The following is a 72,089-nucleotide window of genomic DNA, read 5'->3' as shown; positions in this document are numbered from 1 at the left end:
CTAGATAACATTTTCTTTTATCAGAGTTTCTTTTGCCAATGATATTCTTCCAACATGAAATTGCAGGAGGTAGAATGGTTTAATGAAAGTTATTCACCAAACGCGGACAATAATTTATGCTAGCTATCCCACGGTATAGTAATGACACAGTTGTTCATATATCGTGATCTTTCTTACCCATAAGTCACCCAGATAAGTTACGGAGGAATAGTATATCGAAAGTCTATGGAAAAGACAACGTAACTTAATTCCATTATAGTTTAGATTTTATGATAAAGGTAATAATAATAGTGAAATACAACTAAAATTTGCATCCAGACATTTAAACATTCTTGAATAGAAATAAGTTTTGGGGAAATTAGACATCGTTGGAAGAAGGGGTTTGACTTGTGTAAGCTTGGTTGTTGGTCTGTTGTTGCCACGGTGAGAATTTTACGGGAATTTCCGCAATATACTGTCCCTAGGCTAAATACGTTGGTCATTTTATCGAGTGTTTACCAATTTTGGTTTTCAAATTAGAAGACAGAAAAAATAACCGGTTTAAGAATGAGGACTTCACCCAGTTGTCTGTCGACAAAAATGGACGCGAGTTTGTTTGGATTTGATTTTCCGTGGGATTGTGATATGACTTGACCGTCTACAGTCATTTGAATACGAAACCGTATTTCCCGTCGGGCTGCCCTGGCTTGCAGCTGCCTAATATTGTTCATGAAAATCATCTTGGACAAATGACTTCTACTAAGTCACCACATTTGTGTTTAATGTAGAATAATATATGTATGTATTATATATATATATATATATATATATATATGTGTGTGTGTGTGTGTGTGTGTGTGTGTGTGTGTGTGTGTGTGCTCATTACTAAGTCCCAGAGTCACGAAAAGAATTGCTGTAGTATCACTCGAGATTTCAATACGTGGCACCTGTCAAATTTGCGAGAATATTCTTCACGCTTCTGTTTTCATATTGGTGCTGTGCACGCGTAGATATATACTACCTCTCTCTCTCTCTCTCTCTCTCTCTCTCTCTATCTCATCTCATCTCTCTCTCTCTCTCTCTCTCTCTCTGCAGGTAGTATTCTAAATGTGTTTTTCATTATTCCTGAATTTCTAATAATCAAACTCAAAGTGAAATTTCAGAGATATCAGAGGCTTATGGATCCATTTTTGGCAAGTGATTTAGTCCTTCTGAAATTGTTAGGAGGAGGAGATGTAGGCTAGTTATCCGTGGAGTTCCATTATGTAAAACGAACTAATGCAAAAGCAGATGCCAAGGGGATGATTTAAGACAATCAAAGGTTTGCTAGGATTTTTGGTAAAACTTCTCCACGTAAAGTATCAATGGTTACATTTTATAATGAATTGAATTCAGTATAGAATTTAAGCCAATGGCCAAGCACTGGGACCTATTAAGTCATTCAGCGCTGAAACGGCAATTGACAGTAAAAAGTTTGAATAGCGCCTCAGTGGCGTGGTCGGTTGGTGTTGGCATGCCACCTCATTGGCCCGGTGTCAATAACCGAGATGCTGTGACACCAGTTTTTAACAGACATAATCAATCAATCAAACCTCATTGGCCGCGAGTTCGTTTCTCGGGTGTTCCACTGAGGGGTGAGAGATGTGTATTTCTGGTGATGGAAGTTCACTCTCGGCGTGGTTCGGAAGTCACGTAAAATCCGTTGGTCCCGTTGCTGAATATAACCACTGGTGCCATGCTACGCGAAAGCACCATACAAACAAACAAAAGGTTTGAAAGGTGCGAGGAAAACCTCGCAGTTGTGCTATGAATCAATTGTTAGGAGAGGGTAGAATGTACGATGGAAGAAAGAGAATATGAGAGGAGGGACTGTTAAAGGAACGAAAGGGGTTGCAAGGTGAACGACGGCACTACCTCCCTAAGGGCACGTGCCTACGGGGCACTTTGTACCGAGATTTTCGTATACCAGGTGAGGACATCAGATAATTATCATCAGTCAGTCAGTTATGCAAAACAATTTTAGCAGATGCTCATTAAAGCGAGAAACAGAAGTGGGCACCTTTAATGTAAATCTTGAATTTAATTAAAGGCTCAGTTTCAAAATCGACAAATAAGGGTGGAGGGAAAGAGAGAGAGAGAGAGACTTCACTTAATTTGGTGTCTTTCTAGTATTTCTTGGTTATCTTTAGAGTACCATTCAAACAAAGTAAATAAATTGACCTATAGAAATTATTGGTGAGTTTTCTTATGCTCACGTATTAGCATCTATCTTACCTTCAGTAATGATAACAATAATATCGTCATTCTTTTCAGCTCATTGCCATTTACAAGTATGAATTGCAGAAGAAAACGAGTCAATGAAATACAGTAATTGTAACTATAAAATTGTGAATAATGAATGGCAGCGATGGATAAATCTAACTCAGTAAATACTGATTCATCAAGTCTGTAACAGCAAGAGAAGTAAAAATAAAAATGCTGCGCAAATAGCATAAGTTGATGACAGAGCAGCAGTGAATTATAATAACAAAAGTGATACTTGAAGGGGGCTGCTTGTAAGACTGACTGGGACCCCACACAAAAGGACATTATACGTATGCCCAGCTGCAGTGGACTGTTTAACAAGAAAAACTGGCCATGCAGACATGATAAAAGTAAATAGAAACAAAATGAAATGAGAAAAGACAGTAATATAATTAAACGTGATTATAGCCAGCACAGTGTAACAAAACCTGGTGAGAATCGTCATAGATTGTTTTAATTTTGTCGAGGTTATTTCCTATGAGGATAATTATCTCTGTGTAGGAATGTCACAACAGTAAGATGTCTCGTAGCTGGTCAGTAAGGGTTACCCATAAAAGCTATACAAAAAAAAAAAAATGCGTGATACAAGATATTTTTGTTGGTTTAACGGTGACTGGAGGCGAAGCAGCAAGTCGAGTATAATGTCCAAGGTCTCATGAATACCTTTAGTTTAGAATTTAGACTTTGAATATGTCTGTATTAGATGTCATAGGCCAGCCGTATTCTTTTTATATCTTTCCTGAGTGTTTTATCTATGGGTAACTCTAAAAATAATATTAATATGAAACACATAATTTTTTCACAAAAATGTCTTGCTTGGAAGTTCCCCAATCTGATACCAAGGTTTGTCGTTCTGTTATAATAAACGCAATATCTGTCATCTGAACGCCTCCTCCTGTAAGGGTTACATTTAAAAATACATATTCCATATGTATAAATAAACTAATGACCTAAGAGGTCACTGTTGAGATAACAAGGACTGTGATAAGAGTTGATAAACAGGATGCAAGCTAGGCTGGATGTATTGAATCAGCAGCACCCTGGTTTGCATTTGCCTGTGATAATCAAATCCATGATTGTGTCAAAGAGGTCACAGTGCTTCGCCGGAGAGAACCTATTGACCTATAGCCCAGACGTCTACATGACTTCCTCTCACATGTTCGTCTGTCTGTATGTTATGTATGCTGAGCTAAACTGTGCTCTCCTATACCTTTGTAAATGCATTGTAACTTAGAACTCTACTTTTCCCTCCTAGAATCAGGTTCTCCTAACTACCTTCTTGCCTTCTACTCGAAGAGATGTAGTTTTGCAAATATACCGTTGTTAGGTTATCATCATGAGTTTGAAACATCTCCGCCTTTATACCAAAATAAGATACTGACTTAGACATTATCTTCGCAATCGCAGACGAGGATGGGAAGTATACCACACGATACTTGCGTATAACATCGCAGGTCTAAATAACCTCACAATGCGGCCTCGTTATACAAGGCGTAGCACAAACACTGACAGTAAGGCTACGGTTACTATGGATGTGAATTCTGACCAAAATGTCTTCTGACGAATACGTCAGAAATCCTCGTCAGAACAAGGTGGTTACACTGTACGCGTTTTCTAATATTCTGATAGTTATTACGTTTCTGCCGCACAGCAAAGATGGACGAACTTGATCAATATTTTATTCTTGAAAGTCCGCTAATAAAGTTAGTGTATACGCAAAGTTATCTAGTTCTTTACTAAAAACATATAGAATTAATTATATTATAAATCATTTACCGTTAATTACAGCAAGTAATATGCAATAAATTCTGTAATAGTAAATTATGTCCCAATTACTTTTTAATTGCTTAAAATGTAAACCCCACATCAAAATAAAAAAATTGTACTTACTGCTAGTGTTGAGTTCTGTAGCAATCTTCTCCCACTTTTGCCGAGAAATATCTCTGTTATGGTAATTTTTGTCTCTCATATCCCACAAACACCTGTTCTCGTACACAAGGCTGATCAATTTATCGTTATCCATGGTGGAATAAGAAAATCAATCGAAATTCAACACACAAAAATACCAAAAACAGACGCAGGTCTCATGAAAAAATCAAACTTGTTTGAACGCTCAACTGTTTCTGACGACTTCGTACGTGTTCTGACGTGTTCGTTGCTGCCACTGTAAACACTCTCATTAGAATGCATGCGTTTGTTTTTTCTTCGAATTCGTCCGAACAGATATTCGTCAGAATTCGCATCCATAGTAACCGTTGCCTAAGCCACAACAGAGGAACCAAACGCTCTCATATAATTTTTATTTTACAAAGAGACAAAAATATTTAAAGTATTTATTACTATTTTTATATCTAAATTTATTACTCAGCGAATTTATTTAATTATTGAAATAATAAATTAGTTTGTATAATTATTAAACAATAGTTTTGTCGTGGTCCACTATAAGAAAAGCTACCAAATACTCTTTCGTTCTTAATATGGTTCCTGAGGTTATTGTTTCTTTTCGTAGCAAATAGACGCGTTCGGTAGTTACTCTAAAATTGGTTGCTCTAGGAGCAAGAACCCGAGCCATCGCATGCAGGTAAACTACCTTTAGTCAGTTATGTGATTTACGATATCAGTGCATTTTAATGTCCCTCTTTCATTTTTGGCTGGCTATTCATTTTGTTTTCATTTGTTTTCCTCTAGTTAGGTTTCGTGGTGGGATGGTCTTTCAAGAGAGGGTATTCGGGGATGATGTTCTTATCCAGCTTCCTATTGTTTTTGTTACCAGTGATATGAAGGACATTGATGTCATTTACACGGCATGATCAGGTGAGTCATAGTTCAAAACTTACTAATGCAGATTGTGTAGCTTGTGAGTGTGTGTGTGTGTGTTTTTTTTTTTTTCTTATTGTTGACTGGTAATCCTTTATTCTAAGTTCAGCGTTACCACACAGTTATATCACTGATTTCCCATGGTAATATTATTACAACATTCTGATTCTATTTGAGAAAGAACGGGATTAAAGGTATCAGATAAAGAGTGGGATTAGGAATTCCATGTAAGAAAGATTTCCTAAATATATTCCTTTATTTACCTCAATCTAAATTTAAGCTTCGTGCAATACAGCCTGCCATGACCTTTACATAATTTGCTCCACGGTTCTTGCAAATGCAGTTGGTGGCTTTAGCCTTTAGTATAGGTACAGGCTGCCTTGAAACTTCCTAATGGTTGCTGTATCTTATTGTACTCTAGCAAGAACTAAAACTGTATTATTGTCAAGAAGTGAAGCATGATATCAATATTTTCACACTTGTCATTTTCCCAATTGAAATACAATGGATAGCTACTGGTTAAACGCATAAGTAAAAAAAAAATTCCTGGAGATAGTATAGAGAGATAGAATGACCCTTCCAGTATTTAGTCCATTCCCTCTCTTAGGATTCGCCGTCATATAGGAAATTGGAATGTTTGTGGGAAATTTGTTTCACTCAGTGGGAAGATTGAAGGAATATACTCTACAAAATTACGAGGGTAATTCCTTCCACTGAGTGTTCTCTAGTAATACAGTAAATTGTATAAAACGGGCTGTTAAGCACACAATTCTTCCGTGCGCCTAACGTGTTTTCAGACTTTGTCAGAAATTCCAAAGGATTAATAATTGCTTTGTAAGTTTAAGTAGGCTAGTTAAATTCAGGTAAGAGTAATTAGGTAAATGCAATTAATCTAATAAGGACTATGAATAAATCAAACCAAGGCCATAAAATTCCCAGGGCAGTTCAGTTTGGTCCCAGAATTAAATTGAGTTATGACCCAGTTAAAGTAAAATTAAGGTAAACTAATCCCAAATAGTAATGCTAAGTAAACAGACAGACCTAATTTTGACTAAATTTTCTACTACGCCCATGTAATTATATAAACCCCTGTAAATTGTTCAATCTGAGTCTATGCCTAATTAATTCTCACAAACTCCAATATTACAATAGCCTAACTACGTAAAAGGGCTCAAAATTTAGTTAAGGTAAAGAAAACAGTGTATTACATCTTAAATAAGTAAGTTAAACGTTAAAAGACGAAACCGCTTCCTAACGAAATGACCATTGGCTCAGATCAGCCGTCCAATAATTGCGGTCTAGCCTTTGTGGAAAATTGATATGTTGACCTACCTTTAAGTTAATCCAGTTTGGACTGTAAGGGGAAAAATATTCCTTTAATTATTAGTGATTTATTTAGGAATTGATTCATCATCCTCCTCTAATATCTTTACACTGCTATTGTAAAAGTGATTGGAACTGTAAAATGTTTTCATTTTTGTTGTGAAAGTAGAGTGCGTAGCAGTGTAGCCAGTCCTCTATTTTGTTTATGTTTCACTGAGTATGGGAGCGCTGCCCTGAATCTTTCGTCTGCATTTTGGTAACACTAAAAGACCATGTAAGAATCACGAATGCTTTCATGGCAAGAGGACGTCAACCGGTCCATCCTTCATTTTGGCTATTTTACCAAATTGTTAATACAAATGATTATCTATCCCTTGCAAGGAATCTAGTCCAGGGATCTAGTCCAGGAGTTCTGAAGACTAGGTAAATTAACCAAGTCCAGGAGACTAGGCCTTGGAGAAATTTGGCATGATGTAATGAGTAATAAAGAAACAAGCAGAGTACCAGGAATTTTCTTCAATACCCCTAAAATGGAAATCAGCACTTCAATTGCCTCCCAGTGGGAAGACATCACCTGGCCTCATCAGTAATAAGACCCATACACACAAGTTCCCAGGCGGCATAAAGGTCATTAGTCTTCATACCCACCGTGTCAATTATGACAGTGTCATTCTCCGACCCCTGTCTCCAGGCAAGAAGACTGACAACAGGGCATATGTATAGTAGTACCTAGTATTATTATTCTCGTATCTTAATGTCATGGTGAGGGGAAAATCCTCCTGCAACATTTGGTGGCAGCGATGGGATGGATCTGTAGTCCAGTACTATTGATCCATACCCACTGTGCCTATATATTATGTAGGTCACTTATTATGTTTTGTCGTATCGTATGCATTTCTTTATACAATATTGTTAATTTTTATCTGAGTAAGGTCATGACTTGTTTACATACATATTCATTATTTCTATAGTGACGGATTGTATGGCATTGTCTCTTAATGTAGTTTACATTTTATTATATGAGTATAAATAAGTGTTTGAAATATTGTAACAATGGCAACTGGTAATGATGAATCATATACTGATCTAATTCAAATAGAACAAGAAACACAACAAACATTACAGACAGTTAAGAGCTTCACTCAATCCTACCAGGACGTTTGGTCTCAAGTGGGAGATTTATCAAATCAAATCAAGGACTTGGACCAGAAGTTGGTTGATGTACAGGGGACAATACAACACTTAACACCCAAACATAATAACACCCAACCACCCATAATGTCTACACCACATACGTCTCATATTCCAAGTAATCCATTCTCATGTGACAACCTCAGTACCATAACAGGAACCCCACAATACAGACCCCCAATACCGCCTCGTACAAATACTAAGTACCCACCAGAAAACACAACTACTATCACAAGTACAGTGCCCTTAATACCCATAAATGTCTCATCAACACCACCTAACCCTGCAGTGGTAGTACAATCTCCTACGCAACCATCCACACCTATACCTAATCCATCATCAGGTAACTCTTGTCAAAACCCTCATACCCGTCAGTCAAACCCATTCATTTAGCAGCAAGGTCAACAGACTGTAATACCCAATCCTTTCCTTGGACCACAGCCTACTTATCCCTTTAATAATACCAATGCATTCTTTTATTCAACAAACACTCCAGTAGCAATTCCTCAGAGTGTACCAGTGTTAAAGCCGTAAGATGTAGCCCTTCTCAAACTTTCTGAACTCAAGGGAGTTCTTGCTGACAACAGACTTAATACTTTTTTTAGACAAGTAGAGTCATGCACTAGTTCAGATGACAGGAGAATAGAAGTGGCAATGGCCCAGGCTGAACCAGATACTGTATAGCTACATTCTTAACAGCAGCGTTAGTAAAACAAGGTAATAATCTACCTAGGGATGAGATTAAGAAACTCATGAAGAAGCAGTTTATTGGCTCAGCCACTCTGTTACAGGCATGGTAAGAGATTACTGCCATGACTTACTATTTTGATGAACCTCCTAGTTCCTTTATTAATAAATTACATTGTAAAACCTCAGCTTTAACTTTGAAATTCCCCAATGATCCAATTCCAACATCAGATAAATTCCTTAAGACAAAGGTTTTTAAGGGATTGAATTCATAGGCCCAAGCCAAACTAGTTGATTTCTTAGCAGACCATATTCCGTTGGAAAATTTCATGATATGGGCCGAAGAAGAATATTATATGGCTCAAGGAATGAATAGTAGTAATGGAAATAGAGTCTTGCCAATTTCAGGCACTGGGAATCCTCAGTCATCAACCCCAGTAACAGGTGTTCAACGGGGGGAAATACAAAGAAGTGAGCTAGATAATTTAAGAAAGAAGCTTGAAGAGTTAAATAAAAAACTGGAGGAAGTAAACATGAAGAAACAAAAGAGTAACAGTAAATATTGTGCCTTTTGCAGAGTGACTAACCATAATCTGTCTGATTGTCCTCTTGATCCTCCAAAGGGAGTTTGTTTTGATTATTTCCATCAAAATAATAGGAGAGGTCATGTAGGATGTCCAGGAAAAGTAGGTATAAGATGACTAGGGAGTCAGGCACGAGCTCCTAGTATCAGTCTGGTGGTTAATGATAACATGATTGAAGCCTTAATTGATAAAGGTAGCTGTGCCAGCATAGTTAAGAAATCCTTTGTGGAAAGCTTATGTTTGAAGCCTGCCAAGATGAGAAATTTACCAAGGTTAACGGGAGTCACCCAGGCAGTTGTACCAGTACTAGGATCTGTTTATTTAGATGTTCATAGTGGCACTAGAGTTGTTACACACTTATTTTTATTGTGCCAGACAACTTGTTAGATACAGAAATTCTATTGGGCGCAGGTTTGCTTGGGGTTGCTCGTCTAACATGGGATCGTATAAAGGGTATAGTAATTTGGGATAATGTTACATATTATGTGCGGCTTCTTAAACTGAGGCCTTCCACAAGGAGAATTAGGAATCTCAAAACTATTCAGCCATTAAGCCTTGGAGTAGATGAGATTAGATTAAAAAAAATTATCCTACCTCCCTCTTCTGCAGGTATTTATGCTGTGTCTGTAAATGAATTAAAAGATACAATACTCGAATATACCTCAGAATTAAAAGCCTATGGTGCTACGAAGGCTTTGTGCCTTAAAGTCACCGATAATCAGGAAGTACCTATACCTCTCATAAATAATACAAAGGGTGTAGTTAAGTTGAAAATAGGAACACTGATAGGTACTTACAATAAGATTGACGAAAGGGACATCATTTCAGTAGCTCCCACATGTCGAAAGATTGAAATTAGGAATGAGCTAATCCCTGAAAGCATGTGTGTGTTGTACCAGAACAAGGATGCACTAGAGAGGAAAAGCTAGAAAATTTGATTGCACAGCAAGATTGGTCACATTTAGATGATGAACAGCAGGCCCAGTTAAAGAATCTAGTTATGAAAAATCACCAAGTTTTCATAGTGGAGAGTAATGAAATAGGAAAATTCAAGGGAGTTCAGGGACATATTAATGTTAGTGATTCCGAACCAGTTAGGTCACCCATGTATAGATACCCTGAGAAAGCCAAGCAGCTTATTGCAAGTATGTTGGGAGATATGGAAGCTAAAGATATAATTGAGCCATCCACAGCTGCATGGTTAAATCCTATAGTCTTGGTAAGGAAACCAGACAATTCTCAAAGAATGTGCTTGGACTATCGAAAAGTCAATACCCACCTTCGAACTGACATCCATCCTTAGGATAGGTTAGAAGAGTTAGTTGAGTCAGCATCAGGGAATCAATTTTATGCTTCATTGGACATGAAAGACGCTTATTATCAAGTAGAATTAGATGAAGATAGTAGAGATCTGAGAATGTTTAGTGGTGGAGTCTCCTTATGTAGGTTTAAAAGGTTACCGTTTGGCTTGAATTGCAGCCCAGCTATATTTTCAAGGGTAATGGGTAAAATCTTGGCTCCATTACTAAAAAAGGGATACATAAAGAATTATTTAGATGATATTGTAGTATGGGTACCCAGCTTGGAAGAATTAATTGAGAGATCAGAAGAGCTATTCAAATTATTTAGTGAAAAGGGGGTGAAATTAAACATCAAGAAGTGTCAGTTTGCGCAAAAAGAGATCAAATTTCTTGACCATATAATATCCAAAGAAGGATGCAAGCCTTGTCCTGACAACATAAGTGCCATCAGAGATATGAAAGCTCCTACTGATGTCAAAGAAACTAGGAGATTTTTAGGAATGTGCGGATTTTATCGCAAGCACATACAAAATTTTACTAAAATTGCTGTCCCCTTAACCAATCTCTTAAGAATGAAAGAGCCATTTGCATGGACACCAGAGTGTCAGTCTAGTTTTGAGCAGTTGAAACAGCTCCTTATGACAGCTCCTTTGCTCATAAAAGCAGACATGACAAGACCTTTTCAGTTATTCACAGATGCTAGTCTGAATCATGTAGGTGCAGTGCTGATGCAGGAAAGTGATGGCCTTTTGAAACCTGTTGGATACTTTTCAAAGAAATTGAAGCCTGTAGAACAGAGATATTCTATACTGATAGGGAAGCCTTGGCTATTGTGTTAGCATGTAGGTAGTTTCATCATTTTCTTTGGGGTACCATGTTTACAATCCATACAGACCATCAACCTCTTGTGTCAGTATTCAAAAGAAAGATAAAGTCACCTAGGATGAATAGATGGATTATTGAAATGCAAGATTATCGCTTCAAAGTTGTGTATAGGCCAGGAAAGCACAATGAGGTAGCTGATCGGTTAAGTAGGCCAGTTAAGGCCATCTTTCATAATAATCAAGACAATTATCTTGGGTTGAGTAAGGAAGAATACAAGGCTAAGCAGGTAGATGAAATAAGATGGGGTGAGTTGATTGCATACTTAGAAGGAGGAAAATTGCCTAGGAAGAAGTTTCCTAGAGCATTCATCCATCAGTTTATGTTGTATGAAGGCTTGTTATATCTGAGTGCTGACAATCATGACAATAGTATTCAGTTAAGACTTGTGGTACCGCAGGAGCTTAGGAAAGCTGCTTTGAAGGTTGGTCATGAGTCTGTTGTTAGTCATTTAGGGAGAAGAAAAACTATTGATGCTCTGGAGACTTACTTCTATTGGCCTTCACTTAGATCTGATGTGATTAAGTTTGTTAAAGAATGCATTACATGTCAGGTTCATAAAGACAGTCCATCCTTACAGCAGAAATTCCAAGGACTCCCACCAGTACATAAACCCTTGGAGCATATCAGTATTGATTTGACAGATATGATGTCTGGTGCAAATGGGTACCGATACGTTCTTACAGTGATTGATCATTATTCACGCTTTGTGAAGTTTTACCCACTGAGGAATAAGACTACAGAAGTGGTCAGTAAGAATTTTCTGAAATATTTAAATGATTTTGGAATTCCAGGGTGTGTAATTCTTGACAATGGTGCTGAATTCACAGCACAACAGTTTAGAGATCTTTGCCAAAAGCACAACATAAACACTGGTTTCATCACACCATACCACCCTGAAGGTAACAGCATATCAGAAAGAATGCATAGGACTATGAAGACCCTATTGAATGTCATGTGTCAGGGTCATCCTTATCAGTGGCCAACCTATTTAGGCGAGACCCAACGAGTCCTTAATTGTGCTCTCCACGCAACAACAGGTGAACAGCCACATTATGTCTTCTTTAGCAGGAGACCTGCTAGATAAATAATAACTACATTGCCATCAATTGATGATGAAGTGAGTGATTCTGATATTGCCAAAGTTCATGAGATAATCCAAAAGTCCCACTTAGAGAGGTCAAAATTTTTTATAAGTATAACTAACCGAAAGCGAGTGAATATGAGTGTTGGAAAGAATTCACTAGTCTGGGTCAGAAATGAGACTCAAATACCTGGTACTAGTCGAGAGCTAAATGTTAAGTGGCTCGGACCCTAGAGTGGTAGAAGTTGTGCGAGATGGATCCACTTATGTGCTGAAAAATTTGTTTGATGATACAATCGTAGAACGAGCTGCTAATAAACTAAAACTATTCCACGGTGATGAAGAATGGTTAGTTACCTTGAAAGAGCTCTCTGAAAATGTGCCTGATATAATTAAAGGAGTTCGTACAAGAGGTGCTAGGAATATTGTGCCTCCCTCACGTCTCATTGAAGAGATATAGACTCTGTGTGATGATGTACAGTACTGTGATTTTGTACGTTTTGTGTATGCTCTTTTTACTTGGTTTTAGATTGATGAAAATATAATTTTTTCTATTCGCAGTGGCCAGTAATGTGAAAACTTTATAGTTTTGGCAATGAACAAAGAAATAATGTAAAACATTTTGTACAAGAGTTCACATAGTGCCTGGTTGGGAATGCAATTGTGGCCTTATGGGTCTTGTCTTATAGGAAATTGTCAGAGTTTTGCTCTTGTAGTACTGGTTTGATACATCTTAGAGGATAGAGTACACCACTTTCCAAACCCCTTTGAGATTCAAGTTTAGAGTCGTTTCTAGCCAAGAGCTCTGGTGAGTTTGATAATCATTAGGACGCCTCAATAGGAGTAAATTCTGTCTTCACATGTGGAGAACTCTTTTGTTGAAGAGTGATGTGACATCCTGTGTAAGTTGAGTCAATCCAACCCCAGTATTAGGCTAGACAAAGCTATTAGGAAAGCTGTATTGAACACACACCTATAGGGTAGTGTCCCCATTTAGTACTCAAGTATATCCTAGTATGTTGTTGCAAGAGCCCCTTTAGTCTCTAGTTGAGATCGTTGCTTGTTTCTACTGTACAAGACCTGTTTTTCCACGGTTGCAGACCCATCTATGGAGCTGTTTGGTTCTGTGAGGAACAGTTGTCCTTGATATTAGAGTGGACATGAATCATTTTTTCCCCGAGGGAAAAGCTTTGTAAGGGGAAAAATATTCCTTTAATTATTAGTGATTTATTTAGGAATTGATTCATCATCCTCCTCTAATATCGTTACACTGCTGTTGTAAAAGTGATTGGAACTGTAAAATGTTTTCATTTTTGTTGTGAACGTCGAGTGCGTAGCAGTGTAGCCAGTCCTCTGTTTTGTTTATGTTTCACTGAGTATGGGAGCGCTGCCCTGAATCTTTCGTCTGCATTTTGGTAACACTAAAAGACCATGTAAGAATCACGAATGCTTTCATGGCAAGAGGACGTCAACCGGTCCATCCTTCATTTTGGCTATTTTACCAAATTGTTAATACAAATGATTATCTATCCCTTGCAAGGAATCTAGTCCAGGGATCTAGTCCAGGAGTTCTGAAGACTAGGTAAATTAACCAAGTCCAGGAGACTAGGCCTTGGAGAAATTTGGCATGATGTAATGAGTAATAAAGAAACAAGCAGAGTACCAGGAATTTTCTTCAATACCCCTAAAATGGAAATCAGCACTTCAATTGCCTCCCAGTGGGAAGACATCACCTGACCTCATCAGTAATAAGACCCAATACACACAAGGAATATCATGTAATAGCAGGTAGGACAGGCCTACCCTAATTCACAGGCAGCGTAAAGGTCATTAGTCTTCATACCCACCGTGTCAACTATGACACAGTATCATTCTCCAACCCCTGTCTCCAGGCAAGAAGACTGACAACAGGGCATATGTATAGTAGTACCTAGTATTATTATTCTCGTAATGACATGGTGAGGGGAAAATCCTCCCGCGACAGGACCCACACCTCTTAATTCACTCCTAAACTAAGGAACAAATCCTATATACTAATCAGCAAACCCAGCGACCTCTAATTATATTTGTGGAAATAAATTGGTACGTTGACAACAAATGTTATTTTACTTATCGAATTTTCCGACGACAGATCAGTGTATATGGCCGTTTTAAATTTTGGTTGCAGATAAGGATTCGGATAGGATATGGGTTAGGATAGGTACAAACAGGAAAGGAGATCATACAAACCAATTATCTTAAGGGTTATTAATTTCTAAAACCCTACACTACGTAAATTAAACTCGAGACGAAGTTTACGAAACAAGTTCGTCCGTCTCCGGTGCTGTCTGTTTAAAGTTAACAAGGCCCCAAAAACCCGCGCTCGGCCTATCTGGTCAGGTCAATGGTCCTTATCACTCCCTAAATCAATTAAATAATTTCTTAACTAATTTGAAGGGACAGTTAAATCTATTTATTAAATCTATCTATCAAATATTTTAAATGCTAAGTAAATTAATCAGATTATTCAAAATATAATTTTATAATTTCTGCAGAGCTTATACTAAAGAAAATGGGGTATAGTTATTTTGTAGCTCTTAGCAGCGACTTCGTTACAGGTTAGAAAATGTATATATACAAATAAATTTACAACAATGTTTTTGGCTATGGAATTTCGTGGTAATTTCACAAATTCCACCATGTTATAGATAAGATGCCACCTTTCCATTTGAGTAATGAATTTGAATTGTCACAATCCTTAGGAAAATTTGATGATGAAGACAGTTGTTATAATTTCATATCCAAACATAAAATATCCACATCGAACCATGTACTATGTTGTAAATTTGGAGCGAAACGCAATTGCGTATTTGCATAATTTCCTGTTTAAACTACGCGGGTGGCTTCTTCAGTGACGTTAGCCAACCGTATTTTACTTGGTGGACAATAAGCAAGATGTTAATTTTTATTCAGAGATAGATTTACCCTATTCAGAATAATATTACTAAAAATTTTGAATACTATCTAAATTTTTTTCTTAATATTTATTTAACAAAGTTACGTAAATATGATAATGAAACACCATGGTACGACTGGATCTTCTGAACCGCCTTTTTATGTAGTGCCAAAATCAGAATACCAAACTTTACTTCTTATATAGATTTTGATCAAAATACGCAACTTTTATTCCCTAATTTATATAAATTTAAAGAATTCGGTAATTTATTGTTGATTTACTTAATATAAGAAGCAATTATTGATATCTTTGGGAATAAAACAATACTTTCTTAGTAGCATTGCCATATAGACATTTCTCAGTCACTGCTATTTATTTTGTAATTTTCTGTATATGTCGTAAGATAACTTAGATAAAATAAAGGCAAAGAGTCTTTTGAATTAATTTTCATATTTGATATTCTTACCTGATGCTGCTGGAAGATAGCTTTAAAAATCTCCAAGATAGTTTATGATGAAATATGCTATAAATGTGGTGGTGTTTGGTAGCTGTTAGACTTTCCAGTGTCCGTTTTCTCTAAACGTTATCGGTAACATTTCAGTGACCGTTCTCTTTTATTAAATAATTTTTATCGGTAACTTTTATATTACACTTCCCACTTTCATTACCTCACCTTTATGGTACGGATAAAATTAGAAATTTGTCTTTGAATAGAGTAGCATTATTTCCCATTAGACACTTAAGTAACCAAAATTCATAAGAAATCAAAGCTAAAAATCCTTTACATTATGCTAATCAGTGAAGTTGCGCGCGAATTATCAAACATAAACCTTAATTGCATCCTTAATATTTTTTACCAAGAAAAAATTACTACTATTTTAAGTGCGTAACATTCCTTGTATTTCTTTTGAAGCTGAAACTATCATGAATATCCTCCTATATTTTGTACAGAAACTTGAGAAAGACTTGTCATATTGATATGTAAATATGTATGGCTGAAAAGCAAGCGATTTTCGTTTTCTCTTATTAGTTACGTGCCCTTCTACGCGTACCCACTCAGGTTTCCCGTATCAGCTATCAGGTGTAAGTATAGTTATTCTACAATAAATGTCACAGTGACTTCTTTTATTTCAGTTTCCGACGGGAATTATTTGACAGGTTATTCCCTAAACGGAAAAATGCACTTTTCCTTAGAAAGGGAATCTCGCCTGAACGCTGAGTATCAGATATAATGTGAATTTAAATGCCAGCGTATTTGTAAATTTATTGTAAGGATTTAAATAATGAAACTGGAATCTCTTGTAACGCTCTCTTATCCGTAAGTTATCCAAATATTTTCAAAATCCAGTGTATTCAGTTCGTTGTGGTTGGTCACGTAGCTCATTAGATTATGTCCTTATAGTGTTATTCTCTGAAACGGTACAACTAGGCTAGATTGTCTTTTTGGAAGTTCCTTTATTTTGAAATCAGCCAACCAGGAGTCGTTTTCTACCTCTTTAGTCTAGAAAACTGGCATGGATGTCCTTATATTGTCATTCTATGAAACGGTACAACTATTATGGCTTGTCTTTTGGAAGATCCTTAATTTTTAACTCGGCCAATCAGGAGTCGTTTTCTCAATCACTATAGAAAACTGGTATGGACGCTTGCGATTGGATTAAACCGTTAATGGGAGAAAAGACCAGAGGAAACGTTCTGGTTTACGTCATCAGTTGGTTTCTTTGTGTAAGTGAAGTTAGTGAACGAAGTTGTCTCAAGGTAGGTGAGTAAGGTTCTAGCTGGCAATGCGAAGTGTAAAGCACTGTCATGACCAAATGAGGTGTGGTAGGAGGGCATTGAAGAATGAAACCTATGTTTATCTGGTATCTTTTGATTACCAATTAAAAAAGTAGTTGGTGGGAAGTTTTTGGCCAGGTAAATGCATTATGAAAGGCTGCGTGTGTCCCTGGGCGTCATCTGCGGGGGGTAACAGCATATCAATTATCCCCCACTTTTTTCTTCAAAATTTTATTTAGCAGATGCTGGAAATGAAGCTAATAATATTATAGAATATACACTCAACACAAACAAGTATAAAATACCAAAATAGTAATGAAGAAATGGATTATATAATTTTCATTAGGTTCGTGGTTAGATTAATTCATTCAAATTTTGACTGACGGGTCCCATTGGTTGTTACAAACGAAGTCGGCAAACGCCAACGCTTGCGCAGCTGTCTGTGAGTTTATCATTATGTTTCGTGCATCTAAGCCTTTGATTTTCGTATCGAGACATTATTTTTCCACAAATATATTATGTTTTAAGGTTAAAACTGGCAAAATGCTTGACCTGAAAATGGAATGGCTCAGTTTGAAAGTTACACTATCGCTAGGTTATAGACCATAAGCTTTTCCGTACCACCTCGGTGGCCGCGAGTTCGATTCTCGGGCATTTCATTGAGGTGCTAGAGATGAGTATTTCTGGTAATAAAAGTTCAATCTCGACGTGGCTCGGAAGTCATGTATAGCCGTTGGTCCCGTTGCTGTATAACCACTCGGAAGTCATGCATAGCCGTTGGTCCCGTTGCTGTATAACCACTGGTTCCATGAATGTAAAAACACCATACTAACAAACCATAAGCTTTTCTATTAGTACAGTCAAAAGTCGTACATTCTCATTCTTGTTAATCACTTATTTACTACCTCTTGCCACTATCCCTAACCTTAGACATTAAAACCCACAGTAGAGTAAAAGGCTTTTATGTTACAAAACACTAATATTTTAGACTCACAATAGAGTCCTACAAATCTTATGGTATACTGCACCATAAAATAATAAGTTTATTTTTTATCCTTATTACTTATCCTGTAAAAGTTCGTAATATCAAATACTGTATATTGAGGATGTCACAGGAGACTTGTACTTTATTTTAGCCATATTTTAGTCAATTTGTAAATTGGGGACTTATAAACTGGCTGACTGACTAATGTTGATAAGTAAGTCAGTCATCCTTTTTCTTTAATATCATCCATATGGCCTTAAAATACACCAAATCATGCTCATTTCAAAATAACCCCGAACGCCCCCCCCCCACCCCCTCCCAGCTGCATAGGCTCCCTTTGCTCGCTAATATTAACCACATAATTTTCAGAATGTTACACCTCACCCCCCAACTTTTAGAGACCAGATTACACGTACCTTGCATGTATGGCATCTAGAGTAATTATTAGTAAGCGGCTCTCGAACATTTACTTTCTGGTATAATTTCTTAGTTATTTTTTTTGAAATAGCACCCCAGGCCCTCTCGTCGTCAGGAGTGTGTGGTTGATTTTTTTTTTTTTTTTTTTTTTTTTTTTTTTTTTGTTAGTTGTGAGAGTAATTCGATTTCGTAGCTGTAGCGTTTATTCGAATGAGAGTTCTCATTTAAGTATTTTATGTCTCTAAAGCTCATTATAAAAGTTGCGTTATTGTAGCTATAATCTAGTCGCTTTGTTTATTTGTACATTTATGATACAGGTAAAGAGAGAAAAACAAGCTATGTACTAGTTCTACTGATTATATCTCAACGATAACTAGAACGCTTATGAACAATATGTGAGCATTTATACCCTCACGTCAATTTCCCTCAAAAATGGTAATTCACATAGGTCAGTTTCCTCATAGGTAAACCAACACGTGAACCTTGAAACTGAAGCTATCACGTAGTTTGATATATTATAGTATATACTTTACAGTATTTTCTGGAGCTTGCTTTGAACTTAGCTATTCTATTGGCCTTGCTCGTTGGTAGGTTCGAATTGGTTCAGCGTCATAGGAAAGTGTGTTGACGACATTTAGACCTAGCGAAATCCTTGATAGGTCACAATCAGATTGACAAGATGTACGGAATAGTTGGTAATTTCCAAAAACATAGTAGACAAGCTTGATTTGATAACTGCTATATCCAATGTCAAGCAATTTATATTTATTGGCTATCTACATATTTACTGAAAAAAAATAGCCGGTACCGTATATTGGCTTTAAACCTTCACCAATAATTATCGTCAGAATGGTGACTTCATGAGGCTCCACCCACTTTCGCCTCGTTATAATTCAGGATAACACTGAAGGCTACCATAGGCATTGTTGGATTAGAAAATTTAACTTCTGGCTATAAAAACTAATTTCTCGAGTAGTTGTAAGAAGTGCTAAATGATCCTCAAAGATCCCAGCAGTTGGTCTAAACGTTTAATTCATGTATACTACTGCTATACTGTTGCGGCACTACTGCTACAGTAGTATTACTACGCTAGCACTGATACCCCACCCACATCTATGTATCGTTCCGCCATTCATAAAGTCTTTGGGTTTCAGAGCCGATGGAATTTCTGTCTGGTGGATGGGCAGGGCAACATTAAGTCAAAAGGTGTTTGTTTACCTTGCCCACGTAGTGAATGTTTTTCGACTCTTGGCTCGTAATCATTGGCCACGGCGTCGGCTAGATCATTTTTACTCTATAAAAATTAAAACTATCGGGTTTAGGTTATTGATAATGCTGACAAAATTTGTGTGTGGTTTTAAAATATACATATGTCAACTTTCAGCTACATCCGATGCTTTGACAAGGAGCAAAGTCCAAAAAACCGTGTTACAGAGACCCTGAATCTCATAGTAGTTCATTTTGTACAAAGTGATAATTTAAACAATATATTTTTGCCTAAATTAAATTTTGCGAGCGATGAAACTGTTTTTAACATAAGCTGTATGTCATACAAAATGAATATAGCCTTAGGAAGAACAGTTGCTGCTGATTGATTATTTAACAGGTGTGGTAAAAATAAACCTGTTTCATATTAGTGGTCTCTATAGCTTTTGTTTACTTTTGTGGTTCCTTGCTGACGTGTCTCGTATTACAGCTGTAGACTCGCCAGATTATGGTACAATGCTTGATTCTTTGTATATGTTACTTATGATGCCCCTTTGTATGTTATATGCTTTGTGTATATTCTTGGTTATACGGTCTTTCATAAGGAGTGTGATTTATGTACCTTCTAAGTTAACTCAAGTGTTTATTTATGTTTATGTCTGTGTTCAACAACGTGTTTTTTATTTTGCAGTGTACTGCTGTAGTGGAATTGTTTACTGAATAAAACCTTGATTCTGGTTACACCGGGTTTACTTCAACAGGGTTATCGATTGTTCATTTTGAAGGCCCCCAGATTCTGCGAGTTATTGAATTGTTATTCTGGTAACCACTTCGACGTGTAACCACGCAACTAATGTAATAATGGTTAAAAGCTTAGTTTTGTGTCTAATGATATGCTTAAATAGAAAAAATAGAGGATTAATTCCTTCATTATTAGTCACGATTATAACTGAATGTTGTAACGCGTACTTTGAGCTGTATCGATTTGAATGCTTCCTGAAATATTTCTTGGGTATTTCCGAATTAAATTTCGGATGACTTGGACATTCTGCTGAATTGATGATAAAATATCCTTAATTCCGATTGAATGGTTACTCGAAATACTTAAATTTATGCTAAATGGAAAGATAATTTCTAAGTGTAATATTTTCAAGGCTATGGTGCACCCTCTAATATGACGGGTAATTCCAAAGAATAACTCCGCACGGACTGCAAGGAACGTAACCGCGAATACGACATCCGCTAGGGATTGGGGCGTCCAATGTATTTCGCCATGTTTAGTACTGGCCCCTGGGGATTAAGTACAGTTGATCGCCTAAAAATAACGGTAAATTCTTAATAAGCAACCCGAATACTATAGGAAACTGTAATTTCCAAAGAAATACCCGACGCGGAGTTATCCTTAAGATTTACCATATGACGTTCAATAGTTAGCACATTTTTATCGTAGAGGTGAGTAATTAAGGCCTCCACATACGGTCAATATTTTGACGTCAATAAGATTGGTTCAATATTATATAGTTGGCCACACACAGCCCAATAACATTGTCAATACCTTCACTTCTCGCCTGGTAGTTACAGGGAAAACATGCTCTCTGACACAGCTATATAGCCTGCATGTTTGTAGCATTGTTATTTTGTGATGGCCCAAGAAAAAGAAAATGCGGCTTTTGGTGAAAGAGTTGTATAAACAAAGGAACTTATTTAGCCAGGAAAGTTTACGCAACGAACTTATTTCAGTGCGCCAAGTGATTTTAAAAATTATATGAGGATGGACACTGATATCTTTAATGAATTTATTGGACATGGTGACACCATTATTGATGAAACTCGGCACAAATAAGAGAGAAGCCATCCCAGTTAGTCAGCGTTTACCTGTGACCTTACGTTATCTTATCACTGGAATTTGTTTTGAACAACTGAAATTTGATTTTGCTAAATCTACACAGTCCATCGGCCAAATCATTATAGATACTTGCAAAGCTCTAATCAACGTTTTTGCCCAGTAACATAGTATTAAGTAATCCTATGGGTTGAAATGAAATGCAAGATGAAATGACATTTGACTCAGATTGTGCTTGGACATTTGGGGCTACATTAATTACAGGAAAGTAATGGTATTGGTTATTATCATGGGCAGAGTTGGAAGCTTTTAATAGCTTTAGCTTTACTGTTGGTCTCAAAGGACGGTCCATTAAAAACTGAATTTCGGTGCAGTGTACCCAGTCGAGCTTCGAAATGAAGATCATTGATAGTTTTCTTTGCGTACACAGCTTCCATAGGGCCAATATTCCTTAATTCACAGGCCCAAGCAGTTGCAACTTTTTCGTGATCGTCTCTCTCTCGAAGGCGTTTGCAAGCAAGAGACGCCAGCTCCTGTCTCGCATCCAATATCTTTTTCTTTTTACCAGAGGGACCAGGAGCAGAACAAACAGCCTGTAATAGAAAAAATATTATATCACATATATAGAAATTATGTAAAGCTTATGTTCAATTTTATATGTTTGCGTGATGAAAAGTAGCTATTTTCCTCAGTGCTTCTAAAGATTTCCCGAAAAAGTGGGGTGGCTCATTTGTACCCGAAGACTTTTTCATTTTGTTAACTTTATTTTTTTCTCATATTTTACTTTACCAGTTGGGAATTGCCTCCTAGTTGATAATAATAATTATAGCTAATGCTAACTGTGTACTATATTTACACACCTCCACACAACTTGCATTTATATAAATAAAATTAATAGCAAAATTTTATATGTATTATGGAGTTATAAACTAAAAATAATATATTTCGCTTTGTTTCAACTACCAAAATCGCCGCATGAGTAAGAAGTAGTAGCCAATGAATTCTATGAAAGATGGAATTTTCGTAACTGCCTTGAGGTCATAGATTCAAAACATGTAGAGATCAAGAAAACTGCGAAATCTAGTTCGTTTTACTTTAATTATTTACAGCACTGTCATGATGGCAATTGCTAATGCAAACTATGAGTTGTTGATGGTGGATGTTGGTGTCAATGGCAGAGTATCTGACGGTGGTGTGTTCTCCGTTTCTCGATTTGGAAGGACGTTCAATCAAGGCCATCTACGCATCCCTAAACCTCGATGCTTGCCAAACAGTGATAAAGAACTGCCGTTCACATTTGTGACAGATAATGATTATCCGATGTCAGGTTACTTAATGAAGCCCTATTCACAGTCTTAATTAGATGAGCAACAACAAGTTTTCTCCATAGATTGAGTCGTGCAAGACGAATAATAGAAAATGTATTTTGGCATTTTGACATCTTAATTTGAAGTACTTCGAAAGCGTATTAATATAGCACCAGAAAAAGGCAAGAATAGTTGAGCTAGCCTGTAGTTATTTACATAATTATCTGGTAAAAAAGAAGAATATCAAAATGTTTCGGATGAACACATAAATATGGAAGAATCTGATTCAAGTGATAATTATTTTTGAAGGTTTGCAAAATACAGAAGATAGTTGTATAGCCGAAGCTTTATTGGTGGCTTAAATGAATAGGGATCAATACTGTGATTATTTCAATAATGAGGGGGCTATTCCTTGGCAAAGTCACAAGCCTTAGTTAAATCACACATTGGTTAAATTATGTGAAAATTTCTGATCTATTTTGTTAGTATTAAAAAGTATTTTTAATACTTTAACAAGAATGGTGGAACAAAACATTTAAATCGTTTTTCTTAATATTTGTTGATTATTGGGCTATACTTTTATTATAATATCTTGAGAAATAAATATATATGAAATTGATACTCACATTTTCAATTTCCTGTGATTCAAGACAATCATCCTCACTAGCCATGGTGTCAAAGGACTCTGCTTGGGTTTCTCGATCGCTGAGGAACAGCATTTCATCATAGAACCAAAATGTTGGTATAAATTTCCTCTGTTCCGGCTCCCGACTATTTGGAGATGTCGACCTTCTTCAGTTCTTTGCGGAAATTGGTCCTCAATGCACTGAATTTCTTCTATACACCATCCATTTTGGATTTGGGAAACTTCTCCCTATATTTCTTTAATAGAAGTTTACACTCCTTCTTTTTATGCCTGATATTACAGTCACTTGACTTCACCAAAATGAGAGCAAAGCCTTATATACTCTGGTGGAATCGAGTATAAAGGCTCGTTCCGTTGATTTTCCTTTGAGTAGACGCCTCATCAGACATGTCGAAACGAAAGCGACCGTAGAAATGACAAAATGGATCAATGTTACCCACAGACGGCAGCAATCTTCCCCCGTCAAGTTGGAACCATTTGAATGACTCAATACTATTGAACTATCCATCAATCTTAAAACTACTCGGTCAATATGATGGACAATCTCGGCATTATTGTCAATTTTATTGATCGAGTGTAGAGGCCTAAGGTAGAGTTTTCTGAACTACGTTATCATGTATATCCTTGGTCAATTACAAAATAAAAGTCAGCAGGATTCTTGAAGGAGGCGTTTGCATTCACAAAGTGACTGATAACATTTCTAATTTCGCAGGGCGGCTGAGGTGTGAATTATCGAAGCGATAGTAGTCTATATAATTAGATACTCTTTTGCCATACTCCATTTACAAGTTTTCAATTGATTTCATGGTGTTTGCTTAATGGTAGATGTAGACATTTCGGTCCTTGGATACAGGATTCGTTGATAATACCATAGCCTGGTGTATGTATATATATATATCATATATATATATATATATATATATATCTATATATAATATATATATATATATATATCTAGATATATATATAGATATACGAACAGATAGTTTCTCGTATTTTCATATTGGTAAGCGTTCAGCCAAAGCGGTAGGTAAACTAAGTTTGGTAATACTTTCTCCTCCCTCTCTCTCTCTCTCTCTCTATCTCTCTCTCACCATTTCATTAGGTCATCAAATCAGAGTCGGAACTACAAAAATATATGTTTATTCAAAGTAAAGTATTAGTTGAATAACTCAGATTCTTACAGGATAATTAAATGGAATGATAACTCAAAGTTCAATTAACTCAGATAACCCCCCCGGTAACTAACAGTCTATAAAGTAATTAGTCATCACCATTCCTCCAAATATGGTTCCCCCTACCAGAACACAGTCCCCTCCACTAGATCACAGTTCCTTCCACTAGATCCGCTTGTTCACACTAATGAGCATGCACAATCGTAAAGACAAAGTCAAAAGATTAAATGAAATAGAACATCTTTACAAAATATAAAAAATACAGTCAAGCCACATCTTTGGCTAAAACACCGTAATTCTTACCCATTTCCAGCCAGAATCTCACTACACAGAATAAATGTATAACGTCCGCAGAGCCATCCTGGCTCCTTCTCTCCAAGGCAACCGTCTCTATCGTTCTGGCTAATTCATGCCGATATGAACGGACATAGCTCGTACCTACATATGAGCTCACACTCAAAAGTTCGGAATGCACACACCACAGGTAACTGGTTGCAGCCAGTTTTCAAAGGCACCTTGGACAAGCTCTCATGGCACTGATTTGCTAGTTAAGGGCTTAATGTCACACCATCCCAAAAAAGAGTCATCAGCATTCTCTAGGCTGTCACTCGGACCACTCTGTATCTAAGGAAGTTAAAAATGATGAGTCTGTACATTCCCCCTTTTTATGTTACACACACACACACACACACACACACACACACACACACACACACACATATATATATATATATATATATATATATATATATATATATATACATACATTTTACTGTAGATTGTTCCCACGGTCTGAACAGTGATTGCTCCGAAACCGTGGATTAGAATCTCTCTCTCTCTCTCTCTCTCTCTCTCTCTCTCTCTCTCTCTCTCTCTCTCTCTCTCTCTCTCTCTCTCTCTCTCTCTCTCTCTCTCTCGACAAGTAAGGCAGTGTAACAGGTTGTGAAGTGGTTTCAGATACTAGCATTTTGTAACTGCTGCAACTTTCTGTTGTTCATTAAGATGCAGAATTCACAAGACTATTTTGATTTTTTTAAATACTAGTGTTTATCGTTAAATTTAAAAACTTGATTCGTAACATTCAGTTGCAGAGATACAGTAGTTGGTCAGGCACCTTTGCATATCGGCAAAGTTTGTTTTATGATCTGACAGCTAAAAAATAAATCTCAATGGATTCCGGAAAATTTTCTTGTAACATTTATTTTGATGTTTTGGTGATTGTTAGGAACGCGCTATAGGGGAAAGATGGCAGTTCTAATGTTACTTTTCTTTAGGTGACTAATTAAGTCTTCATATAGTGGTTTCTGAGAATTAACGTTCATAAAGCACTTGGCTATCATAGGCCTTTCATTGGACTCCTCCTCCTCCTCAAGACCACTTAAGTTTTGTATCTACAGTAAGTTTTTAGTGTACTACAATAAAAAAACCCAAAAAACCTTCAGTTATATAGCGTTTGACCAAAGAGAAACAGTTCACTGCCGATTGTCTGAATATATGATAGCATGAGTGGGTATCTCTCTCTCTCTCTCTCTCTCTCTCTCTCTCTCTCTCTTCTCTCTCTCTCTCCTCTCCCTCGTCTCTCTCCTCTCTCTCTCTCTCTCTCATGTGCCTTATATCTAAACACTGCACCTCTTAGATAAGATGACAAAGCTGACGCTTTGTTTTAATTCAGTCTTTCATGCTGGAAACTAGATTATATCGTTATACATTAATATTAACTGTCTGTTTTACCTACATTTGACTGCTATATTTTTTTTATTCCAATTAACGTTCCTGTCCTTGAAACAGCCTTTATAGTAACGAATCAGAGGCATGATAAAAGTTCAGAAATGAGGTATATTTCTCATTAAGTTTTAACGTCTAGTTTTTTCTTCACTGTGGTATTAAGTGCTTATTTTCAATAGGTTATCATAGTTGATGAAAGTAACCAGGAGCCTCTCAGAGGAATGTTATCTTTATGCAGCTCAAACGTATCTGTCACGATTAAGTACACGCCAATTGAGCAGTTAATATATGCGCCGTTGCAAAGATTGAATTTAGGTCGTATCCTTCCAGATTGTGTTCTCGTAATAGTAATCGACAATAAAACTAATGGCACTGAAATAGTTACCGCATACTTAACGTTGTCTTCACATTAAATTAAGCCTTAAATCATTGATTAATATAATTAGGTAGAACACGCTAAAAAAATTCTTCATGAGATTGAAATCTCTTACGTCATCAATGATGCAACAACTCCGACGTTAAAATACACTAGGCTTGTAGTCCTCGTCGAGTCGTCACCCAGTTGCTTATTTTATGTAAACGTTGCTTGTGTGCTGGTCCTCTTGTGGAACGTAGATTACTACCTATACCGTAAACAATGGCTTCAGTGGCTTCAGCCACTGTCAGAGCAGTGAAGGCCAGAAGATTAATACCTACCAGAGCAGCTTTAGTTTTGGTAAGAGAAGAGTAGATAATCTTAGATTAGGGTATCTAAACTGCCAGCCCTAAGTACCTACCTAACTGTAGCGCATCATAACCCAAGGCAAATCTAAACTACCTAGTACCTAGGTAATGCCACTTCACTTAAACAGATTATTCGTAGTAACGTGATAAAGATTTGGGTAGTAGCTACTATAGGTAGCCTAGGCTATATCAAGCTTTCTAACTTGCTTTAGCTCTAGCCTATTTTGTTCATGACTGTTTAACTTAGGGCAGACCTCTACCTAGGTAGGCTACTGTAGCCGTATAGGCTAGCCTTTTCACAGTCAGTCAAATACCTATAATATAGGTAGATAGGCTATTACATAAACCTTGCATTTTTTCTGCTGGTTAGCCTATCATGTGTTTAATACATTTCTGACCAATTTTATGATGTTGATAGAACTACAGAAGGTAGATCTAAGTAGGCTAATTGACACTTATTTTTGTCAGTCAACTGTAATTAACCCCCAGAGGCTAGTATTAAAACACAGCAAAATACATTTTGACCCCCCAATTCCTAGTTGCTTTCATATTTGTGGGGCCATTCATTGCAGTTGTGCGGAGTTGTTACCTTGGGAATTGAGTTTTTCTATAGTATTTTGGTTGCTTATCAAGTGTTTACCATTATTTTCTGTCATTCAACTGTAATTAACCTGCAATTAATCTCAGAACTAATATGTTGTTGATGCTGGCCATCCTGGAATGCTATTGTGCATGCGCAGTGTTATAGTGGAGCTTTTGGTAAAAAGTGGAGTTTCCTTCAGTGGGGGTCCTGGGGGCTAAGTAACACGGCCTACTAGGTTAGGTTAGTAAGTTCCTTTTATAGGTAATAGGTCACCTTAGCCAATCCCATCTTGAACATATGGCTCCCTTAAGACTTGCACATACACAGAACCATTCCATAACATAAACATGTTTGGCCTTTATCCGAATGTTTTCCCTAAAACCCTGTGTTCGCAAAGGGTTCCCAACCTTGTTGGGTAGATATGTAAAGTTAGTAGTAGTTGGCTGACAATAAATAACACCACCTTCTTCATCAGCAACACTTATAGTACAGGAAAAAAATTTCCAAGGTAATAGTTCATGCAGAGCTGTTGTGTGGTTTTACCATCATTTCAATTTTTTTTTTTTTTATTTATTATAGTATTTTACCTTCCCCATATATCCAACTATTACTTAGGATCTTAGGGTAGTGGGAACTAGGTTGTTGGGTCAGGGTATATTGAAAACATGTACAGTTCTCCAGTCAGAAAAGCAGGAAATGCATAAATCACAGTCTTAAGAAAATACCTAATTCACACATATTAACAATGAGTCCCCCTAAAATTAAGAAAGGGTGAAAACATAGCATGGACAATTACAGAAATGCATCCTAACACACTTTCCCAAGCTAACTTAATTCAGGATGCGGGGTCCTTACGAGGATGGCTAAAACTCTTTCCCCCTTTTCCCCAGCTGGACCTAGAATACATACCATAAGAGTCAGTGTAAAATAACCTAACCTAAAGTGCCTGGCCTGGGCCCTCCCATGTAACCATACTTAGAACACCTTAAATCATTCAAGTGAAATTCAGAAATTCATCATAACCTTGCACACATGATAGTTCTGGCAAGGGAACACACCTTGTGTGTCTCCAGCCGTTACAGTAATTACAGTACACACAGCATTCTACCTTGAGATAGGGAGTTACTCAGCTAGAAGGCATACATTTCCTTTTGTTCCATTCTTAATTTCAGTTATTAACTCTTCAGCCAATTTCAGTCAAGGTCTATTTTATGGAGGTTAGACATAGCTTATATCAGTTGAAGGGATTACCATCCATAGAGATGGATAGTAATTTTACATCTGATATAACATATAAAAATGTAGCTGTCAACACATAAACTAGTCAGCCAGAGTTAGACTGAAGAAACTGTTGTGATAAATGGCTGAAGTCTGGAAACATTTTGGGTATTTATTAGTAGAACTTTTACAGATTTCATTGATCAAAAAGGGTAAATAAATATTACAGTATGTAAAAGGATAAAAAAAATAGCTCCCATAAGTGCTATGAAGAGCACATATGCTTTTAGAAACTTTCACCCAGTGACCAAGAACTAGGTCTTTAATGGTTTTTTAACTATATTACAGACTCCAAATGCTGTACAGAAAGTGAAGCAGTTATTAGAAAAGCAACCAGATGCTGTAAGTATGATTGTGTTGTAAAGTATAGATCAAATGCATGTTGTTATGAATTTGTAGATCTGTGAAAATAGAATTTTATACATTCAACATCCCTGCCAGATATATACTTAGCTATAGACTCCGTCGTCTCCGACAGAATTTCAAATTTCGCGGCACACGCTACCGGTAGGTCAGGTGATCTACCGCCCTGCCCTGGGTGGCAGGACTAGGAACCATTCCCGTTTTCTAATCAGAATTCTTCTGTCGCCCGGGCCATCAACATTGTTGTTGGTTCCTCTCGATTGGTTTTTCTTTTTTCACCGGCAATTGATCTTCTTGACCGACTTTTGGTGACGTATCTGGATTGTTGGATTGGCATACGCTTTTGTGGACTGTTTTGTGGACTTGATTTTGGAATTTTCTTTAATAATGTCTGACTCTGGAATGGTTGTGAGACGTTGTGTGAATGTAGGCTGTAAGGTGAGGTTGCCGAAAGCTTCGGTAGACCCTCACACGGTATCAAGGGTTGCAGAGTATGAATGTTCTTTTACTAATACTTGTAAGGAATGTGAGAACTTGAGTGAGAACGAATGGAAGAATCTAACTAATTATTTAAAAAAGTTAGAGAGAGAAAGAGTGAGGAAGGCTTCTTATAGAAGTTTAAGTAGTTCTAGATCTGAACTAATTCCTAGCTTGGGATCTTCCCCAAGGGTAAGTATTGCTACTTCTCCTTCCATTGCAGCCCCTTCTCCTATTGCAGAACCTGTAGATTCAGCAAAAGAACTTGCGGATCTAAAAGCAGCCTTCAAGTTGATGGAAAACAAAATGGCTGCCATACAAGGTAAGGCTAGTGATTATTCAGTGGACAGTGATATGAGTGTCCCCAGTGTAGTGGAGGGGGCATCTGGTCGGCTCAGCAACGCTCCTAGGTCTAGACCTCTTCCAAGCTCACATGCCCAGAGGAGAAGGAATGTCGAAAACCGAAAGGAGGTTGTGGAGAATCCCCACCGATCAGGTGTCCCTTCGGCGGTTTCTGTGACACCCCAGACTGCCAAGGATCGCTATTGTAAAAGCGTCCTGCGTGAGTGTTTTTCGTCGTCGGGATCTTCATCTCCGAGACGTGATTGGAGAGATTCAGATCGATCTCGGCCACTCAAGAGGAGTTGGAAGGCTCCGACTATTGATTCGAGCCCAGAAAACTTCCCTGAGGAGTCTCCCTCGGGAGTGAAGAAGGCAAGAAGAGCCATTCTTTCAACCAGAGTGAGAAGGAGGCAGGAGGTGGAGGCTATGGACTCCTCCCCTCCTCCTTCCCCTCCTCCCGAAGAGGATAAAGAGGAGGTTACGAAGAGATTCATGATGGCGATGCAAGAGCAGATTTCGTCTTTTGTAGGAGTTCTGTCAAAGGAGCCTCCTAGAAGGAAAGACTCTTCCCTTCCGATCAAAAGATCCTCCAGACGTATGGAGGTATCTGCCGCCAGGATCGATACTCCTACTCGAGGTGAGGTTTCCGGTACGAACCTGGATGAACCTATCAGACGTCTGGCACCGGCCAGGAGTGAGGAGTCACCCAGGAGGCAGGAGCCAAGAGCCAGGAGTGAGGAGTCAACCAGGAGGCAGGAGCCAAGAGCCAGGAGTCAGGAGTCAGGAGTCAGGAGTCAGGAGTCAGGAGTCAGGAGTCAGGAGTCAGGAGTCAGGAGTCAGGAGTCAGGAGTCAGGAGTCAAGAGTCAAGAGTCAAGAGTCAGGAGTCAGGAGTCAGGAGTCAGGAGTCAGGAGTCAGGAGTCAGGAGTCAGGAGTCAGGAGTCAGGAGTCAGGAGTCAGGAGTCAGGAGTTCAGGAGTCAAGAGTCAGGAGTCGGAGTCAGGAGTCAGGAGTCAGGAGTCAGGAGTCAGGAGTCAGGAGTCAGGAGTCAGGAGTCAAGAGTCAAGAGTCAAGAGTCAAGAGTCAAGAGTCAAGAGTCAAGAGTCAAGAGTCAAGAGTCAAGAGTCAAGAGTCAAGAGTCAAGAGTCAAGAGTCAAGATCAAGAGTCAAGAGTCAAGATCAAGAGTCAAGAGTCAAGAGTCAAGAGTCAAGAGTCAAGAGTCAAGAGTCAAGAGTCAAGAGTCAAGAGTCAAGAGTCAAGAGTCAAGAGTCAAGAGTCAAGAGTCAGGAGTCAGGAGTCAAGAGTCAAGAGTCAAGAGTCAAGAGTCAAGAGTCCAAGAGTCAAGAGTCAAGAGTCAAGAGTCAAGAGTCAAGAGTCAAGAGTCAAGAGTCAAGAGTCAAGAGTCCAAGAGTCAAGAGTCCAAGAGTCAAGAGTCAAGAGTCAAGAGTCAAGAGTCCAAGATCAAGAAGTCAAGAGTCAAGAGTCAAGAGTCAAAGAGTCAAGAGTCAAGAGTCAAGAGTCAAGAGTCCAAGAGTCAAGAGTCAAGAGTCAAGAGTCAAGAGTCAGAGTCAAGAGTCAAGAGTCAAGAGTCAAGAGTCAAGATGTCAAGAGTCAAGAGTCAAGAGTCAAGAGTCAAGAGTCAAGGAGTCAAGAGTCAAGAGTCAAGAGTCAAGGAGGCAAGAGTCAAGAGTCAAGAGTCAAGAGTCAAGAGTACAAGAGTCCAAGAGTCAAGAGTCAAGAGTCAAGAGTCAAGAGTCAAGAGTCAAGAGTCAAGAGTCAAGAGTCAAGAGTCAAGAGTCAAGAGTCAAGAGTCAAGAGTCAAGAGTCAAGAGTCAAGAGTCAAGAGCCGGGAGTTCAGGGAGGGGGATCAAGAGCCGGGAGTCAAGAGTGAGCACCGAGTCAAGAGCCGGGAGTCAAGATCCGGGAGTCAAGAGCCGGGAGTCAAGAGCCGGGAGTCAAGAGCCGAGATCCGAGAGTCATTCCTGGAATTTATGACTCTTCTCCAAATAGGAGCTCCTCTCCTTCAGAGCGTAGGAGGTCTTGGAAGGACTCTCCCTCCAAACGTGAACTTTCTCCTTCGTCTGATCGAGGGTTAGACGAGTTGTCTGATGACGAACCTCCTGCTAATGAGGGACTCTCGAGTTATAAAGTCTTAGCCTCATTATTGCTTCAAGAATTTGGAGATTCTCTTAGTCCGGCGGCTCCTCCTTCTCCTCGTTCTCTCTTTTCGAGCTCGGCTACGGCAAAATCTTCGGCCTTTTTGAAAATGAAGCCTGCTATATCGATGAAGAAGGCACTCCATTCTTTAGATTCTTGGATGGACAAGAAGAAGGAGTTAGGAAAGACGGTATTCTGCATGCCTCCTTCCAAACTACATGGAAAGAGAGGTATTTGGTATGGGACAGGAGAGACTATGGGTCTTTCTCTACCTGCCTCTGCAGATGCGGACTTTTCCAATTTAGTGGAGGCCTCTAGACGTCACTCCTTAGGATCGGTCAGAGCGACGTGGAGCACTTCAGAGTTGAACCACTTTCTAAAGGGACTTTTTGTCACTTTAGAGGTGTTCAACTTTCTGGATTGGTCACTCGGAGTTCTGGCCAACAAATCTAAAGATCCGGAGTTTCTTAAAAACCCAGAGATTCTCCATAGCGTCCTGTCTTGCATGGACAAGGCAGTACAGGACGGTTCGGGTGAAGTGGCTTCCTTTTTTGGTGCTGGTCTCCTGAAAAAGAGATCAGTATATGGATCCCTATTATCGAAAGGGGTTTCTCCGAGCCAGAGGACTGCTTTATTGTTCGCCCCTCTATCGGATCATCTGTTTCCTTCTCAGTTAGTGAAGGATATATCTCGCTCGCTAACTGAGAAGGCGACACAAGACCTACTAACACAAACGTCCAAGAAAGGACGCCCTGTAGTGTCGGCGATTAAGAAGGACTCTCGTCCTCCTCAGCAGCCCTTTCGTGGAGGTACAGCGGCTCGTCCCCCTGCCAGAAAGAAGAGCTCTGATAAGAGAGGAAGGTCTTCCTTTAGGCCCTTCAAGAAATCCAAATGACTTGTTGCTCCTTCAAGCACCAGTGGGCGCCAGACTCCTGAACTTTGCAGGAGTATGGGCAAAAAGGGGAGCCGACCCTTGGTCAGTGTCGGTCCTAAAGAAGGGATATGTAATCCCCTTCGAGAACAGCCCTCCCCTAACATCTACGCCTCGGGAACTGTCAGCGAGGTTACAGAGACCCGGTAATGAGAAAGACTCTCCTTCAAATGGTGGAACAAATGTGGGAAAAAGAGGCCATCGAACTTGTGCAGGATCCACACACCCGGGATTTTACAATCGCCTTTTTCTAGTACCAAAGGCATCGGGGGGGTGGAGACCAGTTCTGGACGTAAGCGCTCTGAATCGCTTTGTTCAGAAAAAGAAGTTTCGCATGGAAACGTCCGCCTCAGTAATGTCGGCTCTTCGTCCAGGAGATTGGATGGTCTCTCTGGACTTGCAAGACGCATATTTCCACGTTCCCATTCACCATTTGTCAAAGAAATATCTTCGTTTTGTAATAGGAGACAAGATCTTTCAATTCAGGGCTCTGTGCTTCGGTCTGTCTACAGCTCCGCAAGTATTCACCAACCTGATGGCGAATGTGGCAAGATGGCTTCACCTAGAGGGAATAAACATCTCCCTCTACTTGGACGACTGGCTGATCAGGGCCAAGTCGGAGATTCAGTGCTTGGAGGACTTATCAGTAACAAGGAACATGATAGAATCGCTGGGATTACTCGTGAACCTCGAGAAGTCGCAGCTGATCCCCAGCCAGAGCTTGGTCTATCTGAGGGGATTCAGATGGATTCTCGGGGTTTTCGAGTATTTCCTTCGCGAGAAAGAATCACTCGAGGTTTGTCGAAAATCTCGAGCTTCTTAGAGAAAAAGAACAGTTCAGCGAGGGATTATCTGAGCCTCTTAGGGACCCTGTCCTCACTAGAAAAGTTCTTCTCTCTGGGGAGGCTTCACCTTCGCCCTCTTCAGTTTTTCCTGAAAGGGGTGTTGGAGTTGGAAGACGGGACAACTCTCGGACATCTTCCCGCTTCCACAAGAAGTAAAGGATCATTTGAAGTGGTGGATCCTCCCTCTTCAAAAGAACGAAGGCGTATCGCTTGCCCTGCAGAACCCAGACCAAGTGTTTATATGCCGACGCTTCGGAGTCGGGATGGGGAGCGACGTTAGGAGCAAGGGAGGTGTCAGGCACCTGGACAAAGGAACAGGTGTCCTGGCACATCAATTGCAAGGAACTAGTGGCCATACACCTAGCCTTAAAGTTCTACGAAGAGATAGTCAGAGGCGAGGTGATACAGATAAACTCGGACAACACCACGGCTCTGGCTTACATACGCAAGCAAGGAGCACGCACTCTTTCTCCCTCTTTCAGTTAACAAGACACCTGTTAACCTGGACAGAAGAAAGAGGCATAACTCTCCTCACAAGATTTGTTCAAGGCATCAAGAATGTGAGAGCGGACAGACTGAGCAGAGGAATCAGGTCCTTCCCACAGAATGGACTCTACACGAAGAAGTGTGTCGAAGTCTTTGGTCCCTGTGGGGGAGACCTCACATAGCCTGTTTGCGACGTTCCTCTCCAAAAGAATAGGGATCTTTTGCTCTCTAGTGGAAGATCTGAGAGCCTTCGCAATAGACGCGTTTCTCCTGGATTGGTCGGGTGTGGACGCATACGCCTTTCCCCCGTTCAAGATCCTGGGGGAAGTGCTCAGGAAGTTCGTAGCTTCGAAGAACACGAAGTTGACGCTAATAGCCCCATTTTGGCCAGCCCAGGAATGGTTCACAGAGGTACTGGAGTGGATAGTGGACTTCCCCAGATCTCTTCCAAACAGACCAGATCTACTCAGACAACCCCACTTCAAGAGGTTTCATCACAACCTCCCAGGTCTCGCTCTGACTGCCTTTCGACTATCGAAAGACTTGTCAGAGCGAGGGGCTTTTCTCGCAAGGCTGCGGGCTCTATCGCTAGAGCCCGCAGAGCTTCGACGAGAAGAGTATACCAATCAAAGTGGGAAGTCTTTAGGAGGTGGTGTAAGAGTCAGAAGCTGTCCTCCTCCAGTACCTCTATAGTGAATATTGCCGATTTCCTCCTCTTTCTGAGAGAGGAATCACACCTTTCTGTCTCAACAATAAAAGGATACAGAAGCATGCTGTCTTCAGTTTTTAGGAATCGAGGGTTAGATATTGCAAGCAACAAAGATCTACACGATCTAATTAGATCCTTTGAAACTTCAAAGGCAGCTACTCCTAGAACACCTAGTTGGAATCTAGACGTGGTACTGAAATTCCTTTCATCGGATAAATTCGAGCCTTTACATCTGGCTTCCTTCCGCGACGTCACTAGGAAATGCTTATTCCTGGTGTCTCTCGCTACAGCCAAGAGGACGAGCGAATTGCACGCTCTAGATTCCACAGTGGGGTTCAAAGGAGATGCTGCCATCTGTTCTTTCCAGACAATGTTTCTGGCAAAGAACGAAAACCCGTCAAAACCGTGTCCCAGAAGTTTTGAGGTAAAAGGCCTATCTAACCTCGTAGGCAGAGAGATAGAGAGGTCTCTCTGTCCAGTGAGAGCTCTTTAAATATTATTTAGAGAGGAAGAGACAGATGGGAGCTTGTCAACAAGGTCTTTGGTGTGCGGTGAAGAACCCCAAAAGACTCATGTCCAAGAACGCCTTGGCTTTCTTTGTGAGAAGCGTAATTACGGACGCTCACAAGAACTGCTCGGAGGAATCCTTCGGTCTTCTAAAGGTCAAGACCCATGAGGTGAGAGCAGTAGCAACGTCCTTGGCGTTCCAAAAGAATATGTCTCTAAAAAAATATCATTGAGACTACATATTGGAGGTGCAATTCAGTGTTTGCATCTCATTATCTGAAGGATGTGAGAGTGACCTATGAGAAGTGCTTCTCGCTAGGTCCATTTGTATCAGCAGATACAGTGCTGGGTCTTGGAGCAAAGACTGATCCTTAAATATTGTGTTTTATCGTACATAAACCCTCTTGTCAGATATGTGCTTGGTTTTCTATTAGCAAGCTCACTGATGTCGCACGGGAGCATAGTGTCATTGCTGGTAGGGGATCAAGGGTATGTATGGCTAGTAGGGGAGTACAAAATTTTTTTTTGTATATTTTGTAATGAAAGTGTAATTATGTTTCGAGTTTTTGGTTGTTTGTAAGGAGTTCGGGGATAACTCCTTGCAATCTTAGAACTAACATGGATGTTAGGATCAGGTGATCGGGATCGGTGTTGTGCTCCTTGAACAAGGTGTATTGTCATGTTAGTGGAATAGCACCCAATGACAAAGGCCTTTAGGCTCTGCCGAGTAAGTGGATAAGACCCCATTGGCAGACCCACAAGAACTCTTAGCCATAGATCAATATCTCGCTGAGGCTCTTGAGGCTAAGCAGACTCCAAGGCAGTAGCCGCGAAGTCTTCAGCCTAATAAGGTAGGAACCAAGGTTTATTAATACCTACAACATATGTTGTTTACCTGTCTATTTCAGTAGTTAGCTGTCTCTTACCCACCACCAATGGGTGCTAATCAGCTAAGTATATATCTGGCAGGGAAGTTGAATGTATAAAAATGATATTGTCATGTTACAATAAAGTTTTATACATACTTACCTGACAGATATATACGATTAATGGCCCACCCAGCCTCCCCGCAGGAGACAGGTGGAAGAGAAGAATTCTGATTAGAAAACGGGAATGGTTCCTAGTCCTGCCACCCAGGGCAGGGCGGTAGATCACCTGACCTACCGGTAGCGTGTGCCGCGAAATTTGAAATACTGTCGGAGACGACGGAGTCTATAGCTAAGTATATATCTGTCAGGTAAGTATGTATAAAACTTTATTGTAACATGACAATATCATTTTTATGCATGACACTTACCTGGCAGGTATATATATAGCTTATCCTCTTGTCGCACTGGCAGAATTTCAAAACTCGCGGCAACCGCTAGTACACTGGTAGTTCAGGTGATCGCCACCCTGTTCCCGTGGCGCTGGTGCTCGGAACCATACCCGTTTTCCTCAGATTTTCTCTGCCAGCCGAACCGGCAACATCGTTGTTGGTTCTCTGATAGAATTTCCTGCTCGTTGACTGACTTTTTGGATTTTGGTATCGTATTCGGAAAGTTAGCTTGGCAATCGCAATTGATCGTGTATTAGTATGTCTGATTCAGGGAGTATGTTTAGAGTTTGTGTGAAAGAAGGGTGTAAAGTGAGACTGCCGAAATCATCGGTGGATCCCCATACTGTATGTAAGAAGTGTCGAGAGTTTGTATGTACGTGGGAGAATAGGTGTAATGAATGTGAGAGTCTAAAGGAGAAAGAGTGGAAGACTCTTGTGAAGTATGTTGAAAGACTGGAAAAAGATCGGGTGAGAAGATCAGTGTCTAGAAGTGAGAGATCTGGTTCTTCGGGTAAACCTTTGAATGATTCTATTTCTGTGTCTTCTCCAGCTCATTCAAATGTAGATTTTGTAGCACCTTCCCCCCAGGTTTCTCCTGCGCCCGTTGCTGTATCTGAGGACACTACTGACCCGCAAATTGTGAAAGTGTTCGCTGCCCTGGCTTCCATGGGTGATCAGATCAAGCGATTAACGGATAAAGTAGAAGTGATTAATGTTGGTGACAGTGTAGTGGAGGGGGCGCCTGATCGTCCCTCTCGTGCTCCTAGACCTAGACCTCTGTCAAGCTCCCAGACCCAAGGGAGAAGGCATGTCGAAAGTCGAAGGGAGGCGAGCGGGGTTTACTCACGATCAATCGTCCCTTCAGGCAGTCCTGTTGTTACGTCCCAGGCTGCAGCAGTACGCCAGAGAAAAGGCGTGACTGGGAAGTGCGTTTATTCTTCTGATAGTTCGGCTTCAGGAAGGGACGTTTTTTGGAAGAATCGCGTCCTCTCAAGAGATCGTACATGCCGATCTCGTCCCAGGATGAAAGAGTTTACGAACAGGAGGGTTGGAGTAGCCCTGAGGTCTTTTCGTCGGAAGATGAGGACGCAATCCCTATCAAAAGGAAGAAGATTTTTCGTCCTTTAGACGTGTCTAACCGCGAGATGGGTGGTTTTTCTCCTAATAGAGAATCTGCGCTTCGTAGACGTCAGGATCGCTCTCCTATCCGTAGCAGCCCAGTGCGTCCTCGTTCGCCGCCTCCTCAGGAGTTTCGTCAGGAAGCGGAAACTAAGGAAGTGTTAAGAGATATGCAGGAGAAATTAGCAGTCCTTGTTAAATCCTGGGAAAGACCAGAACAACCTTCGGTTAGACGTAAGGACGCTTCTCTTCCAGTTAAGTCCTCTAAGAGGACACAAGATAAATCTTTGCCTCCTCTTTCTCAGGCGGCATTATCTCATAATACAGGACACAGTGTGTCCTATATGAGGGACGTTTCTCCTACGCTGCAAGAAGCAGGACGCAAGAGGAAGAATGATGAACGCATGGTGGACGCAGCGGTTGCGGTGGACGCAGGACGCAGGCGGCAGCGCGCTGATCCGCCATATTCCCGACAAGACGCGGAAGTGTTTGATAAGGAGGCAGTTTCGCATTCGCTTTCCAGACAAGCTTTGGAAAAGGAACCCGATATGGATTGTTTTCAACATCTGGATTTCCAGGATATTTCTTCTCAGGAGGAAGACTTAGTGGATTTTTCGGAGGAAGACAAGAATGTGGAAGCTCCTTCCTCGGATTACAAGAAGTTAACTGAGTGCCTTCTTTCGTTGTTTGAAGGAGATTTTCAACCTTCTGCTCCCTTATCTCCGCTGTCTCAATTCTCCAAGACGAAAGCACCCAAGAAATCTACTTTCTTGAAAATGACGCTGTCGATCATAGCTAGGAAAGCCCTTCAACGCATAAATGAATGGTTGAAGGAGAAGAGAGAAGGGGGGAAAACTTCATTTGCATTTCCACCGGCCAAGTTAGCTTCGAAGTCTGGTGTGTGGTATGCTACGGGGGAAAGTCTTGGCCTGGGAGTTCCTGCCTCCTCCCAGGGGGACTTTTCTAATGTGGATAGTTCCCGTAGGCATGCCCTACACGCAGCCAAGGTGTGGTGGACTTCATCAGAGTTCGATCATTTGCTGAAGGGCATTTATCGGACTTTTGAAGTCTTTAATTTCCTCGATTGGTCGTTGGGGGCTTTGGCACGTACTCTAGAGATTGAAGAACCTTCTGATTCGGATTTACCCAGAAGCATTATGTCCTGTATGGACAAAGCCTTGAGAGATGGGGCTAATGAGCTTTCTTCTCTATTTACGGCAGGTGTGCTGAAGAAAAGATCTCTTTTGTGCTCTTTCGCTGCGAAAGGAGTTTCGAATGCGCAAAAGTCGGAGTTGATGTTCTCACCACTTTCAGGACAGCTTTTCCCACCGGAAATCATTAAGGATATCGCGCTTTCCCTTACACAGAAGGCTACACAGGACCTGCTGACGTCTTCAGTAAGGAAGTATTTGCCCTCAAAGGTAGTAAAGAAGACACTGAAGGAAACAAGGACAGCACAGCAGCCCTTTCGGGGTAGGACTTTTTCCCGACCAGCCTTTAGAGGGAAAAGAGTTCCTGCCAAAAGAGGTTCGAAAACCTCAACCAAACAATGAGTTCGAAGTCCTCCAGACGTGTGTTGGGGCAAGACTTTTAGACTTCTGGGAAGTCTGGCAAAGCAGAGGAATGGATCCTTGGTCTGTAAGTGTAGCGAAGGAAGGCTACAAGATCCCCTTCCTAAAGAAACCACCTCTCGCTACAGCTCCGAGAGCCCTAGGGGCTCATTACATCGATTTAGAGAAGAGAGAGGCCCTTTGGCATCAAGTTGTCAGTATGTTAGAGAAGGGAGCCATAGAACCTGTTCTGGATCACGAATCCCCAGGTTTTTACAACCGTCTTTTTTTGGTACCGAAGTCGTCAGGAGGTTGGAGGCCAGTACTGGACGTAAGTTAGCTAAACTTGTTCGTAGAAAAGACCAAGTTTACGATGGAGACGAACGATTCAGTACTGGCAGCGGTACGTCCAGGGGACTGGATGGTGACGCTGGACCTTCAGGATGCGTATTTCCATATTCCGATTCATCCAAGGTCCAGGAAATATTTGAGATTCGTGATCCAGGACAAGATATATCAATTCAGAGCCCTTTGCTTTGGGATTTGCACGGCCCCTCAAATCTTTACAAGGATGATGGCGAACGTGGCGAAGTGGCTTCATCTGTTAGGAGTCAGAGTCTCTCTCTACTTGGACGATTGGCTCATAAGAGCACAATCAAAGCAGCAATGTCTGGAGGACATGGACCTCACATTGGATTTAACAAAGCAGCTGGGTCTGATGGTGAACCTGAAAAAGTCACATCTGATCCCCACACAGGAGCTAGTTTATTTGGGGATTCTAATATCCTCAGTGACTTTTCGGGCTTTTCCGTCCCCCGAAAGGCAGACCATGTGCCTTCGGAAAGTGCAAGAATTTCTATCGAAAGACCAATGCTCGGCGAGAGAGTGGATGAGCCTGCTGGGGACACACTCTTCGTTAGAGCGGTTCATTTCCCTAGGGAGACTTCACATGAGGCCTTTACAGTTCTTTCTGAACGAAGTCTGGCCAAGAAGATCGCAACCAGATTCCTTTCTGTTTCCAATTCCTTTAAAGATAAAGGAGGAATTAAAGTGGTGGCTAGCCCCGGGAAGGTTAGCAGAGGGCACGTCACTCCAGCAGAGGAACCCAGACCTGATATTGTTTTCCGACGCGTCAGACGCAGGCTGGGGAGCGACGCTGGGCCCTCGAGAGGAGTCAGGCCTTTGGAACGAAGAAGAGAAAGCTTGGAACATAAACAGGAAGGAACTGATGGCGATTTTCTTGGCTCTGAAAGCGTTCAGACCGTGGATCAGCGGCAAAGTGGTGCAGATCAACGCGGACAATACCACAGCTCTGGCATACATACGCAAACAAGGAGGGACCCACTCGTTTACTCTTTGCAACTTGGCGAAGGAGATTCTTCTGTGGTCAGAGAGAGAGAACGTCACCCTGCTCACCAGGTCCATTCAAGGGGAGAAGAATGTCAGAGCGGACCTGTTGAGCAGGGAGGGACAAGTGCTTTCGACGGAGTGGATCTTGCATCAACAAGTATGCCAGAGGCTGTGGAAGCTTTGGGGCAGGCCAGTGGTGGATCTTTTTGCTACCGCAGCGACGAAGAGGTTACCGAATTACTGCTCTCCAGTCCCGGACCCTCTTGCAGTCGCAGTAGATGCCTTCCTACTAGATTGGATGGGGCTAGATGCGTACGCATTTCCCCCGTTCAAGATTTTAGGAAGGGTAATGAAGAAATTCAGAGAAAGTCAAGGAACAAGGCTGACTCTAATAGCTCCATACTGGCCGGCCCAAACGTGGTTCACAGAGGTACTGGAATGGACAGTGGATTCTCCGAGAAGTCTACCCACGAGAGTAGATCTTCTCAAACAACCCCACTTCGACAGGTTCCACAAGAACACCCTCGCTCTGGGTCTGACTGCGTTCAGACTATCGAAAGACTTGTCAGAGTGAGGGGGTTTTCTAGAGAAGCAGCGAAGGCAGTTGCGAGAGCACGAAGAGCTTCAACTATCAAAGTGTACCAGTCGAAGTGGGAGAACTTCCGTAAATGGTGCAAGAATCGGAAGATTTCTTCATCCAGTACCTCTGTGACCCAAATTGCAGATTTCCTTCTGTATCTGAAGAAGGAAGTGGGTTTGGCAAATCAAACCATTAAGGGTTACAAATGTATGTTGTCTGCAGTGTTTAGGCACAGAGGATTAGATCTGTCCAATGACGCAGATCTTAGAGATCTTCTCAGAGATTTTAATACGAAGAAGGATCGACATTGCAGAGCTCCTTCTTGGAATCTTGATGTCGTACTCAAATTCTTAGAAACGGATAGGTTTGAACCTATGGACAGTGCTTCTTTACAAGAGCTATCGAAGAAGACTATTTTCTTGGTAGCCTTAGCTACAGCTAAAAGGATTAGTGAGCTGCAAGCTATTAACAAACAAGTAGGATGGAAGCACAACAAAGCAGTTTGTTCGTTCCAGGAGGAATTCTTAGCCAAGAATGAGAATCCTTCACATCCGTGGCCAAGGTCATTTGAGATTTGTTCCGATACGTAATACAAACCATCGGTCCTTTAACAATAGGAAGTAGCTAGCGGCAGCTGGAACGGTCGTAAGCTTCGAACAAGGGGAGAACGGTTGTTAACTGCTTGTCCGACAGTCGCGCGCCGCGCGACTGGGAGGTAAACAAATCACTTTTGCTTTCGGCCGCGGGTGTGAAGGACGTGTTCGTCATCGCTCTCTGCCCGCTTCATCGTCGAATGCTTTGTTTATATTGTGTTTTCTACTAATGGTTTGTTTGACTTGAAAATGAAACTGTAAGTACACTGTTTTCATTTTCATTACTTTATTATGAACCAACATGGAGCTATCGCCGTAGATGCGGCGATTTCCTCTCTTTTCATGAATTGAACACTTGATAATATTATGTCTCGGTGCCGAGGGCGGGCGCGCTCGCGCCGAGTCATGTATTTTGGGCGAAAGTGTGTAATTGAAAAATGTAAGTACTTTTTTCATGATATTTTTGCCCTGTGCATTCGTTACCGAGAGCGTGATTGCGCTCGGCACGAGCCTTTTATTTGGTATGATAAAATGCAATGAAAGTGGATTTGCAATTGCAGTATTCTTTTCATTTTCATTTATTTATTTGCATAAAATTTAATTTGGATCAATTTTCGCTCTTACCCGGGAATTGATCCTTACGATTATTTTCTGTGAAAGTGAAATTGCAAGTGCAGTATTCTGTTTCATTTTCATATATATATTTTATGATAGCATCATATTATTTGGATCAAGTTTCCGCTCTTACCCGGGAATTGATCTTTTCCCCTTTAAGTTCTATGAAGTGAATCGCAAGGGCAGTATTCTGTTTAATTTTCATATTACTTTTCACTGCTGTGCGGGGGTAGGGGAAGCGAAGGTCTGCCAGGAAGTCGTCGGAAAGCTCTTCCGCGACTCCCTTGGTATCCGATTCTTAGTCTTCCTTCCTGCCCCCCACTCAGCTTCCTCGTTGTATTTTGTATTTGGGGTCTTCCTTGCGTTCGGGGTGGGGCATGTCTTCCCCCGTGCGTGAGGGAACCCCTCTTACTAATCTATCTATGCTACCGCAGGTGCTACATCCGTGGGAGACGACCTTGGACAGGTATGGACCACCGCGGCGGCAGGGCGTGCCTAGCATCCACGGGCTGCTGCAGCGTCTAGCGAGGTCTGGGGCGGTCTCCACTACTACCACGGCCGCTTATGCTGCTGCTCACCCCCCCCCCCCCCCCCCCCACCCCCCCCCCCCCCCCCCCCCCCCCCGCCTGGTCTACACTCCCCATGCTGTGTCGGTGACGCCGTCTGCCGCTACTAGGGCCGCCGCCGTACCGAGGGGAGGTTGCCGCCGCCGCCTGTTTTCTTCGTGTTGCCTGCCCCAGACTTCCGCTGTTCCAGCAGCTCGCCCCTGGACCGGCCGCCAGTACCCAGGTTCCCGCTGGCTGCCGATGATTCTACGAGGCGATCGCTGGGCCTGCCGTACCTGCCGCTGATGTGATTCCCGCTGTTGGCTTGGCTGTCCCTTCTGGGTCTACCGCTGCCGCTGTTCCTGCCGCTCCTGAGCTGGTTGCTGTTCCTGTCGCTCCTGGTTCCTGAGCCTGTCCATGCTGGTCCTGCCCACGGTGTGTCTTTCCCAGTCCCAGGTCCTTCCGGACAGGTGCAGTCGGGCCTTGTTGCTTCGGCAATAGCCCCGGCTCCGGCCTGGATGGAGGACCTGACGACTGTCCTGCGTGAGCTGACGAGGAAGAGGAAGAAGAGGAAGGTGTCATCTTCGTCTTCATCGTCTGCTGCTGCCTCTTCCCCTTCGACTTCTAAGGCCCATAAGCCGAAGAAGAAGAAGGCTGCCTTCCCCCCTAAGAAGTCTCCTTCGGGAACTTCTAAGGGCCCGTCCCACCCCGGTGGGACGGGGGGGTCCTTCTGCTGGTCCTCCTGCTCCTTCGGGAGCGGGCCCCGTCTCCCCTTCCGTAAGGAAGAGATAGACGGGGACCAGAGGAGTATCGGTTAGCTCTGGTACTTCCTCGCCTGGTGCTAGCGGCGATGCCGCTACGCCAGGTTCCGGCTCGGTCTCTCGTTCGCGGGAGATCCCGAGTGTACGTTCTCCCTCGGGAGACCGTGCAGCCAAGTTTCGGCGCCAGAGTTCGCTCGGCGCCAAGACGCGGCACGGAGCAGAAGGCTGGTGAGAGCCGCTCAGGTGACTCTCGCCAGGCCAGCGGCCGCTCTTGCAGCGACCAGCTGGTACCTGGGTTTTCCCCCCTAAGAAGGCTCCTTCGGGACCTTCTAAGGGCCCGTCTCGCTCCGGCGATTCGGGAAGCTCTTCTGCTGGTCCTCCTGCTCCCTCGGGAACAGGGCCCGTCTCTTCTTCTACCAAGGAGAAGAAGACGGGGACCAGAGGAGTACCAGCTTCGGCTGGCACTTCCTCGCCTGGTTCTAGCGGTTCTGCCGCTAAACCAGGATCCGCCTCGGCCTCTCGTTCGCGAGAAGTACCGAGTGGACGGTCTCCCAAAGTCTTGACGCCCGAGCTCGCTCGCTGTCAAGACCGAAGCGCGGAGCAGAAGACTGGCGAGAGTCGTGCAGACGACTCTCGCCAGGCCAGCGGATGCTCTCGCAGCGACCAGCCGGCTGCTCGGGCTGAGGCGAGGAAGGGGTCCCCGCGGCCGTCGGTGCCAGCCTCGGCTGGTACCGGCGGCTCGACGCGCCGAGAGGACGCTCACCGGTCTCACCGCGACAGCGAGCCTAGCAGGTCACCTGACCGCCGCTCCCACAGGGACCGGGCGGATAGGGGGACCAGCAGCAGCTCCTCTGCACACGAGATCGGGGCCGCTGTTCTCGGTCCAGCTGTTTCCCTGGGAAACGGATCGACTAGGCCTGCAAAGTGGCGATCGCCTGCAGCCCTCCAAGCCCGCTGGTTCTGCCAGCGAGCGAAAGAGGAGCGTCATGTCTTCCTCTCCCGTGCCTGCAACTTCCTCGGTTTGCACCAGGAAGAGCGAGGCACAGCGGGGTGATCGTGAGGGGCATACCCCGCACGATCCCGTCACGACGCCGTAAGTACCAGGTATGATCTTCGGACCGACCAGGACGTACGCGCAAGTGGCAGGAGGAATCCGAGAGGGGTCTATCGCAGTTCCTCCTCCTTAAGGGGGAGGTTCTCGGAATGCTCTTGTTCGAGGGGCTTGACGGTCCTACTCTGCAAGATGCTATGACTTCCGAGATCCAGAGGAACTTTGTCGAGGTTATGGCGCTGATTCGTCAGCGCAACGACCTCGGGGAAGGATTGCCGCTCCCACCAGCAGAGCCCACGTCTCTGCTCGAGTCGTTTTGGGGCCCGAGAGGGAACCCAAACCGACGGTGGGTCTGCCGCGATCGGAGCTTGCCGATTCTGTCTTGAACCAGAGTCTCTCGTCTCCGGACAAGAAGGCTCTCTCAGTTCTGGCCGGTCGATAAAGCTACTTCCACCTCCTCTACTGCGACAGCGGCGTTTCTACGTGTCTTCGGACACCGTATTTAAATACTGCTTCAGTCCTCCTGAGAGGTTTCGACCTCGACGAGGACTGGAATGAGTCGGAGGACGGTATCGGCTCTCTCCTGTCAGGTGTCGATCAGCCCCACCCAGACGACGTTCACAGTGGCGGCAGACCCTTACCTACAGTGAGAGTTCGTAACCCTCCTCGGGAAAACATTTTCTCCTGACGATACGTTTTCCCAGACTCTGAGAGGCATCGCCTTGCGGCGATGGCTGCTCCTACTCTTCTCCAACTGCTAGTTCCACTGGGAAGGCGAGCGAGTATCCAATTCCTCCCCCATTCCCTCTCTCCTTACGGCTACGAGGGAAAAAGGAGGGATCCTACAGATTTCTCTGTAGGATCCCACGTTGGGGACTGCGCTACCGGGGGGACCTTCGGGTCCCACCTGACGTAAGCCCCGGTCGTTGAGGAGGGATCCTGCCCCATTCTCGATTTCTACGGGAATCGAGAGGACCACCAGCCGATATCGTTTCACGAATTCGGTGGGGGTTCGCAGACTGCTTAGAATTCTACGGAATTTCTAGCGCATTCAGAGTGTTCGAGTTTTTTACGATCTCCAAACACTTAGGCGAGACCACGGTCCAAAGTGAGCGAGACGAGAATCCCCGATATGTTACACGATAATCGGGAACCTCGCCTATGCTCGAGTTCCTGGAATTTCTAGCATTGGGAAGAAGACTGCTGCTGAAAGAAGACTATCTCACAGTAGGCAACCAACCTGGAATAGAGAAGAACGGACGGGAATATCCAGTTTGGCTGGAACTATCGTCTTAGTATTCTGTTCACCATTGAAGCTTTCCTTTGAGGAAGACTTCTCCTTCACTCTCTTTGATAGAGATCGAAGGTGGTCGATCTCCAATCCTTATTTTGTTTTCTTGAAGGAAAGAATTTAGGATGGGGATCGTTGTTCAGAATCCTACAAATATACTACGTATATTAACCTCGCGACATGATTCTGCTAAGCAGTTTAATTGTCCGAAGGGTAGGCGCATATCCTAGTTAATCTACGGATTGCGACTTAGACGAGAAGTATTCTAATTGAACTGCAACTCGGGGTTGCCTGCAACCTCCCAGGAGTTTTCAGTTTCAATTTTATATACTTATGGTTGTGTCACGACAACACCATTTCAACTTTTATATTTACCGAAATTCGTTTCGCCTAAATATAATTGCTCGAGCATATCTTTTATGCTCGGTGGTTCTAGCCGAACGCATTCCTTCGTGGAATAATGGTTTACCTGGCAACTCAGGATGACGAGTCAGTGAGAGGCCAGGCTCAGCTACTGCGTATTGAACTGCCTGATAGCAGCTCAGTATCAGCTGGGCCTCCGAGATGCACGGTCAGTTATGTCTCTCTCTCCCCTGCTTTGATTGACTACCGAACCGTATCTCTGCCCAACAATCATGGACTTAGGTCTCTGATTAACGGGGATTCTCGCAATAATGAAGGACCATCTACTGCTGTGACGCTAGATTCCATCGCCTTCGACATTGCGAGAATTTTCAAGAGATATCTCTTGGACTCTTTCATCTTTCTGTTTACCGCACGGTAACAGAAGTCTGTACAAGTCTCCCGCTGCATCGCACTGCGATAATGCGAATGATTTTGCAGACATCTGAGTTTGTCTTCAAAATATCTCGTATTCGTAGGTGTACAATTGTTCATTGTTCAACTCGAATTAACAGATGTGTCATAAGACATCGCCTACTCTCCGACCTGACAGCTCTACTTCCAAATGTTCAGCCCATGAGAAGCAGTTCTTCAGGCGGCTTTCCCCTGTGTTTTCATTACTGAAGAACGCCCCGCTTTCATTGCAACTACGACTTCTCACCGGACAGCAATGAAATAGCGGTTAGCGTTTTCAGTCATTTGTAAGCACAGGATATGAATCTTGAGAATCCTTCTCTCGATTCGTCTGTGAAGACTTAGGTTGCATTCAATATCTACCTTCGTCTTCAACGGTACATAGTGTTGTTTCTCCTTAGCTGAGATTCAACAACTATGAGATGTTTTGCCTTCAGGGACCTCGGTCTCTAGAAGGCAATTGACTTTCGCCTGTTGGGCACATGCCTTAATAGAATCATCACCTCGCTGTCCGGCATTGGTGACAAACAAATACATTATTTGTTTGGTCTCTCGGCATAACCCTTTAAAGGCGAAGGTCACGTGACTTACTCGGATGCTTGGACAACTTGCCTCCTACCAGAACGCAGTCAGTCGGCAGCTGTCAGAGCGCCCGAGTCAGTTACGAACTACGCTGTTGACTTAGTTCGGTTGTTACAGAGCAATCATTACTTCGTTTTAATAGCTTGTCACAGTACCCATACCATCGACACCCACCATGGAGTGTCGGTGTCCTATCCACTACCGAGAACTTCGCTGCATGGGGATAGGAGGATGCGAGAGACTTCGTGGCAAACGGACAGACCAGTATGGGTACTGGACATCACCGAAGTAGAGAAGAGGGATAGGTCATGCGACTATTCCCTTCTTTTCCTCTGAGGAACTGCATGACTTCTCCTGCGAAGTCAAGCATCCAGGGGATGGGGATCCGTGACGCTCGATTTCGTACCGAACTTCGTAGCGAAGACTCAGAACCTTTCGGTCCCTGACGATTGGTTCGAGTCGTTCACAATCCCCTCCCTAATGGACTTCACCGCTTCGATGCGAAGGAGATGCTGCCTTGTCCGCAAGAACTTCTCCGTGGCGCAGGTACTGAAGGCAGGGGTCTGGTCCAACCAGACCACATGCCCCTCCTTCTACCTTCGGGATATTGCCCACAGGTCCTTGGATCTTTTTCCCTGGGACCCGTGGTGGCTGCTCAACACGTTGTGTAGCGAACCCAGACCCTCGCAGGCTGAACAGCATCGAGTCCTGGTGTGACCGTAAGAATGGATGAGTGAATGAGAGTGTGACTGGCTCCTCTTCCCATCTTTTTCTTCCCCTCTACCTGTGGTTAGAGGGACACGGTCGTCACCCTGCTGGATAAGGACAAGATGCAGGTGAGCTACTCAACAGAGCCCCATCCTATCCCTTTCACTAGGGATAGGAGCGTATATCCACCACTTCCTCCAATAAGGGGGAGGAAGTGGATGCCAGCTTGAGACAAACCCATACTTTATGTTGCCTCTTGCAAACAGGAACAAGTTCTTGCTTGCTGGTACGAAGAGATACGCTTGCCTCTCTCTTAGTACTCGGCCCAGAGGTCTGACCATTGATCCTGCGGTGCACACCCCGATCAATCGGACAGAGGCTTGGATCCCTCCCTCGCTCTTACGACCAGGGAGGCATTCCAGGGATGGACGAACACCAGTCTGTTCATCAAAAGACTCAGATTCCTCCCACCAAGAAGTGAGTCTTCCTATTGTTAAAGGACCGATGGTTTGTATTACATATCGGAACAAATGACAATTTGTCGAAAATTGCATTTTTCCTAACTATACAAACCTGAGGTCCTTTACATATAGTCCCTCCTCATGCCACCCCTCACTCTGCGTATTTTGCATGGGCCAAAAGCAAAAGTGATTTGTTTACCTCACTGTCGGACAAGCAGTTAACTACCGTTCTCCCCTTGTTCGAAGCTTACGACCGTTCCAGCTGCCGCCAGCTACTTCCTATTGTTAAAGGACCTCAGGTTTGTATAGTTAGGAAAAATGCAATTTTCGACAAATTGTCATTTCAGGACTGGCTGATCTAGTAGGTCAAGAACAGGAAAGGGCTCTTTGCCCAGTAAGAGCCTTAAGTTACTACGTAGAAAGGACAAAAAGCATTAGAGGGGCTTCAGCTTCTCTCTGGTGTTCTGTGAAAGATCCTACTAGACCCATGTCTAAAAATGCTATGGCTTTTTTCGTAAGAGAAGTCATTAAAGAAGCGCATTTGCTTTGCCGGGAAGAATGCTTCGGTTTGCTTAAGGTTAAAGCTCACGAAGTGAGAGCGGTAGCTACGTCCTTGGCATTCAGAAAAAATTTAGCCCTCAAGGACATTATAGACTCTACGTTTTGGAGGACAAATTCGGTCTTTGCTTCGCATTACCTCAGAGACGTGAAGACAACTTTTGATAATTGTCAAACGTTAGGCCCGTACGTATCCTCAGGTACAGTACTGGGCAAAGGAGTTTCCACCCCATAACCTACTAACATGCTAGGCTATTATTTTAATTAGGTTATAGTGTTTTATGGTTGTCTGAGAAGGTTATTACCTGCTCAGTTTTTGGTGTAGTATCTTGTTATAGTGATTGTGTGTGGTTCAGGTGACTAACTTTCCTAGCATGAATGCCCGTGGTAAATGAGGGCTAGGGTTCTCTGTCAGCAAATTGGTCATGTCCAGTTGTCAGACCCTTGTTATTAGCTTTCTCAACAAACAGGTCACATCCTAGTTGAGAGCTACTAAGGTTTAGCAGGCTAAGAGGCAGGACCTACGAAGTCAGCTACCTTAGCAGGTAAGGAACCTAATAGTAATTTTAAAAATTAGCTAATTTTTAAATTATGACGATGTTGCTGTCTATGACCCACCTCCAAATGTGTCAATCAGCTATATATATACCTGCCAGGTAAGTGTCATGCATCAAAATGATATTGTTATGATACAATAAAGTTTTATGCATACTTACCTGGCAGGTATATATAATTAAATTCCCACCCTCCTCCCCTCAGGAGACAGGGTTCAGAGAAAATCTAAGGAAAACGGGAATGGTTCTGAGCACCAGCGCCACGGGAACAGGGTGGCGATCACCTGAACTACCAGTGTACTAGCGGTTGCCGCGAGTTTTGAAATTCTGCCAGTGCGACAAGAGGATAAGCTATATATATACCTGCCAGGTAAGTATGCATAAAACTTTATTGTATCATAACAATATCATTTTATGTACATACTATTGTCTTTTTTTTAGGTTCACAGTTCACAGTCAAGTGTTACATTGTCATAAAACCATTTAAAGTCAAGTGAAATTTCCTTACTTTATTTTACTTATGTGTTTTCTTATTTTTTAACATGTCAACTTGTCATCTATTAATGTGATTACTTTCACAGATGGGATTGAAAGTTGGTGTGCGTCAGCGTGGTTGCAATGGTTTAAGCTATACCTTGAATTATGCAACAGAAAAAGGGAAATTCGATGAAGAAGTTATTCAGGATGGTGAGTACAATTAAGATTTTTTTTTTACTTTTTTTTTAATACAAATTGTTGGTGTGATATTTACAGTTATTAATGAAGTAATGAATTTGGGTAATCTGCCACATGTGTCACCCTCACCCTTATGGAATTCGTGCTGTATATCTTGATTGTATTCCTTCTTTTGTTGATATGTCTTTGGAGATCCTATTACACATTTTGTTCATTGCTTGTTACTGCTTAATTTTAATTTTGACTTGCTGCACTTACATATATTATTCTTCTTGTATTATTCCTTATGTACATTACAGTTGAACTTGCAACTGTGCTTTGCTAATATTTTTTTCTTGTTGGATCATTTAATTTGGCCTAATCCTTCCTCCTGAAAACTTGCAATGGTTCAGTCCATACCTAAGAAAGTTGGTTGTTAAACTCCCTCAAACTACTGTCCTGTTGTTTACTTCCTAGTATCACAATAGTGTAAAAATTATTCTCTAAAATCTTTTGCGCCACTTCTATGTGATCACTAGCATGACATTTTAAAAGACATTATTGGGAACCTCCCCTATTTCACAAATGTTTGGTCAACTTTCAACATGATTTTGGAGAATCTTATGTTGTTAATTTTGATATCTATGTCTAATAGAATGGCATAAGGCCTTGTTAACCAAACTTCTTGCTTGGGACCTTAATTTTCACTTTATTCAAATGTTTAGCTAATTTACATCTATTGTCAACAGCATATCTGCTTCCTTTCCCATCTCTTTTTGTGTTCTTTCATCCTCTGCTTTTGCCTACACTTTTCATCCATGTTTCATGATTTTTTTTTTATTATATTTTTGTTCTTGATCTTCTCTCATTTATATTTATGATCTTATCTCATTCATATTTATGATCTTCTCTCATTCATATTTATGATATTCTCTCATTCATATTTATGTTGAAGAGTCAAGTTAACAAAATTTTCCCTCCTTTGTTTCTTAACCCTCTGCTGTTATTTACTATGAATATGGAAATTAACTTTTTTCATATATCAAATTATTATTGCTGAGATGTAAATGTGTGTGGTGATCCTGGAGGATTCTTAATGAAAATGTCATTGAATCCCTAATTTGGATCTGCATTTTTGGTGTTAAAGGTACTCCAAACTTGTCTTAAACCCCTAAATCTACTAAGAAACAATTGTGTGCTGTCAAAATTCCATTACTGTTTCTTTTTTCTAATATACTTATTAAAACTTTGTTGTCCTTATTTTTCTATGTTTTGAATAATTCTTTCATATATGGGGAGTTCTTTTGTCCCTCTCATTGATAGTATTTAATGAAAGTCAGTTTTGTTTGGTTAGATCAGTGACTGGGCTCTTACCTCTTCTTTCAATTCTCTCTCTCAGCCACCTGGGGCCTTCAAAGGTTTTTTGTATGGTTACATTACTATTCCACACTTGTGCTCTCTCTTGTTCTGGTGGCTCTCAGGCCTCTTGGTGGCCCATGGCCACTTGCACCAGACTTCTCCACGTTCCCCTGTTGATTGCTGCATCTCTGGGCATTCTCAGGATCCTCCACTCCCTATTCTCTTAGATCTGAACGTATTATCTTTCAGTCTCATCCTCAGTCTCCCCACCGGTCTTCTCCTTTCTGCTGGTCCTTCCATAACCACTTTAGGCATTCTGTCCTCTTCCATTCTAACCACATGTCCAACCCAACGTATCCTCTGCTATCTTACATAGCCAGTTATTAGTGGTTGTCTGGTTAAGTCTTTCATTTACTGTTTGCCTTCTCATTGATATCGTAAATATGACTTGTTATTCTATGCAAAATGTTTTGTTAAAAAACTAGTAGTTTCTGCTCTTGATGTTTAGTCAGTGTCCAGGTCTCACAACCATATAATACTACTGGCCTGATAGTGGTGTAAATTCTTAATTTTGTAGACCTTATGATGTCTCGTCTCTCTAAAAGATGATGTAGACTGAAAAAGTATCTGTTCCATGCTGTAATTCTAGCCAGAACCTTCCTCTCCATCTCATTTTGGATGTTAACATATACTGCCTAGATATTTAAATTCCTTCATGTTCTCAATATCTCCCATACTATTTTGTTTGTGCTGTTGTTGTTGGTTGTTCCTTGACAGTCGCATAATTTTGGTTTTACTTCCACTGATCTCTAGTAGTCCCACCCTGGCAGCAGTTCCTTTGAATGGTATATACTATGTACAAACATTATATTTTGTATATCTGTACCTAAGAAATCAACATCATCTGCAAATACAAGGACTTTTTGGCATTTTTATCTCCCAAGATGACCCCACCCTCAACTTCCTTGATACTCTGTATTATTTTCTCTAAGTGAGAAGTGTAGTAAGTTTCCTCTACTTTAATTTACTGAAGGGAAAGTTTTAAATATTGTAGATACAGTAGATTATCAGAAAATGCTATTCTACTGGGGGGGATAGTTGTATGATACGGGACAAAGTAACATGTAACGGCTATCAAGAAAACTGCTTTTGAGACCGAAAGTTCTGCCTTTGTTATCCATCACATAAAATGAGACATCCACGATTGGTTTGAAGATTTTTGTAGGGAACTTTTTAAAACAGTAGCTACTCATGAGGACTATACCAAACAAGTACGCATCCAATTGTTTAAGATTTTCAACCTCTTCAACTAGCTAGGTAAAAGAAATACTAACAGTCGGCATCATTTTTTACCAGTAGAACAAGGTTACGCTGATCAAGATTATTTTTTTTAAAGTTCACTCATCATTCTTTTTTACTTCTATATTACATAATCAACAACAACAACAACAAAGTACACTCGTACACATGATAAATTTACGCCAACTACTATGTAACTGCTTCTGTGGTGTTTATAAGTGAACCAGCCCATGTTTATCCACCCTGCTGGGGCCACTGAATAATGAAACAATCTTCGTTAATCTTTGATAGGTATTAAAGGCCCCTATATACTGTAATCATTTTTACTGTTGTCAAGAGAATGAACTTGTTGATTTTAATCACATTTGCAAAATTAGGTGGATCTGTGTATCATCCTACTCTTCTATTTGTTACAGTATTAAAAGAATGCTCGGGGTTCAGGTTGTATTGATTAAAAAGAATGGAAAAAAATTCTTTGCTAATCACTGTTTTATAAATACATTTAAACTAACTAAGCAAGAACATTGGCAGTGATTAAATAAGAATTAATGCATGCAATTAAATCTTACCCTTGATTGATTTTGTGTGGATGTTCATGGAAACTTTGTTTTGCAGGTGTCCGAGTAATCATTGATAAGAAAGCTCAGCTAACATTACTGGGAACAGAGATGGATTTTGTAGAATCCAAGCTCTCTTCAGAGTTTGTTTTCAATAATCCCAACATCAAAGGAACTTGTGGTTGTGGGGAAAGTTTTTCAGTATAGTATCTGAGAAGATTTGGAATTGTTGGAAATGTTGTGATACTATGCTTTTAAAAGAAAGGTATACATACATATTTTATATAGATAGGTTAGGCTATGATGTTTGTCAGGGGAATTGAGATTAGCATGGGTTTCATAGTTACCCATTTTGTCTACCTAATATTTTAGCAGACTTATTTCAGTGCCTAAGGACTTTTACTGAAGCATAAATAAAGTATCCTTGAATCGTATTTTCAAAAGCAACTTATAATTATACTTTTGAAGGGACAGTTTTATTTCATGATACAGTATATTTAGTAAGTATACATAGTATAATTTGTTTTCGTGTGTCTAGTTTTTGTGATTGTCTTTGTACTGTAATTACTTAAGCTGTATTTACACATTCAAGGATTTTCCTTAGTAAAGTAATTACTAGTTTGTAAAATATTAACTAGTAAATAACTAATTTTCATAGTGCTTTTAGTCCTTAAATTTTCCATTTCAGTCCAGATTAATGTTAAGAGTAAATGTTAATCAATACAGCGTATCAAAATTACCGTAGATATTTTACCATGATTTTTAAGACCAGGGTTCTTTATTTGTATGTGTCTGTTCATTTTAATTTTAAAAATGTTCAATAGAAATTTTATTTACTATCTTCCATAACTTTGTTTGGAGATCAAATAAGACCATGCCATGCAAACAGTGGTTCTTGATACTTATTAAAGTAATAATTTTCATGGTGACATCACCTGTACGTTTTAACAAAACCTTTTTTACACATAGTGGTTATTATTATTATTATTATGACAAAATCAAGTTAGTATGCAGAATGTTCAGTTAAGACTGATATGACTTTTTTGAAATTATTTTTACTGGAATTCAACCGAGAAAAGGCAACTGAGTAACAAATAAAATAGAAATAATTAAATGGAAAGTTATCCATCCTGTATTTAATGGAATGATCTTAAGTTCATCTTTTGAGAGGTTTTATTCTTAACTGACTGAATACTGTAATTGTTTTGTGTTGAATAATTATTTGAGATTTTGGTGGTTAGTACAACAAAGTAATGTGTTCACATTTGTACACAAGGAAAACTTATTTACTCTTAAGCATGCTACTTGTGCAATTCAAACTATTTATTTTGATGTTAAGGTACGGTTAAGAAGAGGGTATTTGCTCCTTGTAAATGAATGAAATTTATTGTACAGTGTAATGTAGTCATTTCTGTAAATGAAAATGTATATAAGAATAAAGGTATTATACATTTATTAGTAATTTCATTGACAGTATCACAGAGAAGACATATTACTGCACAGTCACATATAATGTATGGTGAGCATTTGCTATTTGTTGATTTTGAATGTGCTTGTTTGACAAATTGTTCATATCCCCTCTTCTTATGTGTCCAAACTGCCTCGGTCTGAGATCCCAGTCTGCCCTTCTATCTGCTAGGCCCATCTTTGTCACTTTCTCACTCATAACATTATCTTCCTCTTGAAAATCTCTTTTTTTTTCATTACCAATGAATGCTGCATAAAGCATTAGAGGCCATATGCATACCATTATAAGTTTTGCCCTTTAACTGATAAGACATTTTCATATACAGTGGAACCTCGACATACGAAAGTCCCAACTTAGAAAAATTCAAGTTACAAAAGCAAATACGAAATTTTTTTTGCCTCTGCATACGAAAATAATTCAGGTTATGAAAGGACGTTACTGTAAAGTCCCGAGATTCGCCCAGACCTCTGGGAACAATTTTAAACCTCGCACGCCGCCAACTGAGTAGACTCGCCACCATCCTCCCGCTCTCCCATTGGTTCCTGATGCTAGTCACTGCCATAAGATCCTGTTTGCCTCTTTGTCAGCATCATGCCTCTATGTAAAGGTGTTCCTTGACCATTTTTTGCGGCAGCATTATTGTAAACACTGGAATTCGTTACGTATTTCGTTTTTTAACGTAAATTCTTGTACTGTAAGTTACTTTACGTTATTAGCCATGGGTCCCAAGAATGTTGCTGAAGTTCACGGAAAGAAGAGGATGCTTTCTATGGAGAACGAAGATGGAGATAATAGTAAAGAAGTGTTAATGTTTTCTGCCATTTGTTAATGTGTTCCGTAAAGTTTAGTGTTAATGTTTTTTGTCATTTTTTAATGTGTTTCGTAAAGTCAAGTGTTCATGTTTTCTGCCATTTGTCCTCCTCCTCTGTCGCCACTTTTGGGGATTGCCTCACTTGAAAGGTAAGGTTCCACATTTTACTACATACGTATGTACGTACGGTATTTCTTGTACCATGTGCAGGCAGTCCCCGGAACATCGTAAAAAATCCTAAGAAAACCTTACTTTTAATGCTTTGGGTGCATTGAAAACTATATAAACTGCATTCTTATAGCATTTTTCATAAAAAAAACCCTTCAAATATTGATTATTTTGCATTTTTGGTGTCATATTTCATCTGCCAGATGAACGTTGTAGGCGTCGTAACCCTGGAAATAATGTCTGATGAATATAATTGAAAAGCGTCATAACCTCGGAACGTCGTAAGCCGAGACCGTCGTAACCCGGGGACTGCCTGTACACTAATAAACTTTACAGGTATGTAGTACATATTAGTAGTATATATGTAGTTTAAGTTAGGTATTGAATGGTCCAAATTGTTGTATTTTATTGTTTATTGGTCAATTTAGCTTTTATTATAAAATTTACTGGGGCATTTTTGAAGGGCTTGGAACAAATTAGGCAATTTACATGTAAAATGTGGTTCAAGATATGAAAAAATCAGGTTACAAGGTTGCTTCGGAACTGATTAATTTCGTATCTTGAGGTACTACTGTAATGGTATTTAGCAATCACTACCACTTTAACAGGATGTATTTTTTATATAACTGTCCTCTCAATACATACTGTATACATGCAGTCCCTGGGTTATGACAGGCTCAGCTTATGACATTCCGAGTTTATGACGCTCATCAAATATATTCATAAAAAAATATTTCCCGGGTTACAACACGTTCCAGGTTTATAATGCCAATCTGGTGGATGAAATATGGCTCTAAAATGGCAGAAAGGTAAAAATTTTTAGGGTTTTTTTTTATGAAAAGCTCAATAAAAATGCAGGTTACAAAGTTTTCAAGACACCCTAAGGATTAAAAGTAAGGTTTTTTATGAATTTGGATATTTCGGGTTATGACAATTTTTGGCTGTAAACCGGAACTGCCTGTATCTTATTGTGTTCACATGTTGAAATAAATGTTCTGCTCTTCTAGAGCCCAAGCCTCAGTGTCACTTATGATACTTGTGTAAGAAAAATGGAACAAAGCAAATTAAAATTTTTATATACTCGGCTAACAGCAATACAGAAACTGTGCCTCATACTGGATTTACAGAAACCATGGCCCATCTCATGAGTGCTTTGAACTATCTTTCATAACTTTGGATGATCGGAATGCTGGGGGGAGAGTAAAATGGCCTTTGCTGATGTACAGTCCTGTTCAAGTGCAGGATTGTCATCAGTTTATCATTTTTATTTCATTCCTCATTTTTCCATCTAGCCATACTTTCATTTCAGCGCTGAATGATCTTATAGGTCCCAGCGCTTGGGCTATGCCCTAAATTCCATAATCCATCCATCCATCATGAGTGCTTTGTGTTAGGCTCAGTAGTATTCTTGAACTAGTGAGTTCTCACTGATAGGAAAGCACAGTAGCTGTGGACAGCCACCTTAATGATAGAATGAAGGACTAAGACAGGTGGTCAGAATGCTGGACGAACAGATGCAGCACTACATTCAAAACAATGTAGATACCATTGATTTGATGTTTAATCTTACCAAATGCATGGCAGACGTTGGATGGGATAAAACTAATCAATTTTTAGTAGGTCACCAATAAAGAATCACTTTGTTACTGTGAAAGACGTTGAACGAATATAATTAATTGGCCATTATAAACAGTTTAGGTATTGTTTGTCTCTACTCCTACCTCAGCATCTCCACGAAACATTGTCTAAACACAGCTGGTGCTGAGTTTGTTTTAATCTGAAAGGAAAACTGCTAAATGATTCAGACTCCAGCACTGCTTGAATCATTGCCTGTGGATACCAGCAGTTCTTTCAGTGTTGAATGCTCTTATTTTTTTCTGTTGAAAACACTGAATTAAGAGAAGCACAAATTTAAATTATTAATATCATTGGTCTTAAATATGCACATTCTTAGAGGATGGGTCAAGTGTAATCCCTTTCATTCTTTTTATTGTCTCCATTCATATTCTCTTCCATCTTGCTGCCGACCGTCTTCTGACAGTTGGTTCATAGTGCAACTGTGAGGTTTTCCTCCTATTAACTACACCTTTTAAATCTTTTTACGTACAATTTCCCTTTCAGCACTAAATGACCTCAGGTCCCAGCTCTTGGCCTTTGGTTTAAGTTCTATATTCCAATCCATTCCATTCCGTTCGCGAGAAGTTTGAAAGCAATAGAACAAAGCTTTACACGTATCTGCTCAGAAGAGGCTTGTAATAGAGTTCCGAGGGAAGTAGTTTAAAGGATACTGAGGATGTAAGGTATAAGATTAGTTGTTGATAGTGATTAAAAAGTTTTATGACGGCAGTAAATAATCTGTTTGAAAATGCAGTTCGGAAATGGGTGGACTGGTCTAAAATATGAAGAGAGTGATGTGAGAATTCAGAGAATCCAAACTGGATATGTGCAAGTTGCATTAAATAAATATTAGTTGAGATGGTATGTTGGATTGTGCCAGCAGATGATGTGCTACTGGTGGGAGATAACGAAAAGAATCCTTAGAAACAGCTTACGGAATTTTAGAAGTATTTGCAAGAGGAAAAAGTTTAGAGATGTGTGCAAGAGTAAGATTATGTCGCTAAATGAAATGCACGAAGAGGGAGTAACGAATTTTAAAATGGAAGAATTCAATTGGCCAATAATAGTTACAATATTGGGAAGTGAAATCCCTATATATAATTAAGATATATGTATATATATATATCTATATATATATATAAATATATCAATATATAATATATTATATATATATATATATATATATATATATATATATATATATATATATAAATATTGTATTTGTATATGTATATATGCAGCAGTTTATTTATTATGCAGGTTTCGTTGAACGATAATGGACTGCGTACTTTTAACTATTTCGATGTTGGTTCTTTCCAATGTTAAGTAGTCTCTTCACTTAATTCACTTCTCGAAGTTCGTAAAATTATACAAGAAAGTCACTTCTTGATAAAATGATAATTCCTTTTATTTTTGTCTCCATAGCGAGCTCTCGAACTGTACTTCGTTCATAATCATGCCACTAAAATATTTGCGTCATTTCATGATTAAGCATAACAATTACGAATAAGTAAACAAGCTGTTAAAAGATTACAATTGTCATAGAATTTCTGTTAACATGTAACAAGTCCAAGAATTGGGCAACTACCTATGGTTAATTAAAACAACGGAACAACTATTCATAGAATTAGGTGTTTAACAAATCGCAAATAAACAACATATATTTATGTACTACTATAGATATATTAAACCATAAAATGTTCAGTACTTCGCTAGAAAAAAAAATGTATTTATACACAAATTTATCTTTTTGCCTTATCTTTGTTTGGTTTTATGTGCAGCCCTCCAGGGATGATCACATTTGCGGGCCCTTGTACGTATACTAGTTGCTTCTTATATTTTACTCAATTGTAGCGTTTTTCCTAAGTTTCGTGGCTCCTGCAAAATAGGTGTCTTTAGTTTTTCTTTTTATTTACTTTCTTCTTGTATGATCTTCATTCCAGGCGTTATTTTGTGGTATAGTTGTATATTATTATATAAATAAACATTGAAAAAAGACAAATTACTACATATAGAGGCCCTTCAGCCAATCGCAGTAGTGTTCCATCAACGAAGGTAAATACCGTACAATAAACACAAACGTGACTCCAGGTCATGTCTTCATTGCACTACTACGCGACTGACAACAAAGCTGTCATCGCTGCGTCGGGGACGGAGGTTGGTGACTGGGTGATGTGTCAAGTAGTATCTACGGCTGAAGATGTGATACGGTGGTTTATCTCCTATAGATAAAAATTAAACGGTTGTCAAAGACGGACAAGGTAAGTCACTTGCAGAAATGTTAGTAGGGCATTTTATAAATCATATAGAGAAGATAAATAGAATGACATACAGGATTATGTGGTAAATATATTAGTGAAGTTGTGCCCAGCAACGCCTACTACCTATGATATGGAAGTTGGTATCCTAGTATCGTAGGCGTTCTGCTTCGGTACACAATTTAATTCTTATATCAGACCACACTGACTGGTTCCCCTAACCACACATATTTCAGAATACCTATTTAAGACATGCATTTTGATGGTGTCTAAGCCTAGCCCAAAGCTGGTATTTCCCTGGAAATTGACTTTTTCTAAATAATTTCATTCTTAAAGCCAGACTGAAGGCCAGTCAAAGTTGGACCAAGGCTACATTAGCATGTCGTAAGGTAGCCTATCTCCAAATTACTAGGTAGCCTACTAGGTAGTAAACTAAACGTTTTAATCTAGCCCGATTGAGCTTTTTCAGTTGGTAGGCTATGATCTACGTACATTGTAGGCTTTTCCATCAACAATCAGAAGGTTACCTCCCTAGATAGTTTAGCTACAGATTTCACAAATAAACTAAAAGTTACTACTATTTAAAGTTATAAGTACTGTATCATGTAGTAGGTAATAGGTACTACTATTGCATTAGGAATAAGAAAGTGATCAAAGCATCTTTGTGGTGTGGTAGGCTCTCTTGTTTCAAATTAATTTGACCCTTGGTTTTTTTTTCGAACTGGATATTGGTACGGCAGCCGTACCCCGATCGCGGTAGATATTGGTACGGCAGTGAATTGCGCATGCGCGAACCCTTGTTTACCGTCTCACTCATATCCAAAGACTATATACTTTAGTATATACGCAGTCTTTGGGCATATCAGTAACAGCAAGAAAAATGGTGACGGAACATCATGAAACGCGGAATAATAATTAGTTTTCGCCGAAAAACAGATTTTTTCAGGCTTTAACGAGCTGAAAAAAGCCATAGACATCTATGAAGACTCAAACTTTCAAAAATTTGGTAATTCATGATATATACGTAGGTCACGAACGATCGAATCGGCCCTGAAAAGAATTCCGAAGAGGAGATTCAAAGAGGATTATATATAAATATATACACTACCATCGTACCTTTGGTGACTTTCTCGGCCCTTTATTCTGCCCGACATCGGCAGTTGCAAGGGCCGTTATACACTTTACAATATTCTTTTAATTCACTTCATTGGGTATTGCAGCTGTCTGAGAAGACGATGGAATTTACCAGGTAGTGAAATGGCAAAATTAAACAAAATTTCAGCACTATTCCATTAAAATTGGGATAGTGTTGTTTTTCTAGTACAAAAAAAGCGGGACAAAATTCACAAAAGCAAAACAAAAAAAAGGGGGGGGGGAGGGACATTTTGCTAACTAAAAAAAGGGGGACAGATGTTCAAAAAGCGTGACTGTCCCGCCTAAAAGCCGAACTCTGGTTTACATAATACAGTATGATTAGCAAACAGCTAAACGGATATAGCTAACTGCCGTATCTACAGCAAGTCAAGAGCGGCAATACGGCACCAATGACAGAATCTGCCGTACACTCACCGCACTATATTATTTGTACGGCAGGAAGTCCTGAAATTGACGCATGTGCAATTCACTGCCGTACCAATATCTACCACGATCGGGATACGGCTGCCGTACCTATATCCTGTGCCTTTTTTTTTTAATTGGTTTGACCTATGGTTTTTTTTATTAAGTATCCATAGTTTTTTTTAAGGTAGAACCAACCTTATAACTCAAGGAACAATGAATTTCCAGAAAGAAAATTAATACAAAAACCAACGTAGTTATATTAAAATTCTCAAGAAGAACCATACTATTATTACACGAGGATGCATGGTAACCTAACTTAACCTTTGCTAACCTAACTTGATCTAGGGTACTGGATTCTAAATTGACAAGTTGGTATCACTCCTAACCTAATTAGACCTATAGCATTGTTAATCATTCAGGGCTTCCTTTGAATGATAGGCACACAGGGTTCTTTATTACAGTACATAGCCTAGATGAAATTTTTTGAGTGAACAATACAAATGGGTGCATATGAAATAGGAGAGGTGAGGTATAACTTGAGAAATTTAATTAAATAATGTAAATTTACCATCTTTTGTTTATGTTTACTCAGAAAAGTGGACCGCCATGATTACCACCAGCCCCTTAGGGATAAGTGTGAAATTGTAAACAAAATATGCTAAGTTTCTCACAGTATTTCAGTAAATTTCTCAAATTATACTACCCGTACTGCATCATGTACAACCTTTTTCATGTTGATCAGTCATATGTTGATCAGTCAAAAATTTTAATTGATGAACATTGTTTCTGTAAGGAGTGTTACAATTACATACTGCTGTTCACTTCAATGGTCAGTACTAAATGTTTGTGTGAAACTTTAAAGCAGCTTAACAGTTTCCGAAGAAATGAGTACCTACTAATCTGAAAGTAGATAAAATCATATGAAGAGCATGGTTTCATTTAATCACAGTAATGCTGAATGCTGAACTGAATCTAAATTGTAAATGGTGGGGGCGAGCAATTTCAATCTTGTTCCATGATTGATAAAAGAGGTCACTTGGTTTTAAAATGATGACATATCTCCATGATGATTGGAAGTCGTGTAATATTCTTTCATGAGAAAATTGAGGGCTTTGATTTATTGAGGGGAAAAGGAAACTGGATGATGTCGATGACAATTATTGTACAGTACAGTGAAATTCATGGAGGGAAGAAGTGCAGAAGGAAAGTTTTATAAACTTCTGGAGAATGTCAAGTAGCTTCCAGTGTTGGAAAGTTTATGTGAAACAATAAAATATAAACAAAAATTGAGGCATGACAACTAGGGGATGATAAGAATGTTTATGAATGTTCTGGTGGTTTTGGGGAATGAATTTCTGGTCTGGCCATAGATTCGTATATTAGATTTATTGGTTTTGGAATTCATTTACAGCTATCACCTGCGCTGTGGTCTGATGGAGGTGAAGCACCTTGGGTGAGGTCACTGTAAAATTGGTTCTTTTTGGGGGTTTTAGTGTGTGTGACAATCACCGGGCCGTCAATTGAGATTTGTTGCCATCTGTTCAGTTTTCTTTTTTGTTCATGCTACTGGTTAATCTTTTATTTACTTGCTATTCGACTTAGCCTAGTCAACTGTGGTGAATTATATGGTAACCATATTCCAAAACAGGTATGTTAGTAGTGTATTCTTCACCCTTTGCATGGGAAGTAACTAAATACTAAGTATGTGGAAGCTTTTAGCAGTTTAATAATTATAAATATGTTTATGAAATATATAGCAATGATAATGAGGTGTGAGAAACTTTTTCCAAGTGCACAGTAGAAAATCAAGTAATCTAGCTTTGTTGAAGTAAATTTCCATTTGGAGTACTAATGATTATTTTAGCTAAAAGGAATGGATGTCCAGGATTCTTTAAGCATTATTATTATAACAAACAATAATCTGGTTTGTCTAATGTTGACCTAATGGATTTTCTCTCCAAAAATTCTGTGCATCTTTCATGTCTGATTTGAAATTCAGGATTCAATATGGCTCTGCTAGACCGGGATGGGAAGTTGATGTGGAATTGTGTTAGTGCTATCTTCCCTGGAGAAGCTGGTCCCTCATGGGCATCTTCATCTTCGGTCTCTGCAATGGAGACCGAGGGAATTCTGGTCTCTGGCGGGGGACTCTCCTCTGTTTATGGTCCCACTGTCTTTGGAAGTGAGAGAAGACCTTCGTTGGTGGTTGGACGACCAGAATCTATTGAAGGGCGTCCCTCTGCGTTCTCTCCCTCCGGACCTCCTTCTGTTCTTGGACGCCTCCCTCGCAGGTTGGGGCGCTCACTTAAGCGGCCTCATTGCTTCAGGCTTTTGGGGTTTGGAGGACAAGCAGCAGCATATCAACATCTTGGAGTTGAAGGCGGCTTTTACATGGTCTGAAGGAGTTTTGGGGGATGGTAGAGGGTCACTCTGTTGTTCTCATGTTGGACAACACCACGGTGGTAGCCTACGTGAACAAACAAGGAGGCCTGGTATCTCAGCAACTTATGCCTTGACCGTCGAGCTTCACCAGTGGGCAATTAGCAATTCGGTAGAGCTCTCAGCCAGGTATATCCCAGGGAAACGGAACGTGGTTGCAGACAAACTCAGTCGCTGGGATCAGATCCTAGGCACAGAGTGGTCCCTTCATCAAGTGGTGGCAGACAAGCTTTTCCAGATTTGGGAGGAGACCCATGCTGGACCTTTTCGCGACACGCTACAACAGGAAGCTGGAGGTGTTCTGTTCAGTGGTCCCAGATCCCTTAGCATTGGCAGAAGATGCATTCCAACATCCCTGGGACAACCTGGAGGCGTATGCCTTCCCTCTGTTTTGCTTGATTCATCAGGTTCTGATGGGTTCACAGGGTCTCAGAAGGACTTTGGTAGCCCCTCTGTGGCCTCTGGCGGAATGGTTTCCAGATCTGCTGTCGTTGTCGGAGATTCCCCCTTGGTGGCATCTCCTGTGTCAGCCCCATGCAGAAAGGTTCCACCAGTCAGTAGAATCCGTCTCTTCACGGTTGGAGGCTATCAACTATCTCCTCCAAGAGAGAGGCTTTTCTCAGAAATCAGTTGGGCACATGTCCAGCAGTCTTAGGAAGTCAACCTCCGCAGTTTACCATGGCAAATGGGCGATCTACTGTGATCGGTCTCGCAAATGGGGTTTTTCTCCACTTGCGACCTCTATTCAGCGAATAGCAGACTTTTTAACCTTCCTCAGAGATGAGAAAAGTTTGTCCGTTTCTGCTATTAGAGGCTACAGGGCGGCACTGAGTTTGGCATTACGCCTGAAAGGTATCGACATCTCCTCTTCCTGGGAACTTTCCCTGTTAGTTGAGGGGTTTGAGCAGTCGAGTTCTCCTAGAGAGCTCAAGCCTCCAACATGGGATGTTTCCTTGGAGCTTAAGAGCTTGACTAAGAGTCCATATGAGCCCTTGCGTCGCTCATCTGACAGGAACCTGGTGCTCAAGACAGTTTTCCTTTTGGCTTTGGTATCTTCCAAAAGGGTAGGAGAGCTCCACGGTCTTGAGTTATGAGGTGAAGCACACCAGGGGTTGGAAGTCAGTGTCCTTCGAATTTGTCCTGGAATTCGTGGCCAGGACCCTAAATCCCTCGATGCATGATGACAGGTTCGCTTCGTTTTCCATTCCATCACTGACTGACTTTGTGGGTGGTGATGCTCAAGAGCTTTTGTTGTGCCCTGTCTTGGCCCTGCGTTGCTAACTTAAAAGGACTCGGCACCTTAGACCAGGCTGCCGCAGACTTTTTGTTAGTACAGGCCATACAAAGAAAGTGGTGTCTAAGAATACTATCTCTTTTTGGATATGGGAAGCCATCAGACAGGCCTATTTGACTCTTGATGATTCCATCACCACATCTGTGCAGGCTAGAGCACATGACGTTAGGGGTATTGGTCCCTCTCTGGCTCTCAAAAAGAACTTGGCTGTACATAGAGTGCTGAGCGCTGGTACTTGGTTACGCCAGTCCACATTCACCTCCTTTTATCTTAAGGATGTTACCCACAGATCTATGGACACGTTTTCCCTGAGTCCTGTGGTGGCTGCCCAACAGGTTGTGTAACTCATAGTTGCCCTTAACGGGGCACCTTTGTATCTTACCTAAGATGAATGTGTGGATGAGAGAATGAGTGAGTTGGCTGGCCTCCTTTCTCTTGTACCTTTCCTTCTTCCTTCGGGGGGTTTAAGGAATTGACATGTCATTTGCTGGACTGGTCTGATACAGGTGAGTGAGGTAGTCATACTGGTAGTGTGGTCGTGCAATATACAATATCTTACCCACTATTTAGTAGCATAGGCTCCGCTCCTGGGCAAGGAGGAGTCGGGAGTACTACAAACCCTAGTTTTTCTTTGGTTCCCTATGCAATGGTTATCCCGTATATCATTGTACGTCACTCAGGTTCTGAGTGGTTAGATATTAGTGTATCTAGCTTCTCAAGAGGCTTCAGTCCCTCTCCAAGAACTATTTCTATTAATAAACATTACCTTAATATATAATTTATCTATCCCTAAATACCCAAAAACCGCACCAAAATTTACCACATTGGCAACCCTGTTACCTCCTATTCTGTCCGCCAATTGGCAAAACTGTCATTGACAGATACCAAACCTTCCCTCAAATCAGTTGTTAACGAGTGCCCGTGTTGTTTACATCATGGCCGCTCTTTATAAATTTCCTTAAACATTTTTGTGCCTTTAAAGCTTTCAAGAGGGTGGGTGAACTGCAAGCACACTCTTTTCTGGTTGCCAGATCTGGACAAGACATGATTTTGTCATACCTTCCTGAATTTGTCGCAAAGACTGAATCGTCTGATAATCCCATTCCCAGGTCTTTCGTACTGAAGTCGCTGGTCAACTTTGTTGGTAATTTAAATGAGGAATTAGTTCTTTGCTCTGTTAGGGCGCTCTCATGCTATTTACGCCGCACGAAGGACATTCAGGGTCGTCCCCGTCATCTGTTTGTTTCACCCCGAAATGTCAAGAGACCTATTTCAAAGAATGGTGTATCCTTTTTTCTCAGAGATCTGATCGTTAAAACTGGTGGTTCGGCTGCTGGGGAAGACCAGACGCCGAGAGCACACAGTATTAGAGCAGTTGCTACATCAGTAGCTTTTATGAAGAACGTCTCAGTCGCCAAGGTGCTTGAGGCGGCGACTTGGCGTTCTAATTCTGTTTTTGCCTCTTTTTACTTGAGGGATATTTCTCTAGTTCTAGGCGACCTTCGTTCTTTGGGCCCGTTGGTGATGGCAGGACAGGTCGTCAGACAGGAGAATTAGGTAGTCTTCCTGTTTTACGTTTGGTTGCTACCTGTATATTATTAATTAATTTTTGTTTTGTTGTATATGTTTTTTGTTTTTTGTATTATAACCCATGGCAGTTTTTGACGTAGTTATACGTAATGGGAATTAGGCAGTTTGGTATTTAGGTGTTGTTGATGACAAGGACTGACTGCTTGGCAACTCATGCTGCTTCCATTGTCAGTGTGAAATGGTTCCAGCCACTGGGTTGTCGGCACTGGCGACTACGCTTCTCCCAGAGTCGATGCCGACCTAGGACTAGCCACTGGTTCGCTTGTCCTGACGACTCCTGCTTCTTCCACTGTCCTGGACAGGGAATTAGTCGATGGATCGTCTGCTGTCATCTGGTGACTCGCTCACCATCTACTTTTTGTCTCGCCTGTTTTCTCAGAGTCAGACACTCGTGCGAGATCAGGCGACATTTAGTAGCCCTGAGTTTCTTGTTGAAGAAGTCGGTTGCGTTGATACACCCCCGATGATCGTGTAACATGAGACCAGGTTGGACTGTCAGGCATTCGTCCTTCGGGACTGAATCGCCTTTTTGCTCCCCGCTCCTTTCTCTTGGCACCAGAAAGCTCGAGTTAGGAGTTGCTCATGAGCCGATTCGTTGCTGGCGACGTTGGGTTGCATTGATACACCCCCAAGGTTTGCTTAGCTTTGAATTGCCCAGACAGTCCAGACACTCATCCTTCAGGGAAAGAATAGTGCTTGATAGTCTTCAGGGTGCAGCCTTGCTGTCCTCGATTTGTCTGACTGGTCACCTGGTCGGTCACCTGACTTTAGTACAGACGGACTGACTATGCACTTATTCCTTGTCCTGTGCTACCGCAGTTTGGCGGCATTATGGTAGGAGACTTTGAGTTGTTAGTATCTTAGACCTTGGGTTGAGTTTTGACTGCCTATGATATATATTTCTTTCATTGTTTTCTCCTATTCTGTCAGAAGGGGAAATTGTATTCAGATTCCCTCCTCCTTTTCAATGTGGTTAATCGGGCTAGATAAATTATATTAAGGTAATGTTTATTAATATGGAATTTTTATTCTAAATTAATATTAATAATACTTACCTGTATAATTTATCTAGTCCCACCCATCCTACCCCACGATCTGCCTATCACAACTGATTTGAGGGAAGGTTTTGTATCTGTCAACGACAGTTTTGCCAACTGGCGGACAGAATAGGAGGTAACAGGGTTGCCAATGTGGTAAATTTTGGTGCGGTTTTTGGGTATTTAGGGCTAGATAAATTATACAGGTAAGTATTATTAATATTAATTTTAGAATAAAAATTCCATTTTGAGAGCTGGACTTGCGGGTAGGCCCCCAGTCGGTCTAGGATGTCTTATACCTCCCTCCAAGTATGAGTCTATCCAATTGTTAAGACCGAGGGTTTGTTCACGTATGAACAAAGGACAAATTTTCTAAGACAATATGTATTTTTCATAGCTACAAACCTGAGGTCTTAACGTTATACTGCCCACCTCTAGCCGCCCCTCTTTTTGTTAAGTCGTCCTGAGTTGGGAAAGACTGGCGTAGATGATCGGCATTTGGCCACTCTTCACCCGATATACGCTTGCGTTGCCAGACATTACAAGATTCCTTGCTTTCATCTGCTTTTTAACCGGATCCAGCTAGGGGCTAGAAATGATCCCATTATTAAGACCTCAGGTTTGTAGCTATGAAAAATACAAATTGTCTTAGAAAATTTGTCATTTTTATATTCTTCAGTTTACCATAAGGACTAGTAGTCATAAAATTCTCTGCTGATTATTGTAGGTTCACCAAGCAATGCTAGATTGCTTACATTGTGATTCAAAGACCCACTGTAAGAACCAAACAAGCTATCAGTGACCTTATCCTTCTTGAACTCTTCTTGTTTGTTGCTGGATTTGAGGAAGAAATGTATGAGGTTGCAAAGTTAGGGTTCAAGGACAGGATGATGTTACTCTGTGTTGCTGTTAGGTCCGATTCACTAATGCAAGGTGCATGGTTGTCAATCCTCCTTTGCTTTTGAGGCAGCATGGCTGCTGTGTGCAAGACTAGTTTATTCAAAGGCTATAAATCACATTCAACAGAAAATGCACAGTTGTGGATGTCTTAGGTGGGTATAAGAGGCTTCCAAATCTGTCCCAGCAAAAGTTCTGGTGGTCCCACTGGTTAGCTGCCCAGGTTTATCTGTCCCTGAAATTATTGGTTTTATCTAGGAGGGAACTAGATAGACTATGGTAAACAAGGTCTCTGTGGATTCTGTCTAAATGTGCACCTTAGAGGCCTTGGAGTGATTGTCACTGGTTTAGAAGAAGGCTGTGTGCAGTCGTGTGTCTGCTGATGAGGGAAATTTGTGCACTTACTATGATCATGGTACTTGATGGAGCTATTCATTCATGTAATGATGATGAATGCAGGCATTCTTGTACCAGATTAAATGGTTTGCAGTCATATGATTGACTTGAGTAGCGATCAGGGTGAACTAAGAGATTTTTGGCAAGGTAATTTTTCAGATTCTTAACTGGGTACAAGTAGGAAACATGCTGCTATTCCCAAGTTTTTTGGGAACTATCAGAAGTAAGGCTCTTGTAACCAGAAAAATAGGCCTTGTCCTTGGAGAAGACCTTCTGTGCTTGAACCACAGGTTCTCTGGTTAGTGTTTCCCATCTTTTGCCTGTTCAGCCTACTATGAGGAATCCCATCCCTCATCTGTTGGAAACCCTGTATATCATTGGTATCCACACCATTCATCAAGAACTACTGACTTCAGAATATCTACAGATTACTGCTTTCCATTCTGTTGTGTTTTTATATTCTAAGAAAAATATTTTAACTGTTTCTGACTACTAAATTCACGAACCTCGTAAATGTAAATAGTACCATTCATGTATGATATGGTGTTTTATATATTCCAGATGGGAAAGAAAGATTGCCAGACATCTCGACTGCCAGTGGATCACTACAGGAAACAAATAGGTAAATTAGTCTGTTATGATTTTTTCTTTTTCTTGTAGAGACTGAACAGAGAATCTTAATTACTGCCAGTCGTGTGAGTTTCATAAAAGAATTTCTCTGTGAATGTCAGTTTTGTAAAAGATACTGTGAATCATACAAGTCCCCTCAAGGAGTGAAATGACATATTTTTAAAGTATATAATTTGTATTTTTCCTAACATACAAACCTGAGGTCTTTACATAGGGGATTAACTTTCAGCAAGCTGGAAATCTGGCTGTTAAACTTTTGCAAGGTGGTTTTGTTATAGGTATCGATGGTAGGGGTGGAAGCACTACCTACCAAGTCAGTGCTCATTCAATTCTATGTGGTTTACCTTTTGGCCCAGGTAAGAGAAGGGGGTTGGTAAGAGGTGGTACCTTTATGTAAAGACATGAGACTTGTATGTTGGGAAAAATGCAATTTGTTCATGAAACTTACCTGTCAGATATATATATAGCTGTATTTTCTGAAGTCCGACAGAATTTCAAAAACTTCCGGCACATGCAGTGGTCGGCCAGGTGGTTAGTGCCCATTCCCGCCGCTGGGAGGCGGGTATCAGGAACCATTCCCATTTTCTATTCATAATTTTTCTGTCGCCGGTGCTGGAAACACCTGTTTTCAGTACCTCCGTCTTAGGATTTTGGAAACTTCATTGCCGCTAAGTATCCTAATTGTCTTTTAATTTATTTATTTGGATTTGTGGCTAGGCATACGCTATCTTAAATTGATTTGAATTTGATTCATTTTTGCATAAGATATCTGAATCTAGTGAGGCTAGTTTCAGAGGGTGTTGTCTGCAAAGATAGGGTGTGGCTACCGAAAGCTTCGGTAGATCCGCACTTGGTATGCACGAGGGGTATGGGTCTTGCTTCTTTGTTGAGATTTGTCATGTAAGGAGTGTGAGACTTTGTCTATTTCCGTAAGGAAGACGTATGATTCGTATGTACGCAATTAATCAGTAAACATGTCTAATTCCGTAAGGAAGACGTATGATTCGTATGTACGCAATTAATCAGTAAACAAAAGTCAGGGTAGTGAACCTGCTAATTTTATACATTCAACTTACCTGTCAGATATATACATAGCTATTACTCCGTCGTCCGACAGAAATTCGAATTTCGTGGCACACGCGGCAGGTAGGTCAGGTGATCTACCCCCCACCCCCCGCCTGCTGGTGGGCTGGAAATAGGTAAACCATACCGTTTTCTAATTCATAATTTTTCTGTCGCTGTAATGTAAACAACGTTTGCAGTTCCTCCTGACTTGATTTTTGGATTTCATCGCCATCGATCTACTGGGCTATCTTTTGCAGGGAAGTACTGGATCTTTGGTTCGGCATACGCATATTAATTTGTTTTTATAACTTTGGCTTCGAAAATTTCGAAGAATTGTTTACGTGTAACTACCCAACTTTTCGGTAGACACTCACATAGTTTGCAAGAAGGAAAATTTTAATATTTATTCATAATAACGTGTAGTAAATGTTAGAATTGATTGAGCTAACTTCCTTCTTGAGGATGTAAGGAAAGAATAGTTACGCTTCCTTTAGAAGTTTATATAGCTCTCGTACTAACGAGCAGTTAGAGCATTAACAATACTAGTAGTGTGGTATCCTCATCTCCTTCTTACTTCACAGAATCTTCAAATTCATATTGCAAATTGAAGACAAAGGAATGTAGCTCAAAATACGAGCTATTGAAAGGTAAGAAGTTATTTTAGTGTTAGTGCAGTGGAGGGTGCGTTCTGATCGGCTCTGTTTCGCTCCCAGGCCTAGACCTCTTCCAAGCTCACATACCCAGAGGAGAAGGAAAGTCGAAAGCCTTACGGAGGTTATGGAGAATCCCCTTCGATCAGGCGTCCCCTCGGCAGGATCTGTAGAACGTCCCAGACTGCCAAGTTCGCCATTGGAAAGGCGTCCTAATTAGTAGAGGGTGCGTTCGATCGGCTCTGTCTCGCTCTCAGGCCTAGACCTCTTCCAAACTCACAAGCCCAGAGGAGAAGGAAAGAAAGTCGAAAGCCTTACGGA

General features: G+C 40.9%; 2 protein-coding genes across 2 annotated transcripts in view; both read left to right on the top strand.

Annotated features, from left to right (window-relative positions):
• Positions 1-26,690: 26,690 nt before the first annotated feature.
• Positions 26,691-55,343, top strand: LOC135198770 (iron-sulfur cluster assembly 1 homolog, mitochondrial-like). The gene is made up of 4 exons (XM_064226683.1): positions 26,691-26,882; positions 29,040-29,093; positions 50,601-50,706; positions 53,947-55,343. The coding sequence occupies exons 1-4, from the start codon at positions 26,805-26,807 to the stop codon at positions 54,093-54,095; spliced, it is 387 nt and encodes a 128-aa protein (XP_064082753.1). The 5' UTR covers positions 26,691-26,804; the 3' UTR covers positions 54,096-55,343.
• A 4,706-nt stretch (positions 55,344-60,049) lies between these two features.
• Positions 60,050-72,089, top strand: part of LOC135198769 (triple QxxK/R motif-containing protein-like) — a 60,724-nt gene continuing 48,684 nt past the window's right edge. The window contains exons 1-2 of the mRNA XM_064226682.1: positions 60,050-60,213; positions 69,985-70,045. Of these exons, the coding sequence (XP_064082752.1) occupies positions 69,985-70,045 (61 nt within the window). The 5' untranslated portion in view covers positions 60,050-60,213. The remainder of the gene's footprint in view (positions 60,214-69,984; positions 70,046-72,089) is intronic.

The sequence above is a fragment of the Macrobrachium nipponense genome, chromosome 22 (assembly GCF_015104395.2).
Source record: "Macrobrachium nipponense isolate FS-2020 chromosome 22, ASM1510439v2, whole genome shotgun sequence".
NCBI classification, from domain to species: Eukaryota; Metazoa; Arthropoda; class Malacostraca; order Decapoda; family Palaemonidae; genus Macrobrachium; species Macrobrachium nipponense.
This window is presented reverse-complemented; position numbering and strand designations above follow the sequence as displayed.

Bases quoted from the DNA above. Each gene is read 5' to 3' on its own strand.
- LOC135198770 (XM_064226683.1), top strand. From the start codon at position 26,805: ATGGCTTCAGTGGCTTCAGCCACTGTCAGAGCAGTGAAGGCCAGAAGA. The intron at 26,883-29,039 runs GTAAGAGAAGAG...ACTATATTACAG, and splicing joins CCAGAGCAGCTTTAGTTTTG to ACTCCAAATGCTGTACAGAA. The intron at 50,707-53,946 runs GTGAGTACAATT...TTTGTTTTGCAG, and splicing joins TGAAGAAGTTATTCAGGATG to GTGTCCGAGTAATCATTGAT.